We start from the raw sequence: 72,089 nt of genomic DNA on the forward strand, positions 1-72,089 counted from the left end.
GACCCATCTTTTTTGGCCACGAAAAAAAAACCTGCTCCCAAAGGGGACGAAGATGGACGGATATGTCCCTTTTCCAAGGACTCCTTAACATAATCCCGCATAGCAGTATGCTCTGGCACTGACAGATTGAACAAACGACCTTTAGGAAATTTACTACCAGGAATTAAATCTATAGCACAATCGCAATACCTGTGAGGAGGAAGCGAACTGAGCTTAGGCTCCTCAAAAACATCCCGATAATCAGACAAAAATACAGGAACCTCAGAAGGAGTAGATGAAGCGATAGAAATCGGAGATGCATCATCATGAACCCCCTGACATCCCCAGCTTAACACAGACATTGTTTTCCAGTCAAGGTCTGGATTATGAGTTTGTAACCATGGCAGACCAAGTACTAGAACATCATGTAAATTATACAATACCAGGAAGCGAATCACCTCCTGATGAACGGGAGTCATACGCATGGTCACATGTGTCCAGTACTGAGGTTTATTCATAGCTAAAGGTGTAGAGTCAATTCCCTTCAAAGGAATAGGGACTTCCAGAGGCTCAAGACTAAACCCACATCGCTTGGCAAATGACCAATCCATAAGACTCAGGGCAGCGCCTGAATCTACATAGGCATCGACGGAAATGGATGATAATGAGCAAATCAGAGTCACAGACAGAATGAACTTAGACTGTAACGTACTAATGGCAACAGACTTATCAACCTTTTTTGTGCGTTTAGAGCATGCTGATATAACATGAGCTGAATCACCACAATAAAAGCACAACCCATTTTTCCGCCTATAGTTTTGCCGTTCACTTCTAGACTGAACTCTATCACATTGCATTGTCTCAAGTGCCTGTTCAGAAGACACCGCCAAATGGTGCACAGGTTTGCGCTCCCGTAAACGCCGATCAATCTGAATAGCCATAGTCATAGACTCATTCAGACCTGTAGGCGCAGGGAACCCCACCATAACATCTTTAATGGCCTCAGAAAGGCCATCTCTAAACTTTGCAGCCAGAGCGCACTCATTCCACTGAGTAAGCACCGACCACTTCCGAAATTTTTGACAATATATTTCTGCTTCATCTTGCCCCTGAGAGAGAGCTAATAAAGCTTTTTCAGCCTGAATCTCTTGGTTAGGTTCCTCATAGAGCAAACCCAATGCCAGAAAAAACGCATCCACATTAAGCAACGCAGGATCCCCTGGTGCCAATGCAAATGCCAAATTTTGAGGGTCACCCCGCAGGAAAGATATAATAATCTTAACCTGCTGAGCAGGGTCTCCAGAAGAGCGAGATTTCAAAGAAAGGAACAGCTTGCAATTGTTCCTAAAATTCAGAAAACTAGATCTATCTCCAGCAAAGAACTCTGGAATAGGAATTCTAGGTTCAGACATAGGAGCATGTACAACAAAATCTTGTATATTTTGAACCTTAGCAGCAAGATTATTCAAGCTGGAAGCTAAACTCTGGACGTCCATGATAAACAGCTAAGGTCAGAGCCATTCAAGGATTAAGAGGAGGAAAGAAAAAGAAAAAAAAAAAAATCAGCCAGGCTGCAATTAAGGCTAGGCAGCAACCTCAGAGGAGAAAAAAAAAAACTTCCTCAGACTACTTTTCCTCCTACTTCAGCCCAAACATTTTAGGCCGGCTATACTGTCATGATTCCAATGGCAGGGAATCACAAAAGGACAAGCACCAACGAGCTCTAGGGTGATGGAACCTAAGCTGACCGCGACCCTAAACCTGAACACACAAATAACAATAGCCGGGGAACGTGCCTACGTTGATCCTAGACGTCTCGCACCAGCCGAAGATCTAACTTCCCCTATTAGAAGAAACACAGACCTCTCTTGCCTCCAGAGAAATACCCCACAGAAATAGCAGCCCCCCACATATAATGACGGTGAAATGAGAGGAAGGCACATACACAGTATGAAAACAGATTCAGCAAAATGAGGCCCGCTAAAACTAGATAGCAGAGGATACAAAAGTAAACTGCGCGGTCAGCAAAAAACCCTTCAAAAAACCATCCTGTAATTACTTGAACTCATGTTCCAACTCATGGAACATGAGGAGCAATTACAGCCCGCTAGAGCAACCAGCAGCAAAGAAACAATTATATGCAAGCTGGACAAGACAAAAATAAAGCAAAACGTGGAACAAGAAAATCAAAAACTTAGCTTGTCCTGAAGATTACTGAAGCCAGAAGCTGAGGTAACAAAACACTCTGATAACCTTGATAGCCGGCGGGGAAATGACAAGAAAGCCCGGTTAAATAGGAAACTCCCAAATCCTAATAGAACAGGTGGACACCAGAGACAGCAGAACACAAATCACCCAGTACCATCAGTAACCACCAGAGGGAGCCCAAAAACAGAACTCACAACACAGAACGGTGTTTCAGGTCCTGCGTGCTAATTCTTTGTTTGTGAAGGGATCAAAGTGTCTCTTTGGTGTTCAGAAGGTTTCATTTTTGGGGTTCATCTTTTCCCCTTCTACTATCGAGATGGATCCAGTTAAGTTCCAAGCCATCCATAATTGGACTCAGCCGACATCTCTGAAAAGTCTGCAAAAGTTCCTGGGCTTTGCTAATTTTTATCGTCGCTTCATCTGCAATTTTTCTAGTATTGCTAAACCATTGACCGATTTGACCAAGAAGGGTGCTGATTTGGTCAATTGGTCTTCTGCTGCGGTGGAAGCTTTTCAAGAGTTGAAGCGTCGTTTTTCTTCTGCCCCTGTGTTGTGTCAACCAGATGTTTCGCTTCCGTTCCAGGTCGAGGTTGATGCTTCTGAGATTGGAGCAGGGGCTGTTTTGTCGCAGAGAAGTTCTGATTGCTCGGTGATGAAACCATGCGCCTTCTTTTCCAGGAAGTTTTCGCCTGCTGAGCGTAGTTATGATGTGGGCAATCGAGAGTTGCTGGCCATGAAGTGGGCATTCGAGGAATGGCGTCATTGGCTTGAGGGAGCTCAGCATCGCATGGTGGTCTTGACTGATCATAAGAACTTTACTTATCTCGAGTCCGCCAAGCGCTTGAACCCTAGACAAGCTCGTTGGTCGTTGTTTTTTGCCCGTTTTGACTTTGTGATTTCATACCTTCCGGGCTCTAAAAATGTGAAGGCGGATGCTCTGTCTAGGAGTTTTGTGCCCGACTCTCCGGGTGTATCTGAGCCGGCGGGTATCCTCAAAGAGGGAGTAATTGTGTCTGCCATCTCCCCTGATTTGCGGCGGGTGCTGCAAAAATTTCAGGATAATAAACCTGATCGTTGCCCAGCGGAGAAACTGTTTGTCCCTGATAGGTGGACGAATAAAGTTATCTCTGAGGTTCATTGTTCGGTGTTGGCTGGTCATCCTGGAATCTTTGGTACCAGAGAGTTAGTGGCTAGATCCTTCTGGTGGCTATCTCTGTCGCGGGATGTGCGTACTTTTGTGCAGTCCTGTGGGATTTGTGCTCGGGCTAAGCCCTGCTGTTCTCGTGCCAGTGGGTTGCTTTTGCCCTTGCCGGTCCCGAAGAGGCCTTGGACACATACAGTGGGGCAAAAAAGTATTTAGTCAGTCAGCAATAGAGCAAGTTCCACCACTTAAAAAGATGAGAGGCGTCTGTAATTTACATCATAGGTAGACCTCAACTATGGGAGACAAACTGAGAAAAAAAAATCCAGAAAATCACATTGTCTGTTTTTTTATCATTTTATTTGCATATTATGGTGGAAAATAAGTATTTGGTCAGAAACAAAATTTCATCTCAATACTTTGTAATATATCCTTTGCTGGCAATGACAGAGGTCAAACGTTTTCTGTAAGTCTTCACAAGGTTGCCACACACTTTTGTTGGTATGTTGGCCCATTCCTCCATGCAGATCTCCTCTAGAGCAGTGATGTTTTTGGCTTTTCGCTTGGCAACACGGACTTTCAACTCCCTCCAAAGGTTTTCTATAGGGTTGAGATCTGGAGACTGGCTAGGCCACTCCAGGACCTTGAAATGCTTCTTACGAAGCCACTCCTTCGTTGCCCTGGCGGTGTGCTTTGGATCATTGTCATGTTGAAAGACCCAGCCACGTTTCATCTTCAATGCCCTTGCTGATGGAAGGAGGTTTGCACTCAAAATCTCACGATACATGGCCCCATTCATTCTTTCATGTACCCGGATCAGTCGTCCTAGCCCCTTTGCAGAGAAACAGCCCCAAAGCATGATGTTTCCACCACCATGCTTTACAGTAGGTATGGTGTTTGATGGATGCAACTCAGTATTCTTTTTCCTCCAAACACGACAAGTTGTGTTTCTACCAAACAGTTCCAGTTTAGTTTCATCAGACCATAGGACATTCTCCCAAAACTCCTCTGGATCATCCAAATGCTCTCTAGCAAACTTCAGACGGGCCCGGACATGTACTGGCTTAAGCAGTGGGACACGTCTGGCACTGCAGGATCTGAGTCCATGGTGGCGTAGTGTGTTACTTATGGTAGGCCTTGTTACATTGGTCCCAGCTCTCTGCAGTTCATTCACTAGGTCCCCCCGCATGGTTCTGGGATTTTTGCTCACCGTTCTTGTGATCATTCTGACCCCACGGGGTGGGATTTTGCGTGGAGCCCCAGATCGAGGGAGATTATCATTGGTCTTGTATGTCTTCCATTTTCTAATAATTGCTCCCACTGTTGATTTCTTCACTCCAAGCTGGTTGGCTATTGCAGATTCAGTCTTCCCAGCCTGGTGCAGGGCTACAATTTTGTTTCTGGTGTCCTTTGACAGCTCTTTGGTCTTCACCATAGTGGAGTTTGGAGTCAGACTGTTTGAGGGTGTGCACAGGTGTCTTTTTATACTGATAACAAGTTTAAACAGGTGCCATTACTACAGGTAATGAGTGGAGGAAAGAGGAGACTCTTAAAGAAGAAGTTACAGGTCTGTGAGAGCCTGAAATCTTGATTGTTTGTTTCTGACCAAATACTTATTTTCCACCATAATATGCAAATAAAATGTTAAAAAAAACAGACAATGTGATTTTCTGGATTTTTTTTTCTCAGTTTGTCTCCCATAGTTGAGGTCTACCTATGATGTAAATTACAGACGCCTCTCATCTTTTTAAGTGGTGGAACTTACACTATTGCTGACTGACTAAATACTTTTTTGCCCCACTGTATCTCTATGGATTTTATTTCAGATCTTCCTGTCTCTCAAAAGATGTCAGTCATTTGGGTGGTCTGTGATCGCTTCTCTAAGATGGTCCATTTGGTACCCTTGTCTAAATTGCCTTCCTCCTCTGATTTGGTGCCATTGTTTTTCCAGCATGTGGTTCGTTTGCATGGCATTCCAGAGAATATCGTTTCTGACAGAGGTTCCCAGTTTGTTTTGAGGTTTTGGCGAGCCTTTTGTGGTAGGATGGGCATTGACTTGTCTTTTTCCTCGGCTTTCCATCCTCAGACTAATCGCCAGACCGAACGAACCAATCAGACCTTGGAAACATATCTGAGATGCTTTGTTTCTGCTGATCAGGATGACTGGGTGTCCTTTTTGCCTTTGGCTGAGTTCGCCCTTAATAATCGGGCCAGCTCGGCTACCTTAGTTTCACCGTTTTTCTGCAACTCTGGGTTCCATCCTCGTTTCTCTTCAGGGCAGGTTGAGTCTTCGGACTGTCCTGGTGTGGATACTGTGGTGGACAGGTTGCAGCAGATTTGGACTCATGTGGTGGACAATTTGACTTTGTCCCAGGAGAAGGCTCAACGTTTCGCTAATCGCAGACGCTGTGTGGGTCCCCGACTTCGGGTTGGGGACTTGGTTTGGTTATCTTCTCGTCATATTCCTATGAAGGTTTCCTCTCCTAAGTTTAAACCTCGTTTTATTGGTCCGTATAGGATTTCTGAGGTTCTTAATCCTGTGTCTTTTCGTCTGACCCTTCCAGATTCATTTTCCATCCATAACGTATTCCATAGGTCATTGTTGCGGAGATATGTGGCACCTATGGTTCCATCTGTTGATCCTCCTTCCCCGGTTTTGGTGGAGGGGGAGTTGGAGTATATTGTGGAGAAGATTTTGGATTCTCGTGTTTCAAGACGGAAACTCCAGTATCTGGTTAAGTGGAAGGGTTATGCTCAGGAAGATAATTCCTGGGTCTTTGCCTCTGATGCCATGCTCCCGATCTTGTTCGTGCCTTTCATATGGCTCATCCTGGTCGTCCTGGGGGCTCTGGTGAGGGTTCGGTGACCCCTCCTCAGGGGGGGGGGGGGTACTGTTGTGAATTCTGTGGCAGCGCTCCCTCCTGTGGTCACAAGTGGTACTTCGGCTGGTTCTCTCTGTGAGCTTCCGTTGGTGGAGGAAAGTGGTACTGCGGCTTCTGAGTTTCCTTCCTCAGGTGATGTGGTGAGGTCGTTAGGCGTTTCCCTATTTAACTCCACCCAGTGCTTTGATCCTGGCCTCCAGTCAATGTTCTAGTGTTGGACCGGTTTCCTCCTGGATCGTTCCTGTGGCTTGCTGCTCTGCATAGCTAGTTCCTCTTTGCTATTTGTTTGCTGTTTTTTTCTGTCCAGCTTGTCAATTTGTTTTTTTCTGCTTGTTGGAAGCTCTGGGACGCAGAGGGTGTACCTCCGTGCCGTTAGTTCGGTACGGAGGGTCTTTTTGCCCCCTTTGCGTGGTTTTTGAAGGGTTTTGTGTTGACCGCAAAGTTACCTTTCCTATCCTCGCTCTGTTCAGAAAGTTGGGCCTCACTTTGCTAAATCTATTTCATCTCTACGTTTGTCTCTTCATCTTTACTCACAGTCATTATATGTGGGGGCTGCCTTTTCCTTTGGGGTATTTCTCTGAGGCAAGGTAGGCTTATTTTCTATCTTCAGGCTAGCTAGTTTCTCAGGCCGTGCCGAGTTGCATAGGCAGCGTTAGGCGCAATCCACGGCTGCCTCTAGTGTGGTTTGTTAGGATCAGGGATTGCGGTCAACAGAGTTCCCACGTCTCAGAGCTCGTTCTCGTTTTTTGGGTTATTGTCAGGTCACTGTATGTGCGCTGACCTCTGTGTCCATTGTGGTTCTGAATTATCTTTCATAACAGTGTTCCCAATCTTTCTGCTTAGCTTCACAATAATAACAAAATATTTGGTTTCAGCTTATCTCAGTCTCACAAGTGTGACTTGTGTTTCACTTGTTAACCCCTTCATGACCCAGCCTATTTTGACCTCAACCCCTTAGTGACAGAGACAATTTGGTACTTAATGACCGAGCCAATTTTTGCAATTCTGACCACTGTCACTTTATGAGGTTATAACTCTGGAACGCTTCAACGGATCCCGCTGATTCTGAGATTGTTTTTTCGTGACATATTGTACTTCATGTTAGTGGTAACATTTCTTCGATATTACTTGCGATTATTTATGAAAAAAACAGAAATATGGCGAAAATTTTTAAAATTTTGCAATTTTCAAACTTTGTATTTTTATGCCCTTAAATCAGAGAGATATGTCATGAAAAATAGTTAATAAATAACATTTCCCACATGTCTACTTTACATCAGCACAATTTTGGAAACAAAATTTTTTTTTGTTAGGGAGTTATAAGGGTTAAAAGTTGACCAGCAATTTCTCATTTTTACAACACCATTTTTTATTAGGGACCACATCACATTTGAAGTCATTTTGAGGGGTCTATATGATAGAAAATACCCAAGTGTGACACCATTCTAAAAACTACACCCCTCAAGGTTCTCAAAACCACATTCAAGAAGTTTATTAACCCTTTACGTGTTTCACAGGAACTGAAACAATGTGGAAGGAAAAAATAAACATTTAACTTTTTTTTGCAAACATCTTAATTCAGAACCATTTTTTTTATTTTCACAAGTGTAAAAACAGAAATGTAACCATAAATTTTGTTATGCAATTTCTCCTGAATACGCCAATACCCCATATGTGGGGGTAAACCACTTTTTGGGCGCTCCGCAGAACTTAGAAGTGAAGGAGCGCCGTTTGACTTTTTCAATGCAGAATTGACTGGAATTGAGATCGGACGCCATGTCACGTTTAGAGAGCCCCTGATGTGCCTAAACAGTGGAAACTCCCCACAAGTGACACCATTTTGGAAACTAGACCCCTTAAGGAACTTATCTAGATGTGTGGTGAGCACTTTGAACCCCCATGTGCTTCACAGAAGTTTATAATGTAGAGCCGTGAAAAAAAAAAAAATCGCATTTTTTCTACAAAAATGATCTTTTTGCCCACAAATTTTTATTTTCACAAGGGTAACAGGAGAAATTAGACCACAAAAGTTGTTGTGCAATTTCTCCTGAGTATGCTGATACCCAATATGTGGGGGTAAACCACTGTTAGGGCGCAACGCAGAGCTTGGAAGAGAAGGAGTGCCGTTTTACTTTTTCAATGTAGAATTGGCTGGAATTGAGATCGGACGCCATGTCGCGTTTGGAGAGCCCCTGATGTGCCTAAACAGTGGAAACCCCCCACAAGTGACACCATTTTGGAAACTAGACCCCTTAACGAACATATCTAGATGTGTGGTGAGCACTTTGAACCCCCATGTGCTTCACAGAAGTTTATAATGTAGAGCCGTGAAAAAAATAATCGCATTTTTTCTACAAAAATGATCTTTTTGCCCACAAATTTTTATTTTCACAAGGGTAACAGGAGAAACTAGACCACTAAAGTTGTTGTGCAATTTCTCCTGAGTACGTCGATACCCAATATGTGGGGGTAAACCACTGTTTGGGCGCACCGCAGAGCTTGGAAGAGAAAGAGTGCCGTTTTACTTTTTCAATGTAGAATTGGCTGGAATTGAGATCGGACGCCATGTCGCGTTTGGAGAGCCCCTGATGTGCCTAAACAGTAGAAATCCCCCACAAGTGACCCCATTTTGGAAACTAGACCCCCCATGGAACTTATCTAGATGTGTGGTGAGAACCTTGAATGCCCAAGTGCTTCACAGAAGTTTATAATGCAGAGCCGTGAAAATAAAAAAATATATTTTTTTTCCACAAAAAAGATATTGTAGCCCCCAAGTTTTTATTTTCACAAGGGTAACAGGAGAAATTGGACTGCAATAGTTGTTGTCCAATTTATCCCGAGTATGCTGATGCGCCATATGTGGGGGTAAACCACTGTTTGGGCGCACGGCAGAGCTCGGAAGGGAAAGAGCGCCTTTTTGGAATGCAGACTTTGATAGAATGGTCTGTGGGCATTATGTTGCGATTGCAGAGCCCCTGATCTACCTAAACTGTAGTAACCCCCCACAAGTGACCCCATTTTGGAAACTAGACCCCACAAGGAACTTATCTAGATGTGTGGTGAGAACTTTGAATGCCCAAGTGCTTCACAGAAGTTTAGAATGCAGAGTCGTGAAAATAAAAAATATTTTTTTTTCACAAAAAAGATATTGTAGCCCCCAAGTTTTTATTTTCACAAGGGTAACAAGAGAAATTGGACCCCAGAAGTTGTTGTCCAATTTATCCCGAGTACGCTGATGCCCCATATGTGGGGGTAACCCACTGTTTGGGCGCACGGCAGAGCTCAGAAGGGAGGGAGCACCATTTGACTTTTTGAGCGCAAAATTGGCTGTCGTGTTTGGAGACCCCCTGATGTACCTAAACAGTGGAAACCCCCCAATTCTAGCTCCAACCCTAACCCCAACACACCCCTAACCCTAATCCAAACCTGATCCATAATCCTAATCACTAACCCTAACCATAATCACAACCCTTACCCCAAAACAACCCTAATGTCAACCCTAACCATAACCCTAATCAAAACCCTACATCCAACACACCCCTAATCCTAATCTCAACCCTAACCTCAAACCTAACCCTAATCCCAATACACCCCTAATCACAACCCTAACCTTAACCCTAATCCCAAACCTAACCCTAATCCCAAGCGTAACCCTAATGCCAACCCTAACCCTAATACCAACCCTAATCCAAACCCTAACCCTAATCCCAGCTCTAACCCTAACTTTAGCCCCAACCCTAGCTCTAACTTTAGCCCCAACCCTAACCCTAAGGCTACTTTCACACTTGCGTCGTTTGGCATTCCGTCGCAATCCGTCGTTTTGGACAAGAAATGGATCCTGCAAATGTGCCCGCAGGATGCGTTTTTTGCCCATAGACTTGTATTGCCGACGGATCGTGACGGATGGCCACACGTCGCGTCCGTCGTGCACTGGATCAGTTGTGTTTCGGCGGACCGTCGGCACAAAAAAACGTTCAATGAAACGTTTTTTTGTACGTCGCATCCGCCATTTCTGACCGCGCATGCGTGGCCGTAACTCCGCCCCCTCCTCCCCAGGACATAGATTGGGCAGCGGATGCGTTGAAAAACTACAGCTGCTGCCCACGTTGTGCACAATTTTCACAACGTGCGTCGGTATGTCGGGCTGACGCATTGCGACGGCCCCGTACCGACGTAAGTGTGAAAGAAGCCTAACCCTAAATTTAGCCCCAACCCTAACCCTAAATTTAGCCCCAACCCTAGCCCTAACCCTAGCCCTAACTCTACCCCTACCCCTAACCTAACCCTACCCCTAACCCTACCCCTACCCCTAACCCTACCCCTAACCCTACCCCTAACCCTACCCCTAACCTAACCCTAACCCTACCCCTAACCCTACCCCTAACCCTAATTTTAGCCCCAACTGCTGTTCTCCTGCCGGCCGGCAGATGGAGACAGATGGCGGGCGCACTGGGCATGTGTCCGCCATGTTCTTCTGCCGGCGGCCAGGAGGAGCAGCAAGAGGATCCAGGGACACAGGTGAGTATTGTAGGGTCCCCGAATCCCCCTATTTCTCTGTCCTCTGATGTGCGATCACATCAGAGAACAGAGAATTACGCTTTACTTTTTTTTTTTTTTTTGTGGTCGCCGGTAAACAGTTAACTACCGGCGATCGCAAAACAGGGGTCGGTAAAACTGACCCCGATCATGCTCTTTGGGGTCTCGACTACCCCCGGCAGCCGAGACCCCAAAGATTCTCCTGGTGCCGGCCGGCGGGCACACTGCGCATGCGGCCGCCATTTTGAAGATGGCGGCGCCCACCGGGAGACACGAGGAGCATCGGGGGAGCTAGGTGAGTATTGGGGGGCCACCTGGGACCCCTTTTCTCTGTCCTCCGATGTGCGATCACATCGGAGGACAGAGAAATTAAAAAGAGATCGCGTTTTTTTTTGCGATCGCCGGTAAACGGTTAATTACCGGCGATCGCAAATGCGGGGTGGGTTAAAAACCCCCCGAATCATGTTCTCTGGGGTCTCGGCTACCCCCGGCAGCCGAGACCCCGGAGAAAATCGGCCTCTGGGGGGCGCTATTGACTTTTTCCACAGCGCCGTTAATTAACGGCGCTGTGGTTTAAGTACCCTTAGCGGCCGCCGTTAAAAGGCGTATCGGCGGTTGTTAAGGGGTTAAAGACCTTGCCATTTTTTGCAATTCTGACCAGTGTCCCTTTATGAGGTAATAACTCGGGAACGCTTCAACGGATCCTAGCGATTCTGAGATTGTTTTCTCGTGACATATTGGGCTTCATGTTAGTGGTAAATTTAGGTCAATAAATTCTGTTTATTTGTGATAAAAACGGAAATTTGGCGAAAATTTTGAAAATTTTGCAATTTTCACATTTTTAATTTTTATTCTGTTAAACCAGAGAGTTATGTGACACAAAATAGTTATTAAATAACATTTACATCAGTACAATTTTGGAAACAAATTTTTTTTTTGCTAGGAAGTTATAAGGGTTAAAATTTGACCAGCTATTTCTAATTTTTACAACGAAATTTACAAAACCATTTTTTTTAGGGACCACCTCACATTTGAAGTCAGTTTGAGGGGTCTATATGGCTGAAAATACCCAAAAGTGACATCATTCTAAAAACTGCACCCCTCAAGGTGCACAAAACCACATTCCAGAAGTTTATTAACCCTTCAGGTGCTTCACAGCAGCAGAAGCAACATGGAAGGAAAAAATGAACATTTAACTTTTTAGTCACAAAAATGATTTTTCAGCAACAATTTTTTTATTTTCCCAATGGTAAAAGGAGAAACTGAACCACGAAAGTTGTTGTCCAATTTGTCCTGAGTACGCTGATACCTCATATGTGGGGGTAAACCACTGTTTGGGCGCACGGCAGGGCTTGGAAGGGAAGGAGCGCCATTTGACTTTTTGAATGAAAAATTAACTGCACTCTTTAGCGGACACCATGTCACATTTGGAGAGCCCCCGTGTGCCTAAAAATTGGAGCTCCCCCACAAGTGACCCCATTTTGGAAACTAGACGCCCCAAGGAACTTATCTAGATGCATAGTGAGCACTTTAAACCCCCAGGTGCTTCACAAATTGATCCGTAAAAATGAAAAAGTACTTTTTTTTCACAAAAAAATTCATTTAGCCTCAATTTTTTCATTTTCACATGGGCAACAGGATAAAATGGATCCTAAAATTTGTTGGGCAATTTCTCCTGAGTACACCGATACCTCACATGTGGGGGTAAACCACTGATTGGGCACATGGTAAGGCTCGGGAGGGAAGGAGCGCCATTTGACTTTTTGAATGAAAAATTATCTCCATCGATAGCGGACACCATGTCGCGTTTTGAGAGACCCTGTGTGCCTAAACATTGAAGCACCCCCACAAGTGACCCCATTTTGGAAACTGGACCCCCAAAGGAACTTATCTAGATGCCTAGTGAGCACTTTAAACCCTCAGGTGCTTCACAAATTGATCCGTAAAAATGAAAAAGTACTTTTTTTTTCACAAAAAATTTCTTTTCGCCTCAATTTTTTCATTTTTACATGGGCAGTAGGATTAAATAGATCCTAAAATGTGTTGAGCAATTTCTCCCGAGTACGCCGATACCTCATATGTGGGGGTAAACCACTGTTTGGGCACACGGCAGGGCTCGGAAGGGAAGGCGCGCCTTTTGACTTTTTTAATGGAAAATTAGCTCCAATTGTTAGCGGACACCATGTCGCATTTGGAGAGCCCCTGTGTGCCTATGCATTGGAGCTCCCCCACAAGTGACCCCATTTTGGAAACTAGACCCCCCCAAGGAACTTATCTAGATACATACTGAGCACTTTAAACCCCCAGGTGCTTCACAGAAGTTTATAACGCAGAGCCATGAAAATAAAAAATAATTTTTCTTTCCTCAAAAATGATTTTTTTAGCCTGGAATTTCCTATTTTGCCAACGGTAATAGGAGAAATTGGACCACAAATTTTGTTGTCCAGTTTGTTCTGAGTACGCAGATACCCCATATGTGGGGATAAACCACTGTTTGGGCGCACGGCAGGGCTCAAAAGGGAAGGCACGCCTTTTGGCTTTTTAAATGGAAAATTAGTTCCAATCATTAGCGGACACCATGTCGCATTTGGAGAGCCCCTGTGTGCCTAAACATTGGAGATCCCCCACAAATGACCCCATTTTGGAAACTAGACCCCCAAAGGAACTAATCTAGATGTGTGGTGAGCACTTTGAACCCTCAAGTGCTTCACAGAAGTTTATAACGCAGAGCCATGAAAATAAAATAAAAAATTTCTTTTCTCAAAAATGATTTTTTTGCCCGCAATTTTTTATTTTCCCAAGGGTAACAGGAGAAATTTGACCCCAAAAGTTGTTGTCCAGTTTCTCCTGAGTACGCTGATACCCCATATGTGGGGTAAACCACTGTTTGGGCATATGCTGGGGCTCGGAAGTGAAGTAGTGACGTTTTGAAATGCAGACTTTGATGGAATGCTCTGCGGGCGTCATGTTGCGTTTGCAGAGCCCCTGATGTGGCTGAACAGTAGAAACCCCCCACAAGTGACCCCATTTTGGAAACTAGACCCCGAAAGGAACTTATCTAGATATGTGGTGAGCACTTTCAACCCCCAAGTGCGTCACAGAAGTTTATAACGCAGAGCCGTGAAAATAATAAATATGTTTTCTTTCCTCAAAAATAATTTTTTAGCCCAGAATTTTTTATTTTCCCAAGGGTTACAGGAGAAATTGGACCCCAAAAGTTGTTGTCCAGTTTCTCCTGAGTACGCTGATATCCCATGTTTGGGGGTAAACCACTGTTTGGGCACACGTCGGGGCTCAGAAGGGAAGTAGTGACTTTTGAAATGCAGACTTTGATGGAATGGTCTGTGGACATCACGTTGCGTTTGCAGAGCCCCTGGTGTGCCTAAACAGTAGAAACCCCCCACAAGTGACCCCATTTTGTAAACTAGACCCCCCAAGGAACTTATCTAGATATGTGGTGAGCACTTTGAACCCCCAAATGCTTCACAGACGTTTACAACGCAGAGCCGTGAAAATAAAAAATCATTTTTCTTTCCTCAAAAATGATGTTTTAGCAAGCAATTTTTTATTTTCTCAAGGGTAACAGGAGAAATTGGACCCCAGTAATTGTTGCGCGGTTTGTCCTGAGTATGCTGGTACCCCATATGTGGGGGTAAACCACTGTTTGGGCACACGTCGGGGCTCGGAAGTGAGGGAGCACCATTTGACTTTTTGAATACAAGATTGGCTGGAATCAATGGTGGCGCCATGTTGCGTTTGGAGACCCCCTGATGTGCCTAAACAGTGGAAACCCCTCAATTCTAACTCCAACACACCCCTAACCCTTATCCCAACTGTAGCCGTAACCCTAATCACAACCCTAACCCCAACACACCCCTTACCACAACCCTAACCCCAACACACCCCTAACCCTAACGACAACCCTAATTCCAACCCAACCCTAACCCTAAGGCTATGTGCCCACGTTGCGGATTCGTGTGAGATTTTTCAGCACCATTTTTGAAAAATCCGCGGGCAAAAGGCACTGCCTTTTACCTGTGGATTTACCGCGGATTTCCAGTGTTTTTTGTGCGGATTTCACCTGTGGATTCCTATTGAGGAACAGGTGTAAAACGCTGCGGAATCCGCACAAAGAATTGACATGCTGCGGAAAATACAACGCAGCGTTTCCGCGCGGTATTTTCCGCACCATGGGCACAGCGAATTTGGTTTTCCATATGTTTACATGGTACTGTAAACCTAATGGAAGTCTGCTGAGGATCCGCAGCGGCCAATCCGCTGCGGATCCGCAGCCAAATCCGCACCGTGTGCACATAGCCTAATTCTAAAGGTATGTGCATACGCTGCGGAAAACGCTGCGGATCCGCAGCAGTTTCCCATGAGTTTACAGTTCACTGTAAACCTATGGGGAACAAAAATCGCAGTGCACATGCTGCAGAAAAACTGCACGGAAACGCAGCGGTTTACATTCCGCAGCATGTCGCTTCTTTCTGCGGATTCCGCAGCGGTTTTACAACTGCTCCAATAGAAAATCGCAGTTGTAAAACCGTAGTGAAATGCGCAGAAAAACCGCGGTAAATCCGCCATAAATCCGCAGCGGTTTAGCACTGCGGATTTATCAAATCCGCAGCGGAAAAATCCACAGAGGACCAGAATACGTGTGCACATTCCTAACCCTACCCCTAACCCTAACCCTACCCCTAACCCTAGTTCTAACTCCAACCTTAGTGGGGGGGAAAAAAAAAATTTTATTTTGATCACTGTGAGGTTTTATCACAGTAATCAAAATTCACTCTGGAACGAATCTGCCGGCCGGCAGATTCGGCGGGCGCACTGCGCATGCGCCCGCCATTTTAGAAGATGGCGGCGCCCAGGAAAGAAGACGGACGGACCCCGGGAGGCTAGGTAAGTATAAGGGGGGGAGATCAGGGCACGGGGGGGGGGGAGGCGTCGGAGCACGGGGGGGAGGGATCGGAGCATGGGGGGTGGATCGGTGTGCAGGCGGGTGGATCGGTGTGCGGGCGGGTGGATCGGTGTGCGGGGGGGTGGATCGGTGTGCGGGGGGTGGATCGCAGTGCGGGGGGGTGGATCGGAGTGCAGGGGGGTGGGATTGGAGCACGGGGGGTGGGATTGGAGCACGGGGGGAGCGGACAGGAGGACGGGGGAGCGGAGCACAGGACGGAGGGGAGCGGACCACAGATCGGAGGGCTGGGGGGGCGATCGGTGGGGTGGGTTCACATTAGTGTTTCCAGCCATGGCCGATGATATTGCAGCATCGGCCATGGCTGGATTGTAATATTTCACCAGTTTTTTAGGTGAAATATTACAAATCGCTCTGATTGGCAGTTTCACTTTTAACAGCCAATCAGAGCGATCGTAGCCACGGGGGGGGTGAAGCCACCCCCCCTGGGCTAAAGTACAACTCCTCCTGTCCCTGCACACCGGGTGAAATGACAGTTAACCCTTTCACCCGGCCTGCAGGAACGCGATTCTGCCATGACGCATACGCTGCGTCATGGGTCGGAATGGCACCGACTTTCATGACGCAGTGTATGCGTCAAAGGTCGGGAAGGGGTTAATATCCCTTTGTTTTATCCCTGATGCCGGTTGACCAGTGATCACACCTTATTGGACTCTAATACAGGCAGGATTATTTTAAAATCCTTATTACTTGCATATGGTCATACAATTCATTCAAGGAGTCTCATATATCAGTCACCTTTTTTCCACACACAATTATTTGACAAACAAATGTTGATACATATATGCCCTACCTCAACCTTCTAGACAAAATATCTTTAACGTGCGCACAGAGTAGTTTATTAGGCTATGTGCAAACGTTCAGGTTTTTTCACTTTTTTTCGTGTTTTTTCACAGTAAAAACGCTATAAAAACTCATTAAAAATGCATACATTATGCATCCTATCATTTAGAATGCATTCTGCATGTTTTGTGCACATGATGCGTTTTTTTCCACGAAAAAAAACACATTGCGGTAAAAAAAAGCAGCATGTTCATTAATTTTGCGGATTTTCTGTGTTTTTCCCGCTATTCTAGGCATTTGGGAAAAAAACGCACAAAAAACGCATCAAAAACGCGTCCAAAAACGCATGCGGATTTCTGGCAGAAATGTCCGGTTTTTGTCAGGAAAATTTCTGCAAGCAATCCTGACGTGTGCACATACCCTTACTGTGGTATTCTCAGACCGTGTACAAGAACCCTCAATCTGCTTGTCTGCAATTGAAAGTAGTGATCCTCACTACAAGGTCCTTCAATCCTCAGGATTGTCACTTTAATCAAAGGATCCAATGTTCAATCCAATGTACTTATTCCATCCAATAATATTCTTCAAGTGTGTGATAAGAGAGATAGCCAGACGTCTCCAGGAACTCAGGTACTCAGAGTAAGTAACAAGTAATAGTATGGTTATAAAACATTGGAATTGATTAGTCTATAGGTTTTGTCCCAGTGACTACACCTGAATGGACTCCTTTGTTCCCAGTTTAGCTAAATCCCTTAGATTTCCCTACCGCTAAGCAAAACTATTACAAAATCTTTCTGAAGAACCAGACTTCTCTAACAAACAATAAACAAAGAAGGGTCTTACCTTGTGTTAGGCCACCCGTTTTTCCTTGGCTGTATTTAAATCTGTCACCCCTCCTGTAGTCAATGAGAAAACTGGCCTTTTTTTACATCAATTCAGATGGAGGACTTAGTTGTAGAGAGTCTGTGACCCTCCCCGAGCACGGTGTCAGTCCTGCCGTTCAGAGACCGTAGGAGGGGATATTTTGACTTGGTTTGAAGGACCAAAAATATCAGGAAATCTCCTTTCTATAGAATGAAATAGCCAGACACGACTGAGATCGAATCAACACCCAGGTTTATTTCTCGTATATGAGGAGACAGCTCAAAACTCACCTCAGAAAGGATACATCTAGTTTTATAATCAACATTGAAGGACGTCGATATACGAGTTACATACATTTAGAACATTTCCATTACTACAAGATAAGAGAAACCTTTTCTCACAGGTTAATTATATTTTTTAATGAGTACATTGATTTTAATAACCATCCACATGTCTTGGGAGTAGGAATCACTCCCTGGCCTTGAGTATCCCACACAAAAACGTTCTGGAAGAATACATCACCACATAGAAATCTTACATGTCAGCAAAAATAATGAATATAGACTTTATAGAAGATTCGTATATTATGTTAAGCTATCAAGGATTAATATAAGATTTTATAATATTAAGCTATCAAATATTAATATAAAATTAGGATTTCTATAACAGCCACAGCCCTGGCTGCCTGCTGATGTTCAATACTTCTGAAAGGAGGGACAATAATACCGGCACTGGTGGGGCGCTCTTCTCGTGTGATGTAACAACCTCACATGAGCTCTGGAAGAGCGAGTGCCAATGCTGCTGGAACGGCCCTACCATGGGAGGTATGAGGGTTTTTATTTTATCGAGGCCAAACATGAGGAATGACTAGGGGTTAACCTAACAGTGTACAACCTCTTGAAAAAGATACAATTCTAGGTTAAAACATTTCCAACATTCTGAAGGAAAATGTTTCTCCCATGTGTGACTTCTCTGATGTTTATTTAGAGTTGATTTCCTTGTAAGTTTTCACACATTAAGAACATGAAAAAGCCTTCTCCCCAGTGTGAATTCTTTGGTGACTAAGAAGAGATGATTTCTTCACAAAACATTTTCCACATTCTGAACAGGAAAAAGGCTTCTCCCTAGTGTGAATTCTCTGGTGCTTAACAAAATTTGATTTATGGTTAAAACATTTCCCACATTCTGAACATGAAAAAGGATTCTCCCCTGTGTGAGTTCTCTGATGTGCAATAAGATTAGAAGTATCTATAAAACATTTCCCACATTCAGAACAGGAAAAAGGTTTCTCCCCTGTGTGAGTTCTCTGGTGCTTAAACAAACCTGATTTCTGGTTAAAACGTTTCCCACATTCTGTACATGAAAAAGGCTTCTCCCCTGTGTGATTCCTTTGGTGGGTAACAAAATCTGATTTCTGGCTAAAACATTTCCCACATTCTGGACATGAAAAAGGCTTCTCCCCAGTGTGAATTCTCTGGTGCTTAAGAAAATTTGATTTCTGGTTAAAACATTTCTCACATTCTGAACAAGAAAAAGGCTTCTCCCCTGTGTGAATTCTCTGGTGCTTAACCAAATCTGATTTCTGGATAAAAGACTTCCCACATTCTGAACATGAAAAAGGCTTCTCGCCTGTGTGAGTTCTTTGGTGTATAACAAGAATACATTTATGTTTACAATGCGTCCCACATTCTGAACATGAAAAAGGCTTCACCTCTGTGTGACTTCTCTTGTGACTATAAAGATCTGATTTCTGGTTAAAACATTTCCCACACTTGGAACAAAAAAATGTATTCTTCGCTGTGTGAATTTTTTGATGTTTAAGAAAAGATTTTTCAAAGACAAAACTATTTCCATATTCTGAATGTGATAATGGCTTCTTTGCTTTAGAAGCAACAGGTTTTTTAATGCTAATTTTATGAATTTGATATTCCTTAGTAGTCGGTAATGAATCAGAAGAGAGGACCTGTTTCAAAGGATCAGATGACAGATCTTTGCTGGGAACGGAAGATGGTATATCTGGAGTAATGGCATTCACTTCAATTGTATCCTGTGGGATCTCAAGATCATCTGATTTAAAAATGGGAGATGTCAGCTGTTCCTCTGATCTGATACAGTCATCTGCCAAGAAAAAAAAAAACAAATTATTTTTTAAATAAAATATCCTTGAATTTTATATTTTCCAATATTTCTACTTGTCTATAAAATGGAAAGATATGTAAAAATATTGAGTTATTCACCAAGACAATGACAGTACACAGATTAAAAGAAAACCGAATAGGATGAACCAGTGGAGCATGGCATTCAACTGTTTGTTCATCATTTTGCCTCTCAAATATGGAATAAAAAGCTAACAAACAATGTTATGTTGGCAAAAATAATACCAATAAAAACTACTTATCTCACAAAAAACAAGCCCCCTCTCAGGTCCATCATCTGTCAGTGGAAAAACAGAGGTGTCAGCATTATTAGTTGCTCAAAGGTTCGTGAAAAGCAACATGGCTTCCATAAAACAATCCAGCAATATCTCCTCAGCCAAAGTCAAATCTCTCGCTCACTTCTGAGCCTTTCAGTGTGCCAAAACCACATTTAGCATTCATGTATTTGGCATTACTATAGTGATAAGAACTCACTTAATTTACAGTGTGTGTGTGTCCTGGAGCACAATCTGGGCACTATGTGTTGGTCAATAAAATGGCATATTTGACATTTTCACTCTGAAACGTTCACTGCATGCTAATTTTTACGGAAAGTGGCTGTGGAGTCAAAATAGTCACTACTCCTATAGATTAATTCACTGAGGGTTATAATTTCCAAAATGGAGTCACTGTATGGGCATTTCTTCTGCTCTGGTTTTCTGCTGTTTTGTCATATTAGGGCTTCTGAAAATGGTGTGTCCCATCTTCTATGTGATCTGCTCCTGTGACGTCAGCTTCTGTCAACAGGCGTGGTCTTATTCATTCTACATGTTATGGTGGTAATGGAGGAGACGCTGGAATCAGAAGCTCTGGGGGCGCAGACTCTGTCCAGTCACTAAGATTAGGATGGGACTAGTAATACTGTCTAGTCTGGCAGGAGTGTGTGTGCTGTTCAGCTGAAGTAATCTGCTCCTAACTTCAGCCAACTGAAGAGCACCATAACCTACTAAAGCTCGAAGCATATTGCCAAAAGCTGCCAGATACAGCCTTGTTCTCCTCTGGCTCAGTCCTCTGTGCTTAGTTCCTGGCTTGTGTATTTGTTTCCTGTTGTGATCCCGGCCTGTTTACTGACTACTCGTGTCTTCAGATTTTGTATTTTTCCAGTCATCCTGGTTCTGACCCAGCTACCTGACTATTCTTCTTGCCATTTTACACCACAGAATAGCAGCTAACACCGTGGTCCAAGCCAAGAGATATCTGTGTAAGTCCAGATCCATGTAGAGTTTAAAACATTCATCGTATGAGTTATGGTACAGTTTTATATATTGGGTCATTATGGGTGTGGCAATAGCAAATGTGCATTTTTTTGTTTATTGTACTGCAAAATATTTTTCTTGCATTTTTTTTTAAATCATTTTTACAATTTTGTTTCCACCGATTGGCCACATACAGTAACACTGTCTTACAATTAGCACCATATAGTAATTCTGGTAAACATCTTATAGTAATGCCCCATCCTGGTCCCCTTCTTGTAGTAATATTCCCCATTCTGATCCCTTATGGTAATTCCCAGTCCTGGTCCCCTTCTTATAGAAATGCCCCATCCGGGTCCTCATCTTGTTGTAATATCCACATCCTGATCCTCATTGTCACATGACTGTAGTTTAATATCCTGAGGCTAGGTGCTCCTTCCTTATTCCTAAAGCTAGGGGCGTCCTAGCTATCCCTGCTCCCAGGATTACTTCTAATGGTGAAGATGCTGGGGCCATTTACCTTGCAGAGCTGCTGAATCAAACCTTATTTGACCATTTCCCCACCCAGTGAAGTGAGGAGTAGTTGTATATAAGAATACACACACTAGTCCTTACAAGGTAACATGTATGGGGATAAATGAAAATACCAATCATACAAATATGCACTCACAAACAGAGTGGAACACCAGGAAGTAAAAGGAAGGAACAGCCAAATAGGAGCGAATGAGGAATGAGCACACAGGAAAATCTACAAGCAACAGTCTTTACATTACCATTCCATGCGCATCCTCAACAAATACCTCCAACTCCACACCGGGCAGTGTTGTGAATTCTGCTCTTGGGCTCCCTCCGGTGGTTATGAGTGGTAGTGCTGCTGTCTTTGGATCGCAGCATTTATCAGGTGTGTCCACTTGGACAAATTGCAATTTGGACTGGGCTATTTAGTCTTGCTTAATCCTTTAGTCAGTGCCAGTTGTCCATTGTTTTTTTGGAGGATTCACATCCCTGACTGGTCTCTCCTGTTTGCTGTTCTTTTCAAGAAAGATAAGTTCTGGCTTTGTTTTTGCTGTCCACATGCTGTGGGCCTAATAGTTCTGTGCATTTTCATGTTTTGTCTTGTCCAGCTTTGTCGGTGTTAGGATTTTTTGCAGCCAAGCTGTATCTCTGGAGATGCAGATATACCCTCCATATCTTTAGTCAGATGTGGAGTTTTGTATTTTCTGTGGTGGATATTTTCTAGTGTTTTAATACTGACCGCATAGTTCTCTGTCCTATTCTTTCTTTTTAGCTAGAATGGCCTCCTTTGCTAAATCCTGATTTCAGACTGCGTATGTCATTTCCCTCTCCTCTCACAGTCAATATTTGTGGGGGGCTGTCTATCCTTTGGGGATTTTCTCTGAGGTAAGATAGTTTTCCCGTTTCTATCTTTAGTCCTTAGGCTGTGTCGAGGTGTCTAGGGAGTGTTAGGTACATCCCACGGCTACTTCTAGTTGCGGTGCTAAGTTCAGGGTCTGCGGTCAGTACAGGTACCACCTTCTCCAGAGTACGTCACATGCTGCTCCTAGGCCACCAGATCATAACAGGGCAGTATAAAACTTACACTGGCAATTCTGCTTGCCAGAGGAGAGTAGAAATAGCAGAGGGGAGTGGCCAACAGTGAACCACTGAGACCATCAAAGCAGGAAAGCTTCAGAGACTCAACTGAACAGATTTAACCCCTGCACTACCGGCAGAAGCCTTCACTGTTTAATATGATGGTTAAGTGCTCCTCATCAGTGCAGGAGTATGTAGAATCATACACCACGGTGTTCTGGCCACATCAGTGACACTCATCTTATAATAATATTCCCCATTCTGGCCTCCTTCTTATAGTAATGCCACATCTTTCTCTCTTTCATACAATACTGTCCCATCCTGGTCCCCTGCTTGTAGTAATGTCCACATCCTGTTCCTTATGTTGTAGAAATGCCACATACTGGTCTCTTTCTTATAGTAACATCTCATCCTGATCCCCTTCTTTTAGTAATGTCCCATACTGGTCCGCTATTGTGCCGTTCTTCACATACACAGAAAAAAAAAATCCCTTGGCATCCTTTCTGCACATGCGGTCGGCAGGCATTGTAGACCCCTTGATGATCGCGACCTGGTCAGCTCTTTATTGCTGTTGAATGTGTGTTCTTGGATGCACATTCAATTGAAATGTATTGCCACACAGAGACAAGCTCTATGCACAGTAATTCCAATACATCGGCATGTCAATACGTCGGCTTATCACTTCACTGCCATGTGCTGGCACGGTGATGTCAGCTGCCGGCTCTGATTGTCTGGCAGCTGGCATCGGTATTGCGGTGCAGAGTACTTGTCTCTGCGTGGCAAAACAGTTCAATTTAATGTGCATCCAAGGACACACATTCAATAGAAATGAAGCGCTGACGTTGGCGGTCCCTGTACTGGGCCTTGATCATCAGGAGGTCCACAGTGCCTGCAGGCCACATGAAGCAGCCTCAAGCTCCGCATCCATGGGCCGCGTGTTTGAGACCCACGGATTAAAGGGTGATGAGCAAGACAATCCCTGGAATCTGGAAAATGAATTCGGTATTGCCAAGCCTGTTCATAGTGGCCATCTTTTGAGCTGTAAGATGACCACGAACAGTGGCCCCAATACACTGTGTCTGCAAACTATCCCAGCAAGATCTGCATTCAGATAGATAAATGGCGCTCCTTCCCTTCTGAACACTGCCATGTTACCACACAGTTGTGTACAACCATATATAGGGTACTGTGAGATAATAATAAATAATAATCTTTATTTTATATAGCGCTAACATATTCCGCAGCCTTTAAAGTTTGAACACATTTTCATCGCTGTCCCCAATGGGGCTCACAATCTACATTCCCTATCAGTATGTCTTTGGAATGTGGGAGGAAACTGGAGAATGTGGGAGGAAACTGGAGAACCCGGAGGAAACCCACGCAAACACGGGGAGAACATGCAAACTCCTTGCAGATGTTGTCCTTGGTGGGACTTGAACCCAGTACCCCAGCACTGCAAGGCTGTAGTGCTAAGCACTGAGCCACCGTGCTACAAGATAAGTTGGAAAAAAATTGTGAGGTCCATTTGTTTCTAATTATCCTTTGTGAAGAATTCAAAAGTTAGTTATCACTACATAAAGTGACACACATCAGATATGAAAAATTGGCCCTGATTAGGAACACAAAACTGCATGAAGTGGTTAATCAGAGTATTTTGGACAATAACTATTGTAATTAAAAACTGACTATAGACAATAACATCTACTGAAATGATCAAACTCAACAGTCTTCATCAGTAATAAGTGAGTAACTAGTGGTGAAACCTCTCTGGGGTAAATAGAGCATGGGGCTCCTAGGTGGCGCAAGTGGTTTGTGAACCCAATGTGCCACGGACCAGACTTACCCCGGAGGGGCGTGACTAAGCAGCTACTTTGGTATTCCCTGGAGCCTCCAGTGGTGAGGTAAGACTCGTGCAGCAGGTAGCTGCCTAGTATCTCGACAGCAATGTCCTCCCGTTGCTGCTGACCCCAAAGGGCAGAGATGCTACTCCTGCTTCTTGGACAGACCTGGATGGCCACTTTGGACTAGTTCAGATAGGAAATCCTCTTGGGGCAAGCTTAGGCAGGACGGACTCTAGGGACAAGTTCACACAGGACAGCCACAGGGACAGGTTTACCATGTGCAGACAGGGTAACCACAGGAATGAGTTCACAGTTCTGGCCTGGGCATTCAGCCCCCAGGGTGGCAGTCCGGTATCACCAATGCGAACATGGTACGGACACTGCCGAAGTGGTCACAGGAATACACAGGCAACTATAGCAGACTCAGGGGTACACGGGGCACTATACGACTTGGGAAGGGGACCTGGCAACATATAGCTACCACTAACCACCTAACAGAACTATAGGGGAGGGTGGCTTTAATAAAAGATGTCTCCCAGCTGTTGGATGGGAGACACCTTGCAGGTGCAAGCACATTTTACTGAACGCTCCCCAGCACCTGCTGGGAGCATTTATCATGTGCATGCTGCCCCTTTAAGAAGAGGGGAGCACGATCACCAGTGCCCTATGCATGCCGCCGAGACACAGTGCGGCGTGCACAGAGGAAGAAGAAGGCAGGGACTGGAGCACGCCGAGAATCGCGCCGAGGGGTAGTGTGGTGTGTAAGCCGGTGTCACCGCAAGGTGACAGAATGGGACACCATACAGGGGAGCCAAGAACAGGGCTACACATCCAATAAAATATCAGCGATCTAGGAAGCCAACATCATCATTACCCTTCGCTTTCTATAGAAAAGGACTTTCAATGCCCAAAGTCATTTGAACAGTTTTGGGTGGAGAAGAATGTTGTGGTCTAGAGGCAAAATGGTGATCATACGATTATGATACGGCCGGACTACACCACCGATGAAGCAGCCACAGCCGGTGACTGAGAAGAATCAGTGACTTCTCTGCATTTAGTGTTCACTACTCACCTGGGTATTCATATGTAGGAATCTCCTCTTTACACCACTCATCACCCCTCACATATGTCTCTGTAGTATTAATATGGGTCAGATCTTCACCCTGTAAAAGTAACAGACAGATGGAGAAATCACATCTATGATCAGCTCTAATCCTGCCACCTCCACCGTTCTTATCACACAAGTATAAAACATATAATATTGGAGGATAAAACAAGACTGAGCACAAGACCTTTACAGCTGTCTACACATCAAATGGGAGATCTCATGACACCTTCTCTCCATCTACCTGATGATCCAGAGGAACATTGGGATCTTCTAGTTTACAGTCCTGTGGGAGAAGAGGACGGGGACATCTCTCTGGTGTCCTCTTACTGGATAGATCTAGAGTAAACACATACGGGACTGAAATTCTTTACATAAAGATAATTATAGGCTGTGTTATTTAGTCCTGTCTATTACCTGGTGATGTGAGGGGCTGGGGAACCTCCATCATGACATCCTTGTACAGATCTTTGTGTCCTTCTAAATACTCCCACTCCTCCATGGAGAAATAGACAGCGACGTCCTGATATCTTATAGGAACCTGACACATACAATGATACCGTCATCCTCCCGATCCATCCATAGCATTACTGTATAATGTCCCAGCATTCCTAGCAGTGTCACCTCTCCAGTCAGCAGCTCAATCATCTTGTAGGTGAGTTCTTGGATCTTCTGGTCACTGATGTCCTCATGTATCATGGGGTGAGGTGGAGGCTCCATGAGTGGGCTCAGGGGTCTTCCCCTTCCCTCAGACACAGGGGCCTGACAGCGCTCACTGGAGGTCGTCTTCACTACTGTGTAATCCTGGTTATGGAGACACATTTACAGACATTTCCAGAGTCCTCACCTCTCAAGTTCTGTCCATCTGTTATTCCCATAGATAAGAATGATGTAATGTGACATCATCAGAATCTCTTACCTCTCCAGTAAGCCGGAAGAGGATCTCTAGGGTGAGGTGTAGAATCTTCTCCGCCATCTTGTCTCTGTCCATATCCATCCTTGATGGGTGAATTAGAAAAATTCTCTTATATAAAAGATTTTCACTGAGAGGATCAGATATTGTAGAGACCTAAATGAGAAGAAGATGAGCCGATGGAACATCATAAAAAAATCATAAAAATCATGTGTAATAATACAAGTACTGGAGACAATAAGTGAAGCATATGAGAAGATTTATTATTTTGCAGTATTTAGTTTTCTACTAGCTATATACAGCTCTGGCAAAAATTAAGAGACCACTGCACAGTTTTATAAAAATCAGTTTCTATACAGTTAGGGCCAGAAATATTTGGACAGTGACACAATTTTCGCGAGTTGGGCTCTGCATGCCACCACATTGGATTTGAAATGAAACCTCTACAACAGAATTCAAGTGCAGATTGTAACGTTTAATTTGAAGGGTTGAACAAAAATATCTGATAGAAAATGTTGGAATTGTACACATTTCTTTACAAACACTCCACATTTTAGGAGGTCAAAAGTAATTGGACAAATAAACATAACCCAAACAAAATATTTTTATTTTCAATATTTTGTTGCAAATCCTTTGGAGGCAATCACTGCATTAAGTCTGGAACCCATGGACATCACCAAACGCTGGGTTTCCTCCTTCTTAATGCTTTGCCAGGCCTTTACAGCTGCAGCCTTCAGGTCTTGCTTGTTTGTGGGTCTTTCCGTCTTAAGTCTGGATTTGAGCAAGTGAAATGCATGCTCAATTGGGTTTAGATCTGGAGATTGACTTGGCCATTGCAGAATGTGCCACTTTTTGGCACTCATGAACTCCTGGGTAGCTTTGGCTGTATGCTTGGGGTCATTGTCCATCTGTACTATGAAGCGCCGTCCAATCAACTTTGCAGCATTTGGCTGAATCTGGGCTGAAAGTATATCCCGGTACACTTCAGAATTCATCCGGCTACTCTTGTCTGCTCTTATGTCATCAATAAACACAAGTGACCCAGTGCCATTGAAAGCCATGCATGCCCATGCCATCACGTTGCCTCCACCATGTTTTACAGAGGATGTGGTGTGCCTTGGATCATGTGCCGTTCCCTTTCTTCTCCAAACTTTTTTCTTCCCATCATTCTGGTACAGGTTGATCTTTGTCTCATCTGTCCATAGAATACTTTTCCAGAACTGAGCTGGCTTCTAGAGGTGTTTTTCTGCAAATTTAACTCTGGCCTGTCTATTTTTGGTATTGATGAATGGTTTGCATCTAGATGTGAACCCTTTGTATTTACTGTCATGGAGTCTTCTCTTTACTGTTGACTTAGAGACAGATACACCTACTTCACTGAGAGTGTTCTGGACTTCAGTTGATGTTGTGAACGGGTTCTTCTTCACCAAATTAAGTATGCGGCGATCATCCACCACTGTTGTCATCCGTGGACGCCCAGGCCTTTTTGAGTTCCCAAGCTCACCAGTCAATTCCTTTTTTCTCAGAATGTACCCAACTGTTGATTTTGCTACTCCAAGCATGTCTGCTATCTCTCTGATGGATTTTTTCTTTTTTTTCAGCCTCAGGATGTTCTGCTTCACCTCAATTGAGAGTTCCTTTGACCGCATGTTGTCTGCTCACAGCAACAGCTTCCAAATGCAAAACCACACACCTGGAATCCACCCCTGACCTTTTAACTACTTCATTGATTACAGCTTAACGAGGGAGATGCCTTCAGAGTTAATTGCAGCCCTTAGAGTCCATTGTCCAATTACTTTTGGTCCCTTGAAAAAGAGGACGCTATGCATTACAGAGCTATGATTCTTAAACCCTTTCTCCGATTTGGATGTGGAAACTATCATATTGCAGCTGGGAGTGTGCACTTTCAGCCCATATTATATATATAATTGTATTTCTGAACATGTTTTTGTAAACAGCTAAAATAACAAAACTTGTGTCACTGTCCAAATATTTCTGGCCCTAACTGTATATGTCTGACAGCCATTCCATTCCGGTGTCAGTTGAATTGCAACCAGAGTACACCTCATTCTACTTAATGTGCTTCTGATTAGGTGATCACCTGAACCAAATCTTATTTAACGAGGGAACGTATATAAAAAAAAAAAAACACTGCTATGGTCTTCACAATCCTCTTGCAATAGGACAAGCTGGATGGCCAAATAAGTGGTAGGAATAGCCCAAAATTAATTTGAATTAAAAAATAAACTTTTATCCATGCCAAAGGAGTTGAAAAGAAAAATCTTGAGTGAGGAAAAGAAGGACTCAATTCTGGCTTTACTAGCAGAGGTATACAGTAAGTGTAATGTTGCCTCCATCCTTAAAATTTTGAACAGGGCAGTCCATTACAACAAGGTCAAGCAGCAGACATTGGGGACAACAAACTACAGACCAGAAGAGGGTGAAAGCAACACTCCACTGACAGGGCTGACCGTCATCTTATTCGAATGTCACTCAGCAACTGCAGGATGACATCAAGTGACCTACAAAAGGAATGGCAAATGGCAGCTGGGGTGAAGTGCACGGCAAGAACAGTTCGTAACAGGCTCCTAGGCAGGACTCAAGTCATGTAAAGCTAGAAAAAAGCCTTTCATCAATGAGAAGCAAAGGAGAGCCAGGATGAAGTTTGCCAAAGACCATAAGGATTGGACCATAGAGGACTGGAGTAAGGTAATCTTCTCTGATGAGTCTAATTTTCAGCTTTGCCCAACAACTGGTCATCTAATGGTTAGACGGAGACCTGGAGAGGAGTACAAGCCACAGTGTCTTGCACCCACTGTGAAATTTGGTGGAGGATCGGTGATGATCTGAGGATGCTTCAGCAAGGCTGCAATTGGGCAGGTTAATCTTTGCAAAGGACATATGAATCAAGCCGCATACAAGCTTCCCTGTTATGATCTGGTATCCTAGGAGCAGCATGAGACGGACTCTGGAGAAGGTGGTCCCTGTACTGACCGCAAACCCTGAACCTAGCAGCGCAACTAGAAGTAGCCGTGGGGGGTACCTAACACTCCCTAGACCCCTCGGCACAGCCTAAGATCTAACTACCCCTAAAGACAGAAACAGGAAACCTATCTTGCCTCAGAGAAAATCCCCAAAGGATAGAGAGCCCCCCACAAATATTGACTGTGAGAGGAGAGGGAAATAACATACGCAGATATGAAATCAGATTTTAGCATAGGAGGCCATACTAGCTAAAAAGAAAGAATAGAACAGAGTACTATGCGGTCAGTATTAAAACATTAGAAAACATCCACCGCAGAAAATACGGATCACCACATCAGACTAAAGACATGGGGGGTATATCTGCATCTCCAGAGAAATAGCTAGGCTGCAAAAAATCCTTCACAGACCAAGCTGGACAAGACAAAAACATGAAAATGCACAGAACTGTAAAGTCCACAGGAGGTGAACAGCAAAAACAAATCCAGGACTTATCTTTGTAGAAAAACACAGCAAACTGGAGAGACCAGCAGGGAAGTGAATCCTTCAAGAACAATGGACAACTGCCACTGACGAAAAGATCCAGCAAGGCTATATACCCCAGTCAGTTTTGCAATTAGTAGATACACCTGTCCACTCCTGCAGTCCAGGCACAACTGCATTACCCTCTACAACCACCGGAGGGAGCCCAAAAGCTGAATTCACAACATTACCCCCCCCCCTTGAGGAGGGGTCACCGAACCCTCACCAGAGCCCCCAGGCCGATCAGGATGAGCCCGATGAAAGGCACGAACCAAATCAATGGCATGGACATCAGAGGCAGAAACCCAAGAATTATCCTCATGGCCATAACCCTTCCACTTGACAAGGTACTGAAGCTTCCGCCACGAAAAACGGGAATCCAAAATCTTCTCAACATATTCCAACTCCCCATTGACCAATACAGGGGCCGGAGGATCAACAGGGGGAACAACGGGCTCCACATATTTCCGCAACAAAGATCTATGGAAGACATTATGAATGGCAAAAGAGGCCGGAAGCGCCAGGCGAAAGGACACCGGATTAATAATCTCAGAAATCCTATAAGGACCAATAAATCGAGGCTTAAACTTAGGGGAAGAAATGTTCATAGGAACATGACGGGAAGATAACCAAACCAGATCACCAACCCGAAGCCGGGAACCAACACACCGACGACGGTTAGCAAAACGCTGAGCCTCCTCCTGAAACAGCACCAAATTGTCCACCACATAAGCCCAAATCTGCTGCAACCTGTCGACCACAGAATCCACACCAGGAAGGTCCGAAGGCTCAACCTGCCCAGAAGAAAAACGAGGATGAAAACCAAAATTACAAAAAAAAGGCGAAACCAAAGTAGCCGAACTAGCCCGATTATTAAGGGCAAACTCGGCCAATGGCAAAAAAGCCACCCAATCATCCTGATCAGCAGACACAAAGCATCTCAAATAGGTCTCCAAGGTCTGATTAGTTCGCTCAGTCTAGTGTTATGACCTGGTGGTGAGGACAATAATGGACCTGGTGGTTAAGAGCACACGGAATGACCTGATAGTTACTAATAATACAGGACAAGCTCTGAGACGTGGGAACTCTGCTGACCGCAATCCCTAATCCTATCACACACACTAGAAATAGCCGTGGATTGCTCCTAACGCTCCCTATGCAACTCGACACAGCCTAAGGAACTAGCTAGCCCTAAAGATAGAAAAATAAAGCCTACCTTGCCTCAGAGAAATTCCCCAAAGGAACAGGCAGCCCCCCACATATAATGACTGTGAGTTAAGATGAAAATTACAAACACAGAGATGAAATAGATTTAGCAAAGTGAGGCCCGACTTACTGAACAGACAGAGGATAGGAAAGGTAACTTTGCGGTCAGCACAAAAAACTACAAAAAGACCACGCAGAGGGCGCAAAAAGACCCTCCGCACCGACTCACGGTGCGGAGGCGCTCCCTCTGCGTCCCAGAGCTTCCAGCAAGCAAGACAAAAATCAAAATAGCAAGCTGGACAGAAAAAATAGCAAACAGAAAAACAAGCAGGAACTTAGCTTCTGCTGGGAAGACAGGTCACAGGAACGATCCAGGAGCGAACTAGACCAATACTGGAACATTGACAGGTGGCATGGAGCAATGATCTAGGTGGAGTTAAATAGAGCAGCCAGCTAACGAATTAACCTCGTCACCTGTGGAAGGAACCTCAGAAGCCGCAGCCCCACTCACAAGCACCAGAGGAAGCCCATGGACAAAACCAGCCGAAGTACCATTCATGACCACAGGAGGGAGCTCAACAACAGAATTCACAACAGTCTGGCCATTTGTCTGAGGATGAAATGCAGAGGAAAAAGACAAATCAATGTCCAGCTTGGCACAAAAGGCCCGCCAAAACCTAGAAACAAACTGGGAACCTCTGTCGGACACAATATTCTCCGGAATACCATGCAAACGTACCACATGCTGAATAAACAACGGAACCAAATCAGAAGAAGAAGGCAATTTAGGCAAAGGCACCAAATGAACCATCTTAGAAAATCGGTCACAGACAACCCAGATAACCGACATTCTTTGGGAAACAGGAAGATCGGAAATAAAATCCATAGAAATATGCGTCCAAGGTCTCTCAGGGACCGGCAATGGCAAAAGCAACCCGCTAGCGCGGGAACAGCAAGGCTTAGCCCGCGCACAAATCCCACAGGACTGCACAAAAGAACGCACATCCCGTGACAAAGAAAGCCACCAAAAGGACCTACTAACCAAATCTCTGGTACCAAAAATCCCAGGATGGCCAGCCAACACAGAACAATGAACCTCAGAAATCACTTTACTAGTCCATCTATCAGGAACAAACAGTTTCCCCACAGGACAGCGGTCAGGCTTATCAGCCTGAAATTCCTGAAGAACCCGTCGCAAATCAGGGGAGATGGCAGAAAGAATCACCCCTTCCTTCAAAATGCCGACCGGCTCAAGAACTCCAGGGGAATCAGGAAAAAAACTCCTAGAGAAGGCATCCGCCTTAACATTCTTAGTACCAGGAATGTACGAGACCACAAAATCAAAACGGGAGAAAAACAGGGACCATCGAGCCTGTCTAGGATTCAGCCGTTTGGCAGACTCGAGGTAAATCAGATTCTTATGATCGGTCAGGATCACAATACGGTGCTTGGCCCCCTCAAGCCAATGTCGCCACTCCTCAAATGCCCACTTCATAGCCAACAACTCCCGATTGCCAACATCATAATTGCGTTCCGCAGGCGAAAAATTCCGAGAAAAGAAGGCACATGGTTTCATCAAAGAACCATCAGAATTCCTCTGAGACAAAACGGCCCCTGCCCCAATCTCAGACGCGTCAACCTCAACCTGAAATGGAAGAGAAACATCTGGCTGACGCAACACAGGCGCAGAAGTAAATCGGCGTTTAAGCTCCTGAAAGGCAGAAACAGCCGCGGAGGACCAATTCGTCACATCAGCGCCTTTCTTGGTCAAATCGGTTAAAGGTTTTACCACACTGGAGAAGTTGGCAATGAAACGACGATAAAAATTAGCAAAGCCCAAGAATTTCTGAAGGCTCTTCACAGATGTGGGCTGAATCCAATCATGAATGGCCTGAACCTTAACCGGATCCATTTCTATAGATGAGGGAGAAAAAATGAAACCCAAAAAAGAAACCTTCTGCACTCCAAAGAGGCACTTTGACCCCTTCACAAATAAAGCATTATTACGGAGGATCTGAAATACCATCCTGACCTGTTTCACATGAGACTCCCAATCATTGGAAAAAATCAAAATATCATCCAAATATACAACCATGAATTTATCAAGATAACTCCGAAAGAAATCATGCATGAAGGATTGGAACACAGATGGGGCATTAGAGAGTCCGAATGGCATCACAAGGTATTCAAAATGGCCTTTGGGCATATTAAATGCAGTTTTTCATTCGTCACCCTGCTTGATACGAATAAGATTATATGCCCCTCGAAGGTCAATCTTAGTAAACCAGCTAGACCCCTTAATCCTAGCAAACAAATCAGTAAGCAAAGGCACGGGGTATTGAAATTTAACCGTGATCTTATTCAAGAGGCGATAATCAATAAACGGTCTCAAGGAGCCATCCTTCTTGGCAACAAAAAAGAACCCCGCTCCCAACGGTGAAGAAGATGGCCGAATATGCCCTTTCTCCAAAGACTCCTTAATATAGCTCCGCATGGCGGTATGTTCAGGCACAGACAGGTTGAAAAGTCGGCCCTTAGAGAACTTATAACCTGGAATCAAATCAATAGCACAATCACAGTCCCTATGCGGTGGAAGGGAACTGGATTTGGGCTCATCGAGTACATCCTGGAAGTCAGACAAAAACTCAGGAACTTCAGAAGAGGGGGAAGAGGAAATTGACATCGAAGGAACCTGATCATGAACCCCCTGACAACCTCAACTAGTCACAGACATGGATTTCCAATCTAACACCGGATTATGTAGCTGCAACCATGGAAAACCCAGCACAATATCATCATGCAAATTATGCAACACCAGAAAACGACAATCTTCCTGATGGGCTGGCGCCATGCGCATGGTCAGCTGTGTCTAAAACTGAGGTTTATTATTAGCCAACGGTGTAGCATCAATGTCCCTCAAAGGAATAGGGTTCTGCCAAGGCTGCAAGGGAAAACCACAACATCTGGCAAATTCTAAGTCCATTAAGTTCAGAGCGGCGCCTGAATCCACAAATGGCATGACAGAAAATCATGATAATGAGCAGATCAAAGTCACAGATAACAGAAATTTAGGTTGTATAGTACTGATGGCAACAGAACTAGCGATTTTCTTAGTACGCTTAGGGCAATCAGAAATAACATGAGCAGAATCGCCGCAGTAAAAACACAACCTATTCTGACGCCTGAATGTTTGACGTTCAGCTCTAGACAAAATCCTATCACACTGCATAGGCTCAGGGCTCCGCTCAGAGGACAACGCCACAGTGCGCACAACTCTGCGCTCGCGTAAGCGCCGATCAATCTGAATGGCCAGAGACATAGAATCACTCAGACCAGCAGGCGTGGGGAACCCCACCATAACATCTTTAACGGATTCAGAAAGACCCTTTCTGAAAATTGCCGCCAAGGCATCCTCATTCCATTTAGTCAGTACAGACCATTTTCTAAATTTCTGGCAATACAATTCTGCCGCTTCTTGACCTTGACACAGGGCTAACAAGATTTTCTCAGCCTGATCCACAGAATTAGGCTCATCATACAACAACCCCAATGCCTGAAAGAACGAATCAACATTAAGCAAAGCAGGATTGCCAGATTCCAGGGAAAATGCCCAATCCTGTGGGTCACCACGCAGCAGAGATATGATGATTTTAACCTGCTGAATAGGATCACCAGAAGACCGGGGTCTTAATGCAAAAAACAGTTTACAGTTATTTTTGAAACTCAAAAATTTGGATCTGTCACCAAAGAATAAATCAGGAGTGGGAATCTTAGGTTCTAAGGCAGGAGTCTGAATAATAAAATCTGAAATACCCTGTACCCTAGCAGCAAGCTGATCCACTCGAGAAACTAACTCTTGAACATTCATGTTAATACTAGACTCCGTAGCCACCCAGAGGTAAAGAGGAAAGGAAAGAAAAAACAGACTACAGAAAAAAAAATGGCTCAGCACTTTCCTTCCCTTCTTCTGAGATGCGTTTAACTCATTATGGGCCAGTTGTACTGTTATGATCTGGTGGCCTAGGAGCAGCATGAGACGGACTCTGGAGAAGGTGGTCCCTGTACTGACCGCAAACCCTGAACCTAGCAGCGCAACTAGAAGTAGCCGTGGGGGGTACCTAACACTCCCTAGACCCCTCGGCACAGCCTAAGATCTAACTACCCCTAAAGACAGAAACAGGAAACCTATCTTGCCTCAGAGAAAATCCCCAAAGGATAGAGAGCCCCCACAAATATTGACTGTGAGAGGAGAGGGAAATAACATACGCAGATATGAAATCAGATTTTAGCATAGGAGGCCATACTAGCTAAAAAGAAAGAATAGAACAGAGTACTATGTGGTCAGTATTAAAACACTAGAAAATATCCACCACATCTGACTAAAGACATGGGGGGTATATCTGCATCTCCAGAGAAATAGCTAGGCTGCAAAAAATCCTTCACAGACCAAGCTGGACAAGACAAAAACATGAAAATGCACACAACTGTAAGGTCCACAGCAGGTGGACAGCAAAAACAAAGCCAGGACTTATCTTTGTAGAAAAACACAGCAAACTGGAGAGACCAGCAGGGAAGTGAATCCTTCAAGAACAATGGACAACTGCCACTGACTAAAGGATCCAGCAAGGCTATATACCCCAGTCAGTTTTGCAATTAGTAGATACACCTGTCCACTCCTGCAGTCCAGGCACAACTGCATTACCCTCTACAACCACCGGAGGGAGCCCAAAAGCTGAATTCACAACACTTCCCCAACTTTGAGGACTGGATTTTCCAGCAGGACAATGTCCTATGCCATACAGCTAGGTCAATCAATGTGTGGAAGGAGCACCACATGAAGACCCACCATGACCAGCCCAATCTCCAAACCTGAACCCCATTGAAAACCTCTGGAATGTAATCAAGAGGAAGATGGATAGTCATAAGCCATTAAACAAATAACTGCTTAAATTTGTGTGCCAGGAGTAAGGTCACCCAAAATCAGTGCGAAAGATTGGTGGAAAGCATGCAAAGACGCATGAAAGCTGTGATTAAAAAATCATGGTTATTCCACCAAATATTGATTTCTGAACTCTTCCTGAGTTCCATGAGTATTGTTGTTTCTAAATGAATAAGAACTTGCTTTCTTTGCATTATTTGAGGTCTGAAAGCACTGTTTCTTTCTTATTATATTGCCAATTTCTCATTTGCTGCAAATAAATACAACACAATGTATGGAGCATCGTATGGGTCCACAATGTATGGAGCATCATATGAGTCCACAATGTATGGAGCATCGTATGGGTCCACAATGTATGGAGCATCGTATGGGTCCACAATGTATGGAGCATCGTATGGGTCCACAATGTATGGAGTATCGTATGGGGCCACAATGTATGGAGCATCTTATGGGGCATCCTATGGGTCCACAATGTATGGAGCATCGTATGGGTCCACAATGTATGGAGCATCGTATGGGTCCACAATGTATGGAGCATCGTATGGGTCCACAATGTATGGAGTATCGTATGGGGCCACAATGTATGGAGCATTGTATGGGGCCACAATGTATGGAGCATGTATTTTCCCATCCATGAAAGACATCAGACTGCAGTTTACCTCAGTGCCCATCTTGAAAAACAACGAGTTTATATGACTACCAACAATGCAGAGGAAAGAGCGGCTCCATCACCTAATACAACATTAACAGTTTTCTTTCTGTTGTTTCAAGCAGATAAATTTGCGAGGACTTTATTATATTCAGTTCATCCAAACAATGAAGACTGTTACAACCTACGTTAATTGCCTCACACTGTCCACGGGCCGATGTCTTTCACAGATTTAAGAACAGTTGATGATGAATTGTGTTAAACTTATAGGAAGGCATGCCAAAAGCGTGGTCAGATAGAAGACGGTCCACACTGGGACATGACATTGCAGGAGGCATCCCTCACTCGCGTTCCACCTCAACTTCTAAACCTGTTCCCTATAATAACTACAACCTGTGCACCTTCCAATCCCCGTGCTTTTTGGGTCAAAGACAAAGAATATCTTAGAGAAGATATTCATAGAGTGCACAAGAGAGTTAATCCAGACTTAGACTTACATTTCATTGCTTACATATTCATCAAAGTCCTCCTGACTCTAGAAGAAACGAGCAAATGTATCAATAGTAAATCTCTAAGGCTAGGTTCACATCGCGTTAGGGCATTCCATTTAACGGATCCATTTCTAAGCAGCACTAAAGGTACCGTCACATTAAGCGACGCTGCAGCGATATAGGCAACGATGCCGATCGCTGCAGCATCGCTGTTTCATCGTTGTGTGGTCGCTGGAGAGCTGTCACAGAGACAGCTCTCCAGCGACCAACGATGCCGAAGTCCCCTGGTAACCAGGGTAAACATTGGGTTACTAAGCGCAGGGCCTGGTTACCAGTGTAAATGTAAAAAAAAACCCACTGCATACTTACATTACGGTGTCTGTCGAGTCCCCCGGCGTCCGCTTCCCTGCACTGTGTAAGCGCCGGCCGTAAAGCAGAGCGGTGACGTCACCGCTGTGCTCTGCTTTATGGCCGGCACACAGGATGCAGGAGGAGTGCAGGGAAGCGGACGCCAGGGGACGCGACAGACACCGGAATGTAAGTATGTAGTGTTTGTTTTTTACATTTACAATGGTAACCAGGGTAAATATCGGGTTACTAAGAGCGGCCCTGCACTTAGTAACCCGATGTTTACCATGGTTACCAGAGAAGACATCGCTGAATCGGCGTCACACACGCCGATTCAGCGATGTCAGCGGGTGATCCAGCGACGAAATAAAGTGCTGGCCTTCTAGCTCCGACCAACGATATCACAGCAGGATCCTGATCGCTGCTGCGTGTCAAACACAACGATATCGCTATCCAGGACGCTGCAACGTCACGGATCGCTATCGTTATCGTTGTTAAGTTGTTCAGTGTGAAAGTACCTTAACGCTATGTAACGAATCAGTCAACGCGCCCATAGACTTCAATTAGCGTAAAGCATCCTAACGTATGTCAAAATTGGCATGCTTTAGCGATAGTCTGTTACTTTGTGACGCACCCTCGAACGCGGACTACCGAGTTTTCGGGTATGTTACGTCGAACGCACAGGGAAGGGAAGCGCTCGCTGTGCATTGCACTATATTGCTAACACATGCCGATGCAATGCAACCATGCGTTAATGCATGTATTAGCACGATCGCAAAAAATAACACAATTTGGGACATATCGTTAGCGCATCCGTTTAAACGGAATCCCCTAACGCGATGTGAACCTAGCCTAACAGCATTAGGGTTACCAGCTCCATCAGCCTTTGGTGTTATAGGCAGAGATATTCTGCGAGAGAAAAGCCATGATTTGGAAAAGATGAAAGAATTTGTCACATTAAATAAGCCTCTTTTGGTTGATGACCACAGATCGGCGTATTTGGCAATTATGGCTCAGATTCCAAGTGCAAATGGGAGACTATTTTTCCTTGATGTCCCAGGAGGTTCTGGTAAAACTTTCTTCATTAATTTGTGGCTTGCAGAAATTCCCTCAATTAATAACACTGCTCCGGTTGTTGCCTCGTCCGCGGTTGGGGCCACTCTCTTAGGGCTCATACTCACCTGTGAGAAACTCGGATGAGTGTCGCACGTCAATACCCGGCACTGCTGTCGGAACTCAGGAGCGGAGCGTGCGGCTGCATGTATTCCTATGCAGCCGCACGCTCCGATCTGAGTGCTGGGGGCAGTGCCAATTATTAGCATGCGAGACTCATCCAAGTTTCTCGCAGGTGAGTAGGAGTCCTTAGACAGAGGCGCACGGTTCATGCAGCACTAGGATTGCCCCTGAATCTAGCGCTCAGGTAAAGATAAAGTATTACAGACTTGCAAGTTAATTCTTTATGTCGAAAGTACTATGGCGCACAAGAAAGTGGTCGAGGCCAGAGATCGCACCTTGAAAGATCTGCAGGGATCTAATTGCTTAATGGGGGAATTCTCCATTTTACAGGTGACTTCTGCCAAATGTTACCTGTTGTTAAGGGAGCCACACCAGCAGACAAGCTGAATGCCTCTTTAAAGGGACTCTGTCACCTGAATTTGGAGGGAACAATCTTCAGCCATAGGGGCAGGGTTTTTGGGTTTTTGATTCACCCTTTCCTTTCCCGCTGGCTGCATGCTGGCTCCAATATTGGATTGAAGTTCATTCTCTGTCCTCCGTAGTACATGCCTGCACAAGGCAATCTTGCCTTGCGCAGGTGTGTACTATGGAGCACAGAGAATGAACTTCAATCCAATATTGCAGCCAGCGGGTAAGGAAAGGGTGAATCAAACACCCGAAAACCTCGCCCCTATGGCTGAAGATTGTTCCCTCCTAATTCAGGTGACAGAGTCCCTTTAACCCCTTCCCGACCTGTGACACAGCGTATGCGTCATGAAAGTCGGTGCCAATCCGACCTGTGACGCATATGCTGTGTCACAGAATGATCGCGTCCCTGCAGATCCGGTGAAAGGGTTAACTCCCATTTCACCCGATCTGCAGGGACAGGGGGAGTGGTAGTTTAGCCCGTGGCTACGATCGCTCTGATTGGCTGTTGAAAGTGAAACTGCCAATCAGAGCGATTTGTAATATTTCACCTATTATAACTGGTGAAATATTACAATCCAGCCATGGCCGATGCTGCAATATCATCGGCCATGGCTGTAAACATTGATGTGCCCCCACCCCACCGATCGCCCCCCCAGCCTCCGATCTGTCCTTTACACTGCTCCGCTCCCCTCCGTCCTCCTGTCCGCTCCGCCCGTGCTCTTGTCCGCTCACCCCCGTGCTCCAATCACCCCCCCGTGCTCCAATCACCCCCCGTGCTCTCCGATCCACCCCCCCTGCACTCCGATCCCCCCCCGCACTCCGATCCACCCCCCGATGCTCCAATGCACCCCCCCGTGCTCCGATCCACCCCCGTGCTCCGATTTACCCCCCCATGCTCCAATCCACCCCCCCGTGCTCCCCCCCCCCACCCCATCATACTTACCGAGCCTCCAGTGGTCCGTCTGTCTTCTTTCCTGGGCGCCGCCATCTTCCAAAATGGCGGGCGCATGCGCAGTGCGCCCGCCGAATCTGCCGGCCGGCAGATTCGTTTCAAGTGCATTTTGATCACTGCGATAAAACCTATCGCAGTGATCAAAATAAAAAAAATACTGAATGACCCCCCCCTTTGTCACCCCCATAGGTAGGGACAATAATAAAATAAAGATTTTTTTTTTTCTTCCACTAAGGTTGGGGTAAGAACTAGGGTTAGGGTTAGGGGTAGGGGTAGGGTTAGGGGTAGGGTTAGGGGTAGGGTTAGAGCTAGGGTTAGGGTTTCGGTATGTGCACACGTATTCTGGTCCTCTGCGGATTTTTCCGCTGCGGATTTGATAAATCCGCAGTGCTAAACCACTGCGAATTTATGGCAGATTTACCGCGGTTTTTCTGCGCATTTCACTGCAGTTTTACAACTGCGATTTTCTATTGGAGCAGTTGTAAAACCGCTGTGGAATCCGTAGAAAGAAGCGACATGCTGCGGAATGTAAACCGCTGCGTTTTCGTGCAGTTTTTCTGCAGCATGTGTACAGCCAGCGATTTTTGTTTTCCATAGGTTTACACTGAACTGTAAACTCATGGGAAACTGCTGCGGATCCGCAGCATTTTCCGCAGCGTGTGCACATACCTTTAGAATTAGTCTATGTGCACACGGTGCGGATTTGGCTGCGGATCCGCAGCAGTGTTCCATCAGGTTTACAGTACCAAGTAAACCTATGGAAAACCAAATCCGCTGTGCCCATGGTGCGGAAAATACCACGCGGAAACGCTGCGTTGTATTTTCTGCAGCATGTCAATTCTTTGTGCGGATTCTGCGGCGTTTTACACCTGTTCCTCAATAGGAATCCGCAGGTGAAATCCGCACAAAAAACACTGGAAATCCACGGTAAATCCTCAGGTAAAACGCAGTGCCTTTTACCCGCGGATTTTTCAAAAATGATGCTGAAAAATCTCACACGAATCCGCAACGTGGGCACATAGCCTTAGGGTTAGGGTTGGAATTAGGGTTGTGGTTAGGGTTAGGGGTGTGTTGGGGTTAGGGTTGTGGTTAGGGGTGTGTTGCGGTTAGGGTTGTGATTAGGGTTATGGCTACAGTTGGGATTAGGGTTAGGGGTGTGGGGGGGTTAGTGTTGGAGGTAGAATTGAGGGGTTTCCACTGTTTAGGCACATCAGGGGTCTCCAAACGCAACATGGCGCCACCATTGATTCCAGCCAATCTTGTATTCAAAAACTCAAATGGTGCTCCCTCACTTCCGAGCCCCGACGTGTGCCCAAACAGTGGTTTACCCCCACATATGGGGTACCAGCATACTCAGGACAAACTGCGCAACAATTACTGGGGTCCAATTTCTCCTGATACCCTTGTGAAAATAAAAAAATGCTTGCTAAAACATCATTTTTGAGGAAAGAAAAATGATTTTTTATTTTCACGGCTCTGCGTTGTAAACGTCTGTAAAGCACTTGGGGGTTCAAAGTGCTCACCACATATCTAGATAAGTTCCTTGGGGGGTCTAGTTTCTAAAATCGGGTCACTTGTGGGGGGTTTCTACTGTTTAGGCACACCAGGGGCTCTGCAAACGCAACGTGACACCCGCAGACCATTCCATCAAAGTCTGCATTTCAAAAGTCACTACTTCACTTCTGAGCCCCGACGTGTGCCCAAACAGTGGTTTACCCCCACACATGGGGTATCAGCGTACTCAGGAGAAACTGGACAAAAACTTTTGGGGTCCAATTTCTCCTGTAACCCTTGGGAAAATAAAAAATTCTGGGCTAAATAATTATTTTTGAGGAAAGAAAACGTATTTATTATTTTCACGGCTCTGCGTTATAAACTTCTGTGAAGCACTTGGGGGTTCAAAGTGCTCACCACACATCTAGATAAGTTCCTTTCGGGGTCTAGTTTCCAAAATGGGGTCACCTGGGGGGGTTTTCTACTGTTTAGCCACATCAGGGGCTCTGCAAACGCAACGTGACGCCCGCACAGCATTCCATCAAAGTCTGCATTTCAAAACGTCACTACTTCACTTCCGAGCCCTGGCATGTGCCCAAACAGTAGTTTACCCCCACATATGGGGTATCACCGTACTCAGGAGAAACTGGACAACAAATATTGGGGTAAAATTTCTCCTGTTACCCTTGGGAAAATTAAAAAATTTTGGGCTAAATAATTATTTTTGAGGAAAGAAAACATATTTATTATTTTCACAGCTCTGCGTTATAAACTTCTGTGAAGCACTTGTGGGGTTCCAAGTGCTCACCACACATCTAGATAAGTTCCTTTCGGGGTCTAGTTTCCAAAATGGGGTCACTTGTGGGGGGTTTCTACTGTTTAGCCACATCAAGGGCTCTGCAAACGCAACGTGACGCCCGCAGAGCATTCCATCAAAGTCTGCATTTCAAAACGTCAATACTTCACTTCCGAGCCCCGGCATGTGCCCAAACAGTAGTTTACCCCCACATATGGGGTATCACCATACTCAGGAGAAACTGGACAACAACTTTGGGGGTCAAATTTCTCCTGTTACCCTTGGGAAAATAAAAAATTGCAGGATAAAAGATCATTTTTGAGAAAATAATTTTTTATTTTATTTTCATGGCTCTGCGTTATAAACTTCTGTGAAGCACTTGGGGGTTCAAAGTCCTCACCACACATCTAGATTAGTTCCTTTGGGGGTTTAGTTTCCAAAATGGGGTCATTTGTGGGGGATCTCCAATGTTTAGGCACATAAGGGCTCTCCAAACGTGACATGGTGTCCGCTAATGATTGGAGCTAATTTTCCATTTAAAAAGCCAAATGGCGTGCCTTCCCTTCCGAGCCCTGCCGTGCACCCAAACAGTGGTTTACCCCCACATATGGGGTATCAGCGTACTCAGGACAAACTGGACAACAACATTTGGGGTCCAATTTCTCCTAATACCCTTGGCAAAATAGGAAATTCCAGGCTAAAAAATCATTTTTGAGGAAAGAAAAGTTATTTTTTATTTTCATGGTTCTGCGTTATAAACTTCTGTGAAGCAGCTGGGGGTTTAAAGTGCTCAATATGCATCTAGATAAGTTCCTTGGGGGGTCTAGTTTCCAAAATGGGGCCACTTGTGGGGGAGCTCCAATGTTTAGGCACACAGGGGCTCTCCAAACGCGACATGGTGTCCGCTAACAATTGGAGCTAATTTTCCATTCAAAAAGTAAAATGGCGCGCCTTCCCTTCCGAGCCCTGCCGTGTGCCCAAACAGTGGTTTACCCCCACATATGAGGTATCGGCGTACTCGGGAGAAATTGCCCAGCAAATTTTAGGATCCATTTTATCCTATTGCCCATGTGAAAATGAAAAAAATGAGGCTAAAAGAATTTTTTTGTGAAAAAAAAGTACTTTTTCATTTTTACAGATCAATTTGTGAAGCACCTGAGGGTTTAAAGTGCTCACTAGGCATCTAGATAAGTTCCTTGGGGGGTCTAGTTTCCAAAATGGGGTCACTTGTGGGGGAGCTCCAATGTTTAGGCACACAGGGGCTCTCCAAACGCGACATGGTGTCCGCTAACGATGGAGATAATTTTTCATTCAAAAAGTCAAATGGCGCTCCTTCCCTTCCGAGCCTTACCATGTGCCCAAACAGTGGTTTACCCCCACATGTGAGGTATCGGTGTACTCAGGAGAAATTGCCCAACAAATTTTAGGATCCATTTTATCCTGTTGCCCATGTGAAAATGAAAAAAATGAGGCTAAAAGAATTTTTTTGTGAAAAAAAAGTACTTTTTCATTTTTACGGATCAATTTGTGAAGCACCTGGGGGTTCAAAGTGCTCACTATGCATCTAGATAAGTTCCTTGGGGTGTCTAGTTTCCAAAATGGGGTCACTTGTGGGGGAGCTTCAATTTTTAGGCACACGGGGGCTCTCCAAACGTGACATGGAGTGGAGCCAATTTTTCATTCAAAAAGTCAAATGGCGCTCCTTCCCTTCCAAGCCCTGCCGTGCGCCCAAACAGTGGTTTACCCCTACATATGAGGTATCAGCGTACTCAGGACAAATTGGACAACAACTTTCGTGGTTCAGTTTCTCCTTTTACCATTGTTAAATCAAAAAAATTGTTGCTAAAAGATAATTTTTGTGACTAAAAAGTTAAATGTTCATTTTTTCCTTCCATGTTGCTTCTGCTGCTGTGAAGCACCTGAAGGGTTAATAAACTTCTTGAATGTGGTTTTGTGCACCTTGAGGGGTGCAGTTTTTAGAATGGTGTCACTTTTGGGTATTTTCAGCCATATAGACCCCGTCAACTGACTTCAAATGTGAGGTGGTCCCTAAAAAAAATGGTTTTGTAAATTTCGTTGTAAAAATGAGAAATCGCTGGTCAAATTTTAACCCTTATAACTTCCAAGCAAAAAAAAATTTTGTTTCCAAAATTGTGCTGATGTAAAGTATACATGTGGGATATGTTATTTATTAACTATTTTGTGTCACATAACTCTCTGGTTTAATAGAATAGAATAGTTCAAATTGTGAAAATTGCGAAATTTTCAAAATTTTGGCCAAATTTCCGTTTTTATCGCATAATTTATTGACCTAAATTTACCACTAACATGAAGCCCAATATGTCATGAAAAAACAATCTCAGAACCGCTAGCATCCGTTGAAGCGTTCCTGAGTTATTACCTCATAAAGGGACACTGGTCAGAATTGCAAAAAACGGCCAGGTCATTAAGGTCAAAGTAGGTTGGGTCATGAAGGGGTTAAATCACCCCCCTATCGCCCCATTCAAAATAAAACAATAAAAAAAAAATCAAATCTACACATATTTGGTATAGCCGGGTTCAGAATTGCCCGATCTATGAATAAAAAACAGCGTAGCGAGAAAAAATTCAAAACGCCAGAATTACAGTTTTTGGTCGCCGCAAATTGCATTAAAATGCAATAACGGGCAATCAAAAGATCGTATCTGCACCAAAATGGTATCTTTAAAAACATCAGCTCGGCACGCAAAAAATAAGCCCCCACCCGACCCAAGATCACGGAAAATGGAGACGCTACGGATATCAGAAAATTGCACAATTTTTTTTTTCTAGCAAAGTTTCGAATTTTTTTTTCTTTTACCACAGATAAAAAATAACCTAGAAATGTTTGGTGTCTATGAACTCGGAATGACCTGGAGAATCATAATGGCAGGTCAGTTTTAGCATTTAGTAAACCTAGCAAAAAAGCCAAACAAAAAACAAGTGTGGGTTTGCACTTTTATTAAAAATATGGCTCTGGGAAGGAGGGGAGTGAAAAAACGAAAAAAAAAAAAAAAAACCCGTTGGGGTCATGAAGGGATTAATCTCCTTCCCAGAATACTTTTGCGGAATGACATCCTCGGTGCTGGAGGTCACTGACCAAGTTTCCCCTGATATTTGTAACACCCACCAGCGGCTTTGTGATCGCACAATCCTAGCGCCTGAAAACGCCAGTGTCAGCTCCATAATCTACAGATACAGGGGAGACGGCCCAGCGACCACAGACATGGCCATTGCTTCAGTCATGGAGAGTGAAGACCAGGAATGTCCCCATTGGAGTTCCTGAATTCTGTGGGGCCTCCCAGATGTCACCGCAGGGGTTCACTATAAGGAAATGAGCTGCGATAATGTCACTGAGGAATTTTCACCACAAATTGTGTAACGGCGCAAGGTCGCGTGTCCGCATCTCGGGCCAATGTTATTGGGGTCACTATTCTAAGGGGGAAATGTTTCCATTCCACGTCTCCCCCCTTGTTACCAAGCGACACATCCCCCATTATAGGCGTCTGCAGGTCCCAGTCCGACTTGTATTTACTATGACCATAAACAAAGCACAAGGTCAATCACTGACAGAAGCCGTCACATGGGAAACTCTACGCTGCTTGTTCTAGGGCGGAGACCCCAAAATCTCCATATATGAGGGGAAACGGAAAACGCTGCTTACCAGAAAGCTCCAATAGACAACGGTGTATCTGTAAACCAGTCTGACCCCTCTGTCCGCAGCTGTTACGTCACTGTTCACACCACACCGCGACCCCAAAATAGTCTCCTCAGTGCTGAAGGGGTTAATGTCCCCCACGCCCAGTAATGGGAAATCTCCACATCCCTCCACCGTCAGAGCCACATACCATACATGGCTGTTCTGTGCGCACAGGACCTGTGATGAGGTCACAGGAGGGGAGGAGCCAGGGGGTCACATGATCAGGGGCCTCAGTGTATGCAGGACTCTGCTGTGCTGGTTGTCATGGTGCTGGATGAGGGGAAGTTTCTGTGTGGGGTCAGGAGGGGTTTACAGGGTGAATGTAGCAGAGCCGTGTGTGTATGAGGTGTACAGAGCGGAGCCGTATGTACGAGGTGTACGGAGCGGAGCCACGTGTTTACGAAGTGTACAGAGCAGAGCATGTGTGTACGGGGTGTACGGAGCGGAGCCACGTGTTTACGAAGTGTACAGAGCGGAGCGTGTGTGTGTACAAGGTGTACGGAGCGGAGTCGCGTGTGTACGAGGTGTACGGAGCGGAGCCTCATGTGTACGAGGTGTTCGGAGCGGAGCCGCGTGTGTGCGAGGTGCATGCTCCGAAGCCACGTCTGTACGAGGTGTACGGAGCAGAGCCGCGTGTGTACAAAGTGTACAGAGCACAGCCGCATGTGTACGAGGTGTACAGAGCAGAGCCGCGTGTGTACGAGGTGTACGGAGCGGAGCCGCGTGTGTACGAGGTGTACGGAGCGGAGCCGCGTGTGTACGAGGTGTACGGAGCGGAGCCGCGTGTGTACGAGGTGTACGGAGCGGATCTGCGTTTGTACGACTTGTACGGAGCAGAGCAGCGTGTGTACGAGGTGTACGGAGCCAAGCCACTTGTGTGCGGGGTGTAGGCTCCGGAGCCACATGTGTATGTGGTGTACGTAGCAGAGCCGCGTGTGTACTAGGTGTACGGAGCAGAGCTGTGCGTGTACAGAGCAGAGCTCTGTGTGTACAGAGCGGAGCCATGTGTGTACGAGGTGGATTGAGCGGAGCCGAGTGTACGAAGAAAAAGACAATTGGATCCCCAGATGGGTGCAAAACGCCCTCCAAAATTTGGAGATAAACTGCACCCCCCAATCAGAAACAATATCCGTAGGAATCCCATGCAGTCTTATTATTTCCCTGACGAAGATTTGCGCCAAAGTTTTGGCATTAGGCAAAGCTGGCAAAGCAATAAAATGAGACATTTTACTATGAGACATTTTACTGAACCTGTCCACTAACACCAGGATTACAGTGTTCCCTGCAGACACAGGTAGATCCGTAATAAAATCGACCGACAAATGAGTCCAAGGTCTGCTGGGAATCTCCAAAGGTAGGAGAAACCTTGATGGACGAGTATGTGAAGTCTTAGAACGCGCACAGACATTGCAGGCGGCGACGTACTCGTGGACATCCTTATAAGCACCTGGCCACCAAAGACGCAGAGTAAGTAGAACCGCGGTAGCCTTAATCCCTGGATGTCCAGCCAGCACCGTATCATGATGTTCACTGAGGATTCTAAGACGGAGATTGACTGGTACAAACAGTTTACCAAGAGGACAGGTAGCAGGTCCCCCTGAGCGTCCGCAACCTCTCTTTCAAGATTTGAGCATATGGACGCCATTACTAACCCTTTTTGTAGTATAGGTACCGGTTTGCACTTATCGCCCCTCCCCCCCCCCCCCCTTCCCCCAGGAAAGCAACGGGACAAAGCATCTGCCTTAATATTTTTGCTTCCCGGCCTAAAAGTGACAAAAAAGTTAAATCTGGTAAAGAACAAAGCCCATCTTGCCTGACGAGGTGTAAGACAATTTGCCGACTCCAAGTAAATCAGATTCTTATGGTCAGTGATCACCATCACAGGGTGAACCGCTCCTTCTAAGAAATGACGCCACTCCTCAAATGCCCATTTGATAGCTAAGAGTTCCCTATTACCAATATCATAGTTTCTCTCAGCTGGCGACAGTTTTTTAGAAAAGTAAGCGCATGGTTGCCATTTACCAGGAGACGCACCCTGCGACAATGCAGCCCCCACTCCCACCTCGGATGCATCCACCTCCACAATGAATGGCTGAGTGACATCAGGCTGAATAAGAATCGGCGCAGAAGCAAAACACCCCTTCAAAGTGCCAAATGCCTCCCTGGCAGGACTGGACCACTTGGAGAAGTCCGTCCCTTTTTTAGTCATATCAGTGAGTGGTTTAGCTACTACTGAAAAGTTCTTTATGAATTTATGGTAGTAATTGGCAAAACCCAAAAACCTTTGTAAGGCCTTCAAATCCTCAGGACGATCCCATTCCAATACCGCCCGAACTTTCGCCGGATCCATGCGAAAACCGGTGGCAGATAATACATATCCAAGGAAAGGGATCTCCTCCACCGAGAACATGCACTTTTCAGGTTTGACATACAATTGTTGTTCTGCCCATCTTAATATGCAGAGTTAATTATCATGTTATTCAAGTTGTGGCCACTGGAGGTCATCAGTTGCCTACTTTTCATGTTGTTTACCATCCTTTCCCTCATAAGAGCAATGTCTTATGGGTTAGTTCCGCCCACATTCTTCTTGTGAAGACAAGCTTCAGTAGCCATTTTTCCTCAGATCTGCAGAGAGGCACACGTGCTCCTGTCTCGCTTACTTTCTTACCCCTGTCCTAACGGATCTCGGTACGTTTATAAAGGTTTAATGCATCTTATGTTTGTGTTAGTATTTAAGCCTTATGCAGCTCCTATAGTCAGATATAGAGATATAGTTAGGCAGATGTGCTTTGCAGCTTGCAGTTAGGTTAATGTGTACTCTGCATTTAGATAGATGCATTCTTGTATAGAATAGGGCAGTGCTGTTAGAATTACTGTGTAATGCACTCTGTATAATTCTTGCTGTTATGTCCCAGTTATTTATGTGATTGCACCCTGTATGTGCATATACTGAAATGCTGTTATTCTTTACAGTTTTTCACCAGTCATCCACTATGATCAGTCATCCACTATGATTATTCACTGAACATCCACTTTGTACATCAACATCATTCACTATTCGATCATCTACTATGAATACTGTCCACCATTGTTGTTCAACGTTATAGTTTTGGTTATCATCACCCTAATAAATAAGACTTAAGCATCAACACAGTCTGTTTACTGGGATGTGGATGAAGGTTTAGCCGTATGTTGGAATCCACACAGCATCCTACGTGGAGGAAGACAGAACAATTGTCACAAAGTATCTGTAGGACTTGTCTGACATGTTGCTGGTGTGACTCAAGCTCAGGTGAGTACACAAGAATGTCATCCAGGTAGATAACAACAAACAAGGTGACTAAAGATGTCATTAATGAAGTGCTGGAAGATGGCGGGCGCGTTTGTCAACCCTCATAGTGTCCTTCTGGCGTATTGAACGCAGTCTTCCACTCATCACCCTCCTTAATGCGGATGAGATTGTACGCCCCCCTGAGGTCCATTTTAGAGAACCATTTTGCCCCAACAATTTGATTAAAAAGGTCAGGTATAAGAGGTAGCGGATACGGATCACGGACCGTGATAGCATTAAGTTTCCGGAAATTCAGGAAAGGACATAACCCGCCATCCTTCTTCTTTACGAAAAAGAACCCTGCAGCAAGGGGTAAAGAGGAAGGTCGGATATGGCCCTTAGCCAGACTTTCTGTAATATAGTCCTTCATGGTCTGCCTTTCTGGACCTGAGATGTTATAGAGTCTGCTCTTGGGCAGCTTGGCACCAGGAACCAGATTGATGGACGATCATAAGAACGATGTGGTGGAAGCTCTTGGCTCCCCTGCTCAGAAAATACATCCAGAAGTCTGACAGGTAATGGGGCACAGACTGGGTATCCACCCTTGCCAACCGCGTACCCAAACAGTGTCCTTGACAGTATGTACTCCACCTAATCACTTCCTGTGTCTGCCAATCAATTACTGGATTGTGCAGAGCGAGCCAAGGAAGTCCCAGTACCACAGGTGAGGGAAGGCCCTCAAGCACATAACATTTTACCACCTCAGAGTGTATGGCCCATACCTGTAGCCATAAGTCATGGACTACCTGCGTGAAGTGCCCCTGTCTTAGAGGACCGGAATCAATAGCTATTATGGGTATAGGTCTGGACAAGGTTTGTGAGACAAGGCCTTGGTCCCGGACAAACCCTGCGTCGACCAAATTAAACCCCGCCCCACTGTCCAAGAAGGTGGACACATCAACCTTATTTTCACCCCAATATAACATAGCTGGAAAAAAAAAGAGTCTTTCCCACAGAGGTTATGAGTACACCCGGGTTGCCTACCTCCCCGCAACCCGGGCTCTCTAGTTTTCCAGCGGTTGTTTAAGCAAGTGACGGGTAGGACATGTGCTCACAAAATGACCTTTCTTGCAACACCAAAAGCACACTCCCCCCTTATGTCGAATTAAAGCAAGTTTGCTAGGTTGGGACGTTGCCCCCACTTGCATGGGTTCCACAGTAGAATCAGTACTGGTCACGCTCAAACTTGGACCTCGTGTCCCCAGAGGTGTCTCCCTATGCCTCTGGCGAAGACGGCGATCAACCCGGATCGCCAGAGACATGGCCGCCTCAATTGAATCCGGAGTCTCATAGAGAGCTAAAGCATCCTTTACTCTTACGGAGAGACCCTCGCAGAACTGACTACGGAGGGCCGGGTCATTCCACCTAGTGTCAGTGGCCCACCGCCGGAACTCGGAGCAGTATTCCTCCACCTAACGGATTCCTTGCTGAAGTTGGCGCAGAGACGACTCAGCCAAGGAGACACGATCAGGGTCATCATACACTACACTAAGCCCAAAGCCTGGAAGAAGCCCTCTACTGACTGAAGTGACTGTGAGTCAGATGGAAGAGAAAATGCCCATTCTTGCGGGTCCCCCTGTAGGAGCGAGATAACAATCCCCACCCGTTGCTCCTCCGTACCAGAGGATACCGGACGCAGCCGGAAATAAAGTTTGCAGGCCTCCCGGAACACAACAAACTTGTCCCGCCCTCCGGAGAACCTGTCTGGCAGCGCGACCTTGGGCTCCACAATGGTTTGTTTGGAAAGCAAAATCCCCACACCAGACGTAACAGAGTGCTGTGAAACCACCGTGCGTAAATCCGCCACCTCCAGACTGAGCTGCTGCAACTGCCCTGTCAGCGCTGTAATAGGATCCATAGTGGATCAGAAAATGCTTTTGGGTCTGAGATAATGTCACGATTGGACTGGCGGGTAAACTGGGACCAGGGGCACCTTTCCTGGCCCTATTTCTAGGGGGTACCCTAACTCACCCTGTTCCCGGGATACCTCAGATGCCGGGGCTTCCGCCTTCGCCCTGTCTCCTGACTGCCGCCCTGTGTCTGTCCCCCTCCCCACCCGGGGAAGAGAGGCGCTACCGTGTACAACAGTACACTAACCCGACAAACAGGGGAACAAAAACAAGGGTAAAAAGAAAACTCCACTCACACAAAATATGCTCTCACAAATAACAAAGGTATCCACCATGGTGTGAAGGACTGGGAAGGTAAATAAAGCAGGTAAGGATGAGGAATTTTCCAAGCGTACAAACCATACAACTGTCGCACAATAAATTCCTCCAGCTCGCCAAACAGCAGCTCCTCACTACTCCAGGTCTATCAAGCAAGTGCTATCTCAGACAAAGATCTGACCAGAAGGCCTAACTTTTATAGGAGAGAGGAGTGGCTAACCGAGCACAGCTGAAAGCAGGAATCTCCACATGGCCTATTAACCCCTGTCCTGCTGAAAGAAAACAAAACACATTTAACCCCTTAGCGACCGCCGATACGCCTTTTAACGGCGGCCGCTAAGGGTACTTAAACCACAGCGCCGTTAATTAACGGCGCTGTGGAAAAAGTACATAGCGCCCCCCAGAGGCCGATTTTCTCCGGGGTCTCGGCTGCCGGGGGTAGCCGAGACCCCAGAGAACATGATTCGGGGGGTTTTTAACCCACCCCGCATTTGCGATCGCCGGTAATTAACCGTTTACCGGCGATCGCAAAAACAAAAAAAAAAGCGATCTCTTTTTAATTTCTCTGTCCTCCGATGTGATCGCACATTGAAGGACAGAGAAAAGGGGTCCCAGGTGGCCCCCCCAATACTCACCTAGCTCCCCCGATGCTCCTCGTGTCTCCCGGTGGGCGCCGCCATCTTCAAAATGGCGGGCGCATGCGCAGTGCGCCCGCCGGCCGGCACCGGGAGAATCTTTGGGGTCTCGGCTGTCGGGAGTAGCCGAGACCCCAAAGAGCATGATCGGGGTCGGTTTTACCGACCCCTGTTTTGCGATCGCCGGTAATTAACTGTTTACCGGCGACCGCAAAAGAAAAAAAAAAAGTAAAGTGTAATTCTCTGTCCTCTGATGTGATCGCACATCAGAGGACAGAGAAATAGGGGGATTCGGGGACCCTACAATACTCACCTGTGTCCCTGGATCCTCTTGCTGCTCCTCCTGGCCGCCGGCAGAAGAACATGGCGGGCGCATGCCCAGTGCGCCCGCCATCTGTCTCCATCTGCCGTACGGCAGGATAACAGCAGTTGGGGCTAAAATTAGGGGTAGGGTTAGGTAAGGGGTAGGGTTAGGGCTAGGGTTAGGGCTAAATTTAGGGTTGGGGCTAAATTTAGGGTTAGGCTTCTTTCACACTCACGTCGGTACGGGGCCGTCGCAATGCGTCGGCCCGACATACCGACGCACGTTGTGAAAATTGTGCACAACGTGGGCAGCAGCTGTAGTTTTTCAACGCATCCGCTGCCCAATCTATGTCCTGGGGAGGAGGGGGCGGAGTTACGGCCACGCATGCGCGGTCAGAAATGGCGGATGCGACGTACAAAAAAAACGTTTCATTGAACTTTTTTTGTGCCGACGCTCCGCCAAAACACAACTGATCCAGTGCACGACGGACGCGACGTGTGGCCATCCGTCACGATCCATCGGCAATACAAGTCTATGGGCAAAAAACGCATCCTGCGGGCACATTTGCAGGATCCGTTTCTTGTCCAAAACGACGGATTGCGACGGAATGTCAAACGACGCAAGTGTGGAAGTAGCGTTAGGGTTGGGGCTAAAGTTAGGGCTAGGGTTGGGGCTAAAGTTAGGGTTAGAGCTGGGATTAGGGTTAGGGTTTGGATTAGGGTTGGTATTAGGGTTAGGGTTGGCATTAGGGTTACGCTTGGGATTAGGGTTAGGTTTGGGATTAGGGTTAAGGTTAGGGTTGTGATTAGGGGTGTATTGGGATTAGGGTTAGGTTTGAGGTTAGGGTTGATATTAGGATTAGGGGTGTGTTGGATTTAGTGTTTTGATTAGGGTTATGGTTAGGGTTGACATTAGGGTTGTTTTGGGGTAAGGGTTGAGATTATGGTTAGGGTTAGTGATTAGGATTATGGCTCCGGTTGGGATTAGGGTTAGGGGTGTGTTGGGGTTAGGGTTGGAGCTAGAATTGGGGGGTTTCCACTGTTTAGGTACATCAGGGGGTCTCCAAACACGACAGCCAATTTTGCGCTCAAAAAGTCAAATGGTGCTCCCTCCCTTCTGAGCTCTGCCGTGCGCCCAAACAGTGGGTTACCCCCACATATGGGGCATCAGCGTTCTCGGGATAAATTGGACAACAACTTCTGGGGTCCAATTTCTCTTGTTACCCTTGTGAAAATAAAAACTTGGGGGCTACAATATCTTTTTTGTGAAAAAAAAATATTTTTTATTTTCACGACTCTGCATTCTAAACTTCTGTGAAGCACTTGGGCATTCAAAGTTCTCACCACACATCTAGATAAGTTCCTTGGGGGGTCTAGTTTCCAAAATGGGGTCACTTGTGGGGGGGTTACTACAGTTTAGGTATATCAGGGGCTCTACAATCGCAACATAATGCCCACAGACCATTCTATCAAAGTCTGCATTCCAAAAAGTTGCTCCTTCCCTTCCGAGCTCTGCCGTGCGCCCAAACAGTGGTTTACCCCCACATATGGCGCATCAGCGTACTCGGGATAAATTGGACAACAACTATTGCAGTCCAATTTCTCCTATTACCCTTGTGAAAATAAAAACTTGGGGGCTACAATATCTTTTTTGTGGAAAAAAAAAATATTTTTTATTTTCACGACTCTGCATTCTAAACTTCTGTGAAGCACTTGGGCATTCAAAGTTCTCACCACACATCTAGATAAGTTCCTTGGGGGGTCTAGTTTCCAAAATGGGGTCACTTGTGGAGGGTTTCTACTGGTTAGGTACATCAGGGGCTCTGCAAACGCAACATAATACCCGCAGACCATTCTATCCAAGTCTGCATTCCAAAACGGCGCGCTCCTTCCTTCCGAGCTCTGCCGTGCGCCCAAACAGTGGTTTACCCCCACATATGGGGTACCAGCATACTCCGGACAAATTGGACAACAACTTTTGGGGTCCAATTTCTCTTGTTACCCTTGTAAAAATAAAAACTTGGGGGCTAAAATATCTTTTTTGTGGAAAAAAAAAAATTTTTTATTTTCACGGCTCTGCATTATAAACTTCTGTGAAGCACTTTGGCATTCAAGGTTCTCACCACACATCTAGATAAGTTCCATGGGGGGTCTAGTTTCCATAATGGGGTCACTTGTGGGGGATTTCTACTGTTTAGGCACATCAGGGGCTCTCCAAACGCGACATGGCGTCCGATCTCAATTCCAGCCAATTCTACATTGAAAAAGTAAAACGGCACTCTTTCTCTTCCAAGCTCTGCGGTGCGCCCAAACAGTGGTTTACCCCCACATATTGGGTATCGACGTACTCAGGAGAAATTGCACAACAACTTTAGTGGTCTAATTTCTCCTGTTACCTTTGTGAAAATAAAAATTTGTGGGCAAAAAGATCATTTTTGTAGAAAAAATGCAATTTTTTTTTTCACGGCTCTACGTTATAAACTTCTGTGAAGCACATTGGGGTTCAAAGTGCTCGCCACACATCTAGATAAGTTCCTTAAGGGGTCTAGTTTCCAAAATGGTGTCACTTGTGGGGGGTTTCCACTGTTTAGGCACATCAGAGGCTCTCCAAACGCGACATGGCGTCCAATCTCAATTCCAGCCAATTCTACATTGAAAAAGTAAAACGGCACTCCTTCTCTTCCAAGCTCTGCGGTGCGCCCTAACAGTGGTTTACCCCCACATATTGGGTATCAGCGTACTCAGGAGAAATTGCACAACAACTTTTGTGGTCTAATTTGTCCTGTTAACCTTGTGAAAATAAAAATTTGTGGGCAAAAAGATCATTTTTGTAGAAAAAATGCAAATTTTTTTTTTCACGTCTCTACATTATAAACTTCTGTGAAGCACATGGGGGTTCAAAGTGCTCAACACACATCTAGATATGTTCCTTAAGGGGTCTAGTTTCCAAAATGGGGTCACTTGTGGGGGGTTTCCACTGTTTAGGCACATCAGAGGCTCTCCAAACGCGACATGGCGTCCAATCTCAATTCCAGCCAATTCTACATTGAAAAAGTAAAACGGCACTCCTTCACTTCCAAGCTCTGCGGTGCGCCCAAACAGTGGTTTACCCTCACATATGGGGTATCGACGTATTCAGGAGAAATCGCACAACAACTTTTGTGGTCTAATTTCTCCTGTTACCCTTGTGAAAATAAGAATTTGTGGGCGAAAAGATCATTTTTGTGTAAACAAAAGCAATTTTTTATTTTCACGGCTCTACGTTATAAACTTCTGTGAAGCACTTGGGGGTTCAAAGTGCTCACCACACATCTAGATAAGTTCCTTTAGGGGTCTAGTTTCCAAAATGGTGTCACTTGTGGGGAGTTTCCACTGTTTAGGCACATCAGGGTCTCTCTAAACGTGACATGGCGTCCGATCTCAATTCCAGCCAATTCTGCATTGAAAAAGTCAAACGGCGCTCCTTCACTTCTAAGTTCTGCGGTGCGCCCAAAAAGTGATTTACCCCCACATATAGGGTATTGGCGTATTCAGGAGAAATTGCATAACAAAATTTATGGTTACATTTCTGTTTTTACACTTGTGAAAATAAGAAAAATGGTTCTGAATTAAGATGTTTGCAAAAAAAAGTTAAATGTTCATTTTTTCCTTCCACATTGTTTCAGTTCCTGTGAAGCACGTAAAGGGTTAATAAACTTCTTGAATGCGGTTTTGAGAACCTTGAGGGGTGTAGTTTTTAGAATGGTGTCACACTTCATTATTTTCTATCACATAGACCCCTCAAAATGACTTCAAATGTGATGTGGTCCCTAAAAAAAAATGGTGTTGTAAAAATGAGAACTTGCTGGTCAACTTTTAACCCTTATAACTCCCTAACAAAAAAAAAATTTGTTTCCAAAATTGTGCTGATGTAAAGTAGACATGTGGGAAATGTTATTTATTAACTATTTTTGTGACATATCTCTCTGATTTAAGGGCATAAAAATACAAAGTTTGAAAATTGCAAAATTTTAAAAACTTTCGCCATATTTCCGTTTTTTTCATAAATAATCGCAAGTAATATCGAAGAAATGTTACCACTAACATGAAGTACAATATGTCACGAAAAAACAATCTCAGAATCAGCGGGATCCGTTGAAGCGTTCCAGAGTTATAACCTCATAAAGTGACAGTGGTCAGAATTGCAAAAATTGGCCTGGTCATTAAGTACCAAATTGGCTCTGTCACTAAGGGGTTAATACACAGGAGAAGTACTTCTCAGCGAAGAAGCAGAAGCCGTCAGACGCCGTGGTCTTCTGGTACTGCTCTGTCGCGGTAACTCCGTGACAGTGGTCTTCTGCCAGAGGAGAAGATGGTGGTCACAGACTTACATCGGCGGTGCCAGAGTGGTAACAAGGTGGAGCTGTCAATGCCCGTCCTGGCCAGTGGTCTGGAAGAGTGTAAAGTGGAGGAAGAGTTTACCCTAAAATCAGAACAAGACAGTCACCTGGTCGTGGCAGAGGTCTTGATGGAAAAGTCCATGGCCAAACGAGAGCCTTCCGTCCATAAAGAGAGTGAGCAGCTCTCGATCTTCAAGTGCGTGATAGAGGTACCCAAAGAGGTGCAAGAAGCCTGTACCAGTGAAGGTATGTATGAGGCCTGTAAAAAGGTGGTCGAGGCGTGTAGGATGCACTGGGCACCTGAGACTCAGCAGTTGATCGTACTTCCGACCAGGGAAGACACAGTGAAGCGGGTGGCTGTCCTGAGGGATAGGCATCTACAATGTCTCCGCACGAAACAGATGATCATGTTGAGTAATATGAAAGCCGCTCAATGTCTCAAGCTTGCGAGGAAAGCTAAAAATCGTCTGGGCTTAGTGGAAAACGTATTTCCAGTACCTAGACATCTGGTGGGGAAAGTCATTGGAAGGCGTGTAAAAGTGATGCAAGAGCTTGTGAATAGATCAGGTGTCGCAAGAGTGAGGATCCCACCTGATGGTGAAGTCCAGGTAGCTGGTGAAGATGGCAAGGTTCCAATCATTGTTGTTGGCTCTATGGAAAGCCTTAAGGTACCGTCACACTAAGCGACGCTGCAGCGATACCGACAATGATACGGATCGCTGCAGCGTTGCTGTTTGGTCGCTGGAGAGCTATCACACAGACAGCTCTCCAGCGACCAACTATGCCGGTAACCAGGGTAAACATCGGGTTACTAAGCGCAGGGCCGCGCTTAGTAACCCGATGTTTACCCTGGTTACCAGCGTAAAAGTAAAAAAAAACAAACACTACATACTTACCTTCCGCTGTCTGTCCCTCGGCGCTCTGCTTCTCTGCCCTGTGTAAGCACAGCGGCCGGAAAGCAGAGCGGTGACGTCACCGCTTACACATCGGGTTACTAAGCGCGGCCCTGAGCTTAGTAACCCGATGTTTACCCTGGTTACCAGCGAAGACATCGCTGAATCGGTGTCACACACGCTGATTCAGCGATGTCTGCAGGGAGTCCAGCGACGAAATAAAGTGCTGGACTTTCTGCAGTGACCAACGACATCACAGCAGGATTCTGATCGCTGCTGTGTGTCAAACTGAACGATATCGCTAGCCAGGACGCTGCAACCTCACGGATCACTAGCGATATCGTTCAGTGTGACGGTACCTTTAGGAACATCCGAATGCTCCTGGAATATCGGGTAACGTACCTGAGGGAGATAGAGCAGCTAAGACTAGAGCGTCTACAGATTAATAAACAGATGCAGAACATGAGATGGCGGCCGCCTTCAATCCAAGGTATAAGGACCAAAAGGGAGCCTCCAAATAATGAAATGGCAGGTAGCCGAAGACTTCCAGCAAGGCAAGAACGTTGAGAATCTGCATGTGACAGATCTACTCTCAGCATTAGACTGAGAGATATGGACAGTAGGTCCTGTGATGTACTAGATGGGTCAGACTCAGACCAGACAGTCGGCTCGACTGTAAGTGGGACTGTACCAACCAGGGAAGTCAGTCATGAAAAGAAAGGTCATGTGAAGGGGTACACTTGAAAGTGGGTTGACTAAAAAGGGTCTGGTGACACAGACAGATAGCGACTCAAGGGCTGAAGCCCAAGGCTGACATACTGACCACTGGGGGACCTATCAAAGTTGTGATGCTGAATGACATCCAAAACTCACTGAGACGGTTCTCTTGACTTGTAGGGCAAGGTGACATGGGTACACGGTTTATGTCAAGTGTTCAACCCAGCAAGTTTGAACAGAGGGAGAGGGTATGTGATGCAGTGACCCCTGTTACAGGTAGGAGTGCTGAATGGTATCTTCAGAATACGTACGGAGGTGTATTGAGGCCATAAGAATGCATGGCAGTCGCGGGTGTAACTGTGGTGATGAGACAAATTCGGGCAGGATTTTAAATGGCCAGTATGTGTCGCAGAGGAAGTCTGTGCTGCAAGCCAGTAATGTTGTTCTGGGACGTGTAGTCCCACAAGTATTTGTTTAGTTTTAGAGGGAGGCTTGCAGGGCTAGTTTGAGAGCTGGGTGTTTCGAACAAGCCACACACACCTCCCACCTATAGGAGGTGTTACAACTATGTAATGTGACCAGGGTGTTGTCACATGGTTCAGAGTGTAGGGACCTGAGTGTTCAGAGTGCATGGCCTGTGTGTTGGAATGCCCTGGAGTGGACTGAACTCCTGAAAGCAACTGCTGAGGCTATGGACTGAATGATCAGTGTGTTGGAATGTCCTGGGATGGACTGGATTCCTGGAAGCACATGGTGAGACCATGGACTGAAGGCCTGTGTGTTGGAAGTGCCTGGGACTGGACTTTCAGAATAGCACATGGAGAGGCCGTATCTGCACAGCCTGGGATGGCTACTGTGTTGGGGAAGCTACAGTTCCTACTGTGGTTCTGGACTATTTGAGGTGGCCTGGTCACAAGGCCGGTGACCCCAGTGAGGCAGCTTTTCCCTGGGAACCAGGACTGACAGGAGTCAGTGTGTGGAGCAGGAGCTCCTGTAACGTAACTCCAGATAAAAGGGGGTTACGGGGAGAGTAGTATCTGCCATTGGAACAAACTGTCGGTGGTTAATGTGTTCCGTTTATGTAAATAATGAACTGTTCATGGTGCAGTTTATGATGATTAATAAACCGGATAGACTGTTTATGTGGAGAAACCGTGCCTGAGTGCTTTAATTCCCATTGCCAAGCGAGTTTCCCCAACACACTCAGGTAGTGCTATCCCACAGGGGACTGTAAAATATTAGTACTTCAATAATAAAAAATATAGATTACTTAACAAATGATCAGAGACGCTGGTTAGTGAGTGACTGAGTTATTCTGAGGACTTGGTAGATACATCTATTCTCTGCAGAACAATAGGGCTTTTGTCAGAACTGTCAATATATAATAAATAATAATCTTTATTTTTATATAGCGCTAACATATTCCTCAGTGCTTTACAGGTTGCACACATTATCATCGCTGTCCCCGTTGGGGCTCACAATCTAAAGTCCCTATCAGTATGTCTTTGGAATGTGGGAGGAAACTGGAGAACCCGGAGGAAACCCATGCAAACACAGAGAACTCTTTGCAGATGTTATCCTTGCTGGGATTTGAACCCAGGACTCCAGCGCTGCTAAGCTGCTGTGCTACCCACTGCACCACCGTACTGTTATTATTTTTTTGCCAGATATATAAGACCCGACTTGCTTAACCCCTTAGTGACAGAGCCAATTTGGTACTTAATGACCGAGCCAATTTTTGCAATTCTGACCACTGTCACTTTATGAGGTTATAACTCTGGAACACTTCAACGGATCCCGCTGATTCTGAGACTGTTTTTTCATGACATATTGTACTTCATGTTAGTGGTAACATTTCTTCGATATTACTTGCGATTATTTATGAAAAAAATGGAAATATGGCGAAAATTTTTACAATTTTGCAATTTTCAAACTTTGTATTTTTATGCCCTTAAATCAGAGAGCTATGTCACAAAAAAATAGTTAATAAATAACATTTCCCACATGTCTACTTTACATCAGCACAATTTTGGAAACAAAATTTTTTTTTGTTAGGGAGTTATAAGAGTTAAAAGTTGACCAGCAATTTCTCATTTTTACACCTTTTTTTTTTTAGGGTCCACATCACATTTGAAGTCATTTTGAGGGGTCTATATGATAGAAAATAATGAAGTGTGACACCATTCTAAAAACTACACCCCTCAAGGTTCTCAAAACCACATTCAAGAAGTTTATTAAACCTTTACGTGCTTCACAGGAACTGAAACAATGTGGAAGGAAAAAATGAACATTTAACTTTTTTTTGCAAACATTTTAATTTAGAACCATTTTTTTTATTTTCACAAGTGTAAAAACAGAAATGTAACCATAAATTTTGTTATGCAATTTCTCCTGAATACGCCAATACCCGATATGTGGGGGTAAACCACTGTTTGGGTGCACCGCAGAACTTGGAAGTGAAGGAGCGCCGTTTGACTTTTTCAATGCAGAATTGGCTAGAATTGAGATCGGACGCCATGTCACGTTTAGAGAGCCCCTGATGTGCCTAAACAGTGGAAACCCCCCACAATTGACACCATTTTGTAAACTAGACCCCTTAAGGAACTTATCTAGATGTGTGGTGAGCACTTTGAACCCCCAAGAGCTTCACAGAAGTTTATAACGTAGAGCCGTGAAAATAAAAAATCGCATTTGTTTACACAAAAATGATCTTTTCGCCCACAAATTCTTATTTTCACAAGGGTAACAGGAGAAATTAGACCACAAAAGTTGTTGTGCGATTTCTCCTGAATACGTAGATACCCCATATGTGAGGGTAAACCACTGTTTGGGCGCATCGCAGAGCTTGGAAGTGAAGGAGCGCCGTTTTACTTTTTCAATGTAGAATTGGCAGGAATTGAGATTGGACGCCATGTCACGTTTGAAGAGCCCCTGATGTGCCTAAACAGTGGAAACCCCCAAGTGACACCATTTTGGAAACTAGACCCCTTAAGGAACTTATCTAGATGTGTGGTGAGCACTTTGAACCCCCATGTGCTTCACAGAAGTTTATAACGTTGAGCCGTGAAAATAAAAAATCAAATTTTTTCTACAAAAATGATCTTTTTGCCCCAAAATTTTTATTTTCACAAGGGTAACAGGAGAAATTAGACCACAAGAGTTGTAGTGTGATTTCTCCTGAGTACGTCGATACCCAATATGTGGGGGTAAACCACTGTTTGGGCTCACCGCAGAGCTTGGAAGAGGAGTGCCGTTTTACTTTTTCAATGTAGAATTGTCTGGAATTGAAATCGGACGCCATGTCGCTTTTGGAGAGCCCCTGATGTGCCTAAACAGTGGAAACCCCCACAAGTGACACCATTTTGGAAACTAGACCCCTTAAGGAACTTATCTAGATGTGTGGTGAGCACTTTGAACCCCCATGTGTTTCACAGAAGTTTATAACGTTGAGCCGTGAAAATAAAAAAATATTTTTTTTTCCACAAAAAAGATTTTTTAGCCCCCAAGTTTTTATTTTCACAAGGGTAGCAAGAGAAATCGGACCCCAAAAATTGTTGTCCAATTTGTCCTGAGTATGCTGGTACCCCATATGTGGGGGTAAACCACTGTTTGGGCGCATGGCAGAGCTCGGAAGGAAGGAGCGCCGTTTTGGAATGCAGACTTGGATAGAATGGTCTGCGGGCGTTATGTTGCGTTTGCAGAGCCCCTGATGTACCTAAACAGTAGAAACCCTCCACAAGTGACCCCATTTTGGAAACTAGACCCCCCAAGGAACTTATTTAGATGTGTGGTGAGAACTTTGAATGCCCAAGTGCTTCACAGAAGTTTAGAATGCAGAGTCGTGAAAATAAAAAATATTTTTTTTTCCACAAAAAAGATATTGTAGCCCCCAAGTTTTTATTTTCACAAGGGTAACAGGAGAAATTGGACTGCAAAAGTTGTTGTCCAATTTATCCCGAGTACGCTGATGCCCCATATGTGGGGGTAACCCACTGTTTGGGCGCACGGCAGAGCTCAGAAGGGAGGGAGCACCATTTGACTTTTTGAGCGCAAAATTGGCTGTCGTGTTTGGAGACCCCCTGATGTAACTAAACAGTGGAAACCCCCCAATTCTAGCTCCAACCCTAACCCCAACACACCCCTAACCCTAATCCCAACCCGATCCATAATCCTAATCACTAACCCTAACGATAATCACAACCCTTAACCCAAAACAACCGTAATGTTAACCCTAACCATAACCCTAATCAAAACCCTAAATCCAACACACCCCTAATCCTAATCTCAACCCTAACCTCAAACTTAACCCTAATCCCAATACACCCCTAATCACAACCCTAACCTTAACCCTAATCCCAAACCTAACCCTAATCCCAAGCATAACCCTAATGCCAACCCTAACCCTAATACCAACTCTAATCCAAACCCTAACCCCAAATCTAACCCTAACTTTAGCCCCAACCCTAGCCCTAACTTTAGCCCCAACCCTAACCCTAGCCCTAAGTCTACTTTCACACTTGCGTCGTTTGGCATCCATCGCAATCCGTCGTTTTGGACAAAAAACGGATCCTCCAAATGTGCCCGCAGGATGCGTTTTTTTGCCCATAGACTTGTATTGCCGACGGATCGTGACGGATGGCCACACGTCGCGTCCGTCGTGCACTGGATCAGTTGTGTTTTGGCGGACCGTCGGCACAAAAAACGTTCAATGTAACGTTTTTTTGTACGTCGCGTCCGCCATTTCTGACCGCGCATGCGTGGCCGTAACTCCGCCCCCTACTCCCCAGGACATAGATTGGGCAGCGGATGCGTTGAAAAACTACATCCGCTGCCCACGTTGTGCACAATTTTCACAACGTGCGTCGGTATGTGGGGCCGACGAATTGCGATGGCCCCGTACCGACGTAAGTGTGAAAGAACCCTAACCCTGAATTTAGCCCCAACCCTAACCCTAAATTTAGCCCCAACCCTAACTCTAACCCTAGCCCTAACCCTAACTCTAGCCCTAACCCTAACCCTAGCTCTAACCCTAGCCCTAACCCTAGCTCTAACCCTAGCCCTAACCCTAGCCCTAACCCTAATTTTAGCCCCAACTGCTCTTCTCCTTTTCCCCGGCAGCCAGGAGTAGCAGCAGGAGGATCCAGGGACACCGGTAAGTATAATAGGGTCCCCGAATCCCCCTATTTCTCTGTCCTCTGATGTGCGATCACATCAGAGGACAAAGAATTACACTTTGATTTTTTTTTTTGCGGTCGCCGGTAAACAGTTAATTACCGGCGATCGCAAAACAGGGATCGGTAAAACTGACCCCGATCATGTTCTTTGGGGTCTCGGCTACCCCCGGCAGCGGAGACCCCAAAGATTCTCCTGGTGCCGGCCGGCGGGCGCACTGCGCATGCGCCCGCCATTTTGAAGGTGGCAGCGCCCACCGGGAGCCACGAGGAGCACCGGGGGAGATAGGTGAGTATCGGGGGGCTATTTGGGACCCCTTTTCTCTGTCCTCTGATGTGCGATCACATCGGAGGACAGAGAAATTAAAAAGAGATCGCGTTTTTTGTTTTTTTTTTGCGATCGCCGGTAAACGGTTAATTACCGGCGATCGCAAATGCGGGGTCGGTAAAACCCCCCAGGAATCATGTTCTCTGGGGTCTGGGCTACCCCCGGCAGCCGAGACACCTGAGAAAATCCGACTCTGGGGGGCGCTATTTACTTTTTCCACTTACTTTTTAAGTACCCTTAGCGGCCACCGTTAAAAGGCGTATCGGCGGTCGCTAAGGGGTTAAGTAACACATTTTGTCTCTTTCTGGCGTCCGTAAGCCCGCAGTTTGGGTGGTCGGACACTCATACGTAATATATGGCTATTTGGAGACAATGAATGGTTCCCAAAGGTCATAGGTTATAGGCTTAATTATTTAAAAATGAGGTAATGTACAAATAACTGATAAGCATATTCCATAAGTTACTAGTGTTCTTCTAATATGGTAAAGGTTACGAACATAGCGGCAAATCACCATATGTGGTTATGAGACAGGAAAAATAGAAACCAATGTAAGTCTATGGGTCAAAATAGCATATAAGCTGACCTAATTCCTGTTCAGACCGATCTCTCATACCTTTAGAATCTCCAACATGGACCACATCATGCCTCAAGACCATATGTAAGACCAATGAATGCTTGTTTTCTCTTCTTATTATCTAATACTTATTTTTGTGTGCTATGAACTTACTTTTCTTCATTTTTCTAATCACTTTTTTAATGAACATTAAACAAGATTTAATACGTAAATTATATACACTGGCCTTCCACTAGAAACAATACAAGTGTAGAAAAAACTGGAAAAGCTGCTGGTGATTGATCAGGCGCTGCGTGATATTTCCTGTTTGTGCACTGGGGCTGATAATAAAAAGATGAAAAAAGTAATCACCGCGCCAATTACAGTTAAAGAAAGAATTAGCAGTTTGGATAAACAGATACTGTACTTACATATGCGGATGTGATACTGCGAATATCCACTGTGTGTGGGAAGGTCAACATAGGGGGTGGGTGGTAAGTCTGTGGGTAGTATAGTCGAACTGCCCCGACTGGGTGCTAGAACCTGTAATGTATTGAACCAATTAGATCCAGATATTATATATATTTATTTAATACTAGCTGAAGAGCCCGGCGTTGCCTGGGCATAGTAAATATCTGTGGTTAGTTATAGCACCTCACTTCTCTAATTTTCCCATCACGCCTCTCATTTTCCCAATCACATCTTTCATTTTCCCCCTCACATCTCTAATTTTCTCCCTCACACCTCTCATTTTCTCCCTCACTCCTCTCATTCCCCCCTAACACTTGTCATTTCAACCTCACATCTGTCATTTTCTGATCGCTCCACTATATTTCCTCACTCCTCTCATTTTGCACTCACACCTTTTCATTTTCACCTCACACCTCTCATTTTCACCTCATCACCTCAGTATATACATGTTTGTCATCTCCCTTATATATAGTATACATCTGTATGTCATCTCCTATATATAGTATATACCTGTATGTCATATCCCCTGTATATAGTATATACCTGCTGTGTGTCATCTCCCCTATATATAGTATATACCTGAATGTCATCTCCTTCTATATATAGTATATACCTGTATGTCATCTCCTCCTGTATATAGTATATACCTGTGTGTCATCTCCCTGTATATAGTATATATCTGTGTGTCATCTCCTGTATATAGTATATACCTGCATGTCATCTTCTATATATAGCATATACCTGTATGTCATCTCCTCCTGTATATAGTATATACCTGTAGGTCATCTGCTCCTGTATATAGTATATACCTGTGTGTTATCTCCTACTGTATATAGTATATACCTGTATGTCATCTCCTCCTGTATATATATGTACCTGTATGTCATCTCCTCCTCTATAAAGTATATACCTGTGTGTCATCTCTCCTGTATATAGTATATAGTATATACAGTGGGGCAAAAAAGTATTTAGTCAGTCAGCAATAGTGCAAGTTCCACCACTTAAAAAGATGAGAGGCGTCTGTAATTTACATCATAGGTAGACCTCAACTATGGGAGACAAACTGAGAAAAAAAAATCCAGAAAATCACATTGTCTGTTTTTTTATCATTTTTTTGCATTTTATGGTGGAAAATAAGTATTTGGTCAGAAACAAACAATCAAGATTTCTGGCTCTCACAGACCTGTAACTTCTTCTTTAAGAGTCTCCTCTTTCCTCCACTCATTACCTGTAGTAATGGCACCTGTTTAAACTTGTTATCAGTATAAAAAGACACCTGTGCACACCCTCAAACAGTCTGACTCCAAACTCCACTATGGTGAAGACCAAAGAGCTGTCAAAGGACACCAGAAACAAAATTGTAGCCCTGCACCAGGCTGGGAAGACTGAATCTGCAATAGCCAACCAGCTTGGAGTGAAGAAATCAACAGTGGGAGCAATAATTAAAAAATGGAAGACATACAAGACCACTGATAATCTCCCTCGATCTGGGGCTCCACGCAAAATCCCACCCCGTGGGCTCAGAATGATCACAAGAACGGTGAGCAAAAATCCCAGAACCACGCGGGGGGACCTAGTGAATGAACTGCAGAGAGCTGGGACCAATGTAACAAGGCCTACCATAAGTAACACACTACGCCACCATGGACTCAGATCCTGCAGTGCCAGACGTGTCCCACTGCTTAAGCCAGTACATGTCCGGGCCCGTCTGAAGTTTGCTAGAGAGCATTTGGATGATCCAGAGGAGTTTTGGGAGAATGTCCTATGGTCTGATGAAACCAAACTGGAACTGTTTGGTAGAAACACAACTTGTCGTGTTTGGAGGAAAAAGAATACTGAGTTGCATCCATCAAACACCATACCTACTGTAAAGCATGGTGGTGAAAACATCATGTTTTGGGGCTGTTTCTCTGCAAAGGGGCCAGGACGACTGATCCGGGTACATGAAAGAATGAATGGGGCCATGTATCGTGATATTTTGAGTGCAAACCTCCTTCCATCAGCAAGGGCATTGAAGATGAAATGTGGCTGGGTCTTTCAACATGACAATGATCCAAAGCACACCGCCAGGGCAACGAAGGAGTGGCTTCGTAAGAAGCATTTCAAGGTCCTGGAGTGGCCTAGCCAGTCTCCAGATCTCAACCCTATAGAAAACCTTTGGAGGGAGTTGAAAGTCCGTGTTGCCAAGTGAAAAGCCAAAAACATCACTGCTCTAGAGGAGATCTGCATGGAGGAATGGGCCAACATACCAACAACAGTGTGTGGCAACCTTGTGAAGACTTACAGAAAACGTTTGACCTCTGTCATTGCCAACAAAGGATATATTACAAAGTATTGAGATGAAATTTTGTTTCTGACCAAATACTTATTTTCCACCATAATATGCAAATAAAATGTTAAAAAAACAGACAATGTGATTTTCTGGATTTTTTTTCTCAGTTTGTCTCCCATAGTTGAGGTCTACCTATGATGTAAATTACAGACGCCTCTCATCTTTTTAAGTGGTGGAACTTGCACTATTGCTGACTGACTAAATACTTTTTTGCCCCACTGTATCTGTGTGTCATCTCCCCTGTATATAGTATATATCTGTATGTCATCTCCTCCTGTATTAGACCTTGTTCACACGTTATTTGCTCAGTATTTTTACCTCAGTATTTGTAAGCTAAATTGGCAGCCTGATAAATCCCCAGCCAACAGGAAGCCCTCCCCCTGGCATTATATATTAGCTCACACATACACATAATAGACAGGTCATGTGACTGACAGCTGCCGTATTTCCTATATGGTACATTTGTTGTAGTTTGTCTGCTTATTAATCAGATTTTTATTTTTGAAGGATAATACCAGATTTCTGTGTGTTTTAGGGCGAGTTTCGTTTGTCAAGTTGTGTGTGTTGAGTTGCGTGTGGCGACATGCATGTAGCGACTTTTGTGAGATGAGTTTTGTGTGGCAACATGCGTGTAGCAACTTTTTGTGTGTCGAGTTGCATGTGACAGGTTAGTGTAGCAAGTTGTGTGCAGCAAGTTTTGCGCATGGCGAGTTTTGCGCGTGGCGAGTTTTATGTGTGGTGCCTTTTGAGTATGTGCAAGTTTTGTGTGAGGCAACTTTTGCATGTGTTGCAACTTTTGTGCATGTGGCAATTTTTCCGCGTGTGCAAGTTTTGCGTGTGGCGAGTTTTCCATGAGGTGAGTTTTGCACTTGTGGCGAGTTTTGCAAGAGCCTAGTTTTTGCATGTGGCGAGTTCTGCGCGTGGCGAGTTTTGAGTGGCGACTTTTGTGTTTCGACTTTTATGTGGCGAGGTTGGTGTATTTGTGGTGAAATGTGTGCTGAGGGTAATATGTGTTCAAGCACGTGGTAGTGTGTGGCGCATTTTGTGTGTGTGTTCATATCCCCGTGTGTGGTGAGTATCCCATGTCGGGGTCCCACCTTAGCAAAATTGTTTGGTGAATTGGAAAGCGCGGGGTTAAAATTTCACCTCACAACATAGCCTATGACGCTCTCGGGGTCCAGACGTGTGACTGTGCAAAATTTTGTGGCTGTAGCTGCGACGCCTCCAACACTTTTCCTTTCACTTTTTCTCCATTATGTAGATAGGTGCAAAATTGTTTGGTGAATTGGAACGCGCGGGGTTAAAATTTTGCCTCACAACATAGCCTATGACGCTCTCGGGGTCCAGACGTGTGACTGTGCAAAATTTTGTGGCTGTAGCTGCGACGGTGCAGATGCCAATCCCGGACATACATACACACACACATACACACACACATTCAGCTTTATATATTAGATATTTAAATGTTCTATGCATAAATCCACTTACAGTCTTGGCCAAAAGTATTGACACCCCTGCAATTCTGTCAGATAATACTCAGTTTCTTCCTGCAAATGATTGCAAACACAAATTCTTTGGTATTATTATCTTCATTTAATTTGTCTTAAATGAAAAAAACACAAAAGAGAATGAAGCAAATCGCAAAATATTGATCATTTCACACAAAACTCAAAAATGGGCCAGACAAAAGTATTGGCACCCTCAGCCTAATACTTGGTTGCACAACCTTTAGCCATAATAACTGCGACCAACCGCTTCCGGTAACCATCAATGAGTTTCTTACAATGCTCTGCTGGAATTTTAGACCATTCTTCTTTGGCAAACTGCTCCAGGTCCCTGATATTTGAAGGGTGCCTTCTCCAAACTGCCATTTTTAGATCTCTCCACAGATGTTCTATGGGATTCAGGTCTGGACTAATTGCTGGCCACCTTAGAAGTCTCCAGTGCTTTCTCTCAAACCATTTTCTAGTGCTTTTTGAAGTGTGTTTTGGGTCATTGTCCTGCTGGAAGACCCATGACCTCTAAGGGAGACCCAGCTTTCTCACACTGGACCCTACATTATGCTGCAAAATTTGTTGGTAGTCTTCAGACTTCATAAAGCCATGCACACGGTCAAGCAGTCCAGTGCCAGAGGCAGCAAAGCAACCCCAAAACATCAGGGAACCTCCGCCATGTTTGACTGTAGGGACCGTGTTCTTTTCTTTGAATGCCTCTTTTTTTTCTCCTGTAAACTCTATGTTGATGCCTTTGCCCAAAAAGCTCTACTTTTGTCTCATCTGACCAGAGAACATTCTTCCAAAACGTTTTAGGCTTTTTCAGGTAAGTTTTGGCAAACTCCAGCCTGGCTTTTTTATGTCTCGGGGGAAGAAGTGGGGTCTTCCTGGGTCTCCTACCATACAGTCCCTTTTCATTCAGACGCTGACGGATAGTACTGGTAAACACTAGGGTTGAGCGAAACGGATCGTTCATTTTCAAAAGTCGCCGACTTTTGGCAAAGTCGGGTTTCATGAAACCCGACCCCAGTGTGGGGTCGGCCATGCGGTACGCGACTTTCGCGCCAAAGTCGCGTTTCAATGACGCGAAAAGCGCCATTTCTCAGCCAATGAAGGTGGACGCAGAGTGTGGGCAGCGTGATGACATAGGTCCTGGTCCCCACCATCTTAGAGAAGGGCATTGCAGTGATTGGCTTGCTGTCTGCGGCGTCACAGGGGCTATAAAGAGGCGTTCCCGCCGACCGCCATCTTACTGCTGCTGATCTGAGCCTAGGGAGAGGTTGCTGCCGCTTCGTCAGAAGCAGGGATAGCGTTAGGCAGGGTCCATTAACCACCAAACCGCTTGTGCTGTAGCGATTTCCACTGTCCAACACCACCTTTTGTTTGCAGGGACCGTGGAAGCTACATTTTTTTTCCTCAGCGCTGTAGCTCATTGGGCTGCCCTAGAAGGCTCCCTGATAGCTGCATTGCTGTGTGTACGCCGCTGTGCAAACCAACTGCTTTTTTCAAAGCACAAATCCTGTTGTTCCTTCCTTTCTGCACAGCTATCTTTTTTGTTTGTCCACACTTTTTATTTAATTTGTGCAGCAGTCCACTCCTTCTTATTGCTGCCTGCCATACCTGGCTGAGATTACAGCATGGAGATAGTAATTGTAGGACATTTATTTTTTTTTTTTAACCCCTTAATCCCATATGACGTACTATCCCGTCCAGGTGACCTGGGACTTAATTCCCATGGACGGGATAGTACGTCATATGCGATCGGCCGCGCTCACGGGGGGAGCGCGGCCGATCGCGGCCGGGTGTCAGCTGCCTATCGCAGCTGACATCCGGCACTATGTGCCAGGAGCGGTCACGGACCGCTCCCGGCACATTAACCCCCGGCACACCGCGATCAAAGATGATCGCGGTGTGCCGGCGGTGCAGGGAAGCATCGCGCAGGGAGGGGGCTCCCTGCGGGCTTCCCTGAGACGATCGGTACACGGTGATGTGCTCACCGTGTACCGAGCGTCTTCTCCCTGCAGTCCCCGGATCCAAAATGGCCGCCGGGCTGCATCCGGGTCCTGCAGGGAGCACTTCCGGGTCAGGATCAGGCTGCAGCTGCAGCTCTAATCCTGCCCGGCTGTATGTCAGATCACCGATCTAACAGAGTGCTGTGCACACTGTCAGATCGGTGATCTGTGATGTCCCCCCCTGGGACAAAGTGAAAAAGTAAAAAAAAAAATTTCCACACTTGTAAAAAAAAATAAAAAAAAAATTCCTAAATAAAGCAGAAAAAAAAAAATATTATTCCCATAAATACATTTCTTTACATAAAAAAAAAACAAAAAAAACAATAAAAGTACACATATTTAGTATCGCCGCGTCCGTAACGACCCGACCTATAAAACTGGCCCACTAGTTAACCCCTTCAGTGAACACCGTAAGAAAAAAAAAAAAAAACGAGCCAAAAAACAACGCTTTATTATCATAATGCTGAACAAAAAGTGGAATAACACGCGATCAAAAAGACGGATATAAATAACCATGGTACCTCTGAAAACGTCATCTTGTCCCGCAAAAAACGAGCCACTATATAGCATCATAACCAAAAAAATAAAAAAGTTATAGTCCTGAGAATAAAGCGATGCCAAAATAATTATTTTTTCTATAAAATAGCTTTTATCGTATAAAAGCGCCAAAACATAAAAAAAATGATATAAATGAGGTATCGCTGTAATCGTACTGACCCGAAGAATAAAACTGCTTCATCAATTTTACCAAACGCGGAACGGTATAAACGCCTCCCCCAAAAGAAATTCATGAATAGCTGGTTTTTGGTCATTCTGCCTCACAAGAAATCGGAATAAAAAGCGATCAAAAACTGTCACATGTCCGAAAATGTAACCGATAAAAACATCAACTCGTCCCGCAAAAAACAAGACCTCACATGACTCTGTGGACCAAAATATGGAAAAATTATAGGTCTCAAAATGTGGAGACGCAAAAACTTTTTTGCTATAAAAAGCGTCTTTTAGTGTGTGACGGCTGCCAATCATAAAAATCCGATATAAAAAACTCGCTATAAAAGTAAATCAAACCCCCCTTCATCACCCCCTTAGTTAGGCTAGGTTCACATTGCGTTAATGGGTTAACGCTAACGGACAGCGTTGCACGGCGAAAATGTCACAATTAACGCCGTGCAACGGGTCCGTTAGCACAACCATTGACAGCAATGTGATTTTCGGGTGTAGCGCATCGCTAGAGCGTGCCATTTTCAGCTCGCGCTAGCAAGGTGCCGTTCTTTTGTGGCGCGCCTCAGACGCTGCTTGCAGCGTCCGCGGCGCGCCCGAGGTCCGATCCCCGATCTTCCAGAGCGG

The 72,089-nt window shown here is 45.1% G+C and overlaps 1 protein-coding gene across 1 annotated transcript; it reads right to left on the reverse strand.

Moving 5' to 3' along the window:
- Nucleotides 1-17,609: 17,609 nt before the first annotated feature.
- LOC138664117 (oocyte zinc finger protein XlCOF22-like) lies at nucleotides 17,610-46,131 on the reverse strand. The gene is made up of 7 exons (XM_069750549.1): nucleotides 45,920-46,131; nucleotides 26,221-26,370; nucleotides 25,926-26,105; nucleotides 25,719-25,842; nucleotides 25,546-25,640; nucleotides 25,269-25,359; nucleotides 17,610-19,492 (listed from the first exon to the last, which is right to left on the reverse strand). Exons 2-7 carry the CDS (start codon nucleotides 26,296-26,298, stop codon nucleotides 18,390-18,392), a joined length of 1,671 nt encoding a protein of 556 aa, XP_069606650.1. The 5' UTR covers nucleotides 26,299-26,370; nucleotides 45,920-46,131; the 3' UTR covers nucleotides 17,610-18,389.
- Between the last annotated feature and the right edge of the window lie 25,958 nt (nucleotides 46,132-72,089).

The sequence above is a fragment of the Ranitomeya imitator genome, chromosome 2, assembly GCF_032444005.1.
Source record: "Ranitomeya imitator isolate aRanImi1 chromosome 2, aRanImi1.pri, whole genome shotgun sequence".
Classification (NCBI taxonomy): domain Eukaryota; kingdom Metazoa; phylum Chordata; class Amphibia; order Anura; family Dendrobatidae; genus Ranitomeya; species Ranitomeya imitator.

Bases quoted from the DNA above. Each gene is read 5' to 3' on its own strand.
- LOC138664117 (XM_069750549.1), bottom strand. From the start codon at position 26,298: ATGGATATGGACAGAGACAAGATGGCGGAGAAGATTCTACACCTCACC. The intron at 25,641-25,718 runs GTAATAGACAGG...TGTTTACTCTAG, and splicing joins CCAGCCCCTCACATCACCAG to ATCTATCCAGTAAGAGGACA. The intron at 25,360-25,545 runs GTAGATGGAGAG...TTACTTTTACAG, and splicing joins ATGTTCCTCTGGATCATCAG to GGTGAAGATCTGACCCATAT.